Raw genomic sequence first — 72,089 nt, 5'->3', positions numbered from 1 at the left:
TTTGAATGAGGTTGAAGATTAAGCATGTTGACATTGATATCACCAGTTATCACTATGTCAAGGTTTGTGTTAATGGCTTTTTCAATAATGGTGTCCAGAATGTCCCAATATCTAACTGGTGATTCCGGTCGATATAAACAAGCCAATAAAAATTTTCGAGATTCAATGTGGACCTCTACCCATAACATTTCAACTTCATCTTGTTCAAGATCATTTCTTCTTTTAGTAACAATATTATCTTTATGATATATTAAAACTCCACCACCTGGGCCAGTTTTCCTGTCTAGTCTGTGAATATTTTCAGAATAAGATTGAATCATTAGTTCAGAATCAGGTATTGCAGGAGTGAGATGTGTTTCCGTTAGACAGATAATGTCACTATCATATAATTCAGCTTCAATAATATCTATTTTATGTCTTAGTGATCTTATGTTTAGGTGGGAAATATCAAGGCTGTGTAAGGGACCTGGATTTAGTTCAACATCACAACTAATTATTATTAACATACCAATGATATATAGAGCAAAAATTAAGTTGTTAACTATTGGTGTAGAATGCACGGGTAGATAATATGCTATATTGTATGCAATACTTTGTACAGTTAATTTATAATTAAACACAAATAAGTACATGTTGCCCCCAGTGAATCTACATGCCCTATCATAGAACAAGTATATTACTCTACTAGTCATTATCAAATAACCATATCTTTATAACATATTTGATAAGGCATGTGATACAGCTGGTATTTGTATGTACCTGTACGAGTGAAAATGTATACATTGAGACTGGGCAAGTCTTAAAATTGTTATAATAAAACAAAATGTGAAAAAATAAGCGATTTGTGGGCAAAGTCCACAAAAGTAATAGATATATACAAGTAATTACCATACATGGATGAAAAATCATAGAAGACATCCCGCTATTTACATGGATGGACATCTTCAAAAAAACTGTAAACAAAACGTACAACTATTTATACATACAGACCACGTGAAAGCACTCTAGTGATCACGATCATATATTCTCATCATAGTCTCTCAAACACTTAACTAAGTTTCAGTTTACTTACCATTTACTGTTCAGTACAGTTAGATTGTATTATTTTCAAAGTATCAAACAATGGGTCAGATAATTCATTTTGAGTAAAGAGATTAGCAATAATGAATACATGACATAAATAATTAAACTTACATTTGAGAGACTATATACATAACTAAGTGTAATCATATTCAGTTGAGAGGTGTGCTCTTTCATAAGAGTATTATGATAGCCATACGCATAAAAGCAGGCACGCCGATTTGTAACATTGAGTGTGCACGTGGATTTACATTGGATATAACTATCATTACTTTTGGAATACATTAAATAGAAAAATAATTAATAAGAAACCTCAGGAGACGCAGTGAGGTATACAATATGAGTGTCATTTCATATATATTTTGCTACAAGTATTATTCATATGGAGAAGAGGTATAGTATGTTCATGTATATATACGAGACACGTACTAGGCATATACACGTGTATAATTTGGATCTATAATTTTACATCTCTGATTGTAAAGGTGGAGATACAAACATTGCGTAAATGTTGTTTCTGGGTAAGTCTAACGTTAGTGTATTGTATGCAAATTTTGTTTCAATGTTAGTCTAACGATAGTGTATTGTATGTAAATGTTGTTTCAATGTTAGTCTAATGATAGTGTATGGTATGTAAATGCTGTTTCAATGTTAGTCTAACGTTCGTGCATTGTATGTAAATGTTGTTTCAATGTTACTCTAACGTAAGTGTATTATGTAAATGTTGTTTCAAGGTTGGACCAGGCGTAATCTATGCAACCATCAAACTACGTTGGTCAAACATGGAAATACTCTCTGAGCTACACATTGACATACATTTTGCAACTTTGCTCTCTAGTGGATTTTTATTTTTCATATTTGAAACTATGATATAAAAGAGCGATTTTGTGTATATATTTGATCTTAAGTATTGTACTACTTTTTTGTTCTCGTGATGACAAAGTTAAATACATTGTATTGTTATAATTGAAAGCTATTGTTCATTATCATTAACTACTGCTCACGGTGTGACCTTTTGTATATGAAAGATTCGGCAAAATTTGGTTTTATAATTGTTGATAATAGAAGATTGAATACCAAATCCAGATACTTACGATATGTTTATCATAATATTATCTAAATTTATATTTAAGATTATCTAAAGTTTATGATAATCTTCACGAGGTCATATCGTGATTCTCATACTTATCTATATATATTATTTAACATTTGAAGTAAACCTCTCGTATGAAAAACCAGCCATGCAAAGCGAGGATTTCAATAAAACAAATTACTGCATAAAATGTTGTTGTGATGGGTGTTTAAATCTTGAAATGTTTGGTGGCTACATTACCATTAGTTATGTATCCTAATGACGTGAGGAACCTGAAGCCCCACTTGGCAATCATTTTGTGGACAATGACCATTTTTATTTCATCTTGGAGCATTTTTTGTCACTCAGAGCTTAGAGATTATGATTATCAGCCAAACTAAACAAAAACAATATTCAATGATGATCTCAACTATCTGACAATTCAAACAATACACAGCATGCTTCATTGCGAACTTGCATTAAAAATGTTGTAACTAATTCGTTTTGTACGTGTTTTACATGCTCGTACAGGAACATTCAAATACGCATGTGAAGTAGGCAGGGTTTTAATTGTAAAACCTGGGTTGGGGTGCTTGGGATCGAACACATTTGAAGAAGGGAGTAGTGTAGCAGGCCGTGTTTTAATTGTAAATACTGTACATAGTTGTATAATCGCCTTTTAGCTTCGGGCTAGGGGGAATTTCCCTTTAGCTCAGTCAGTAGAGCGGCGGACCAGTAAGCCGAGGGTCGCGGGTTCGATCCCGGCTAGCTGCACACTACTACTCCTTGAACTTTTACATTGGTGCCGCAGACCTTTCCAAGAGAAAGCAAGAGGCTTCCTTGGAGATAGAACCTAGGTTGGTGTGTTTGGGGGCGAACACGTATGTAGAAGGGAGTAGTGTAGCAGGCCGTGTTTTAATTGTAAATACTGTACATATTTGTATAGTCGCCTTATAGCTTTGGGCTAGGGGGAATTTCCCAATAGCTCAGTCGGTAGAGCGGCGGACCAGTAAGCCGAAGGTTGCGGGTTCGATCCTGGCTGGCTGCACATTACTACTCCTTGAACTTTTACCCATGGATACATACGTACATACAAACGTACACAAACAGTGATTCTATCACATCCCCAGTCCGACGCCCAGACAGACGCAAAAATAGGACACCCAGATATACGACAAACAAACACAATAGTAGACAATGACCGGCGCAGATCCTGTCACAGATAGATATAAAGACCAATACACAACTCATTAAGATTCCCCAATACGACAAAACCGACAGACAGACAGGTAAACAAAGACATTTAAACTAAAGATCAACATGATTACAGACCGATATACAGCGTAAACTCAGTCAAACTTACACAAAGACGTGTACATACAGACACATCCTCACATGTTTACACTGAGGACATAGAACAGACAGAACTCTTATACATATCCAGTTACAGACTTACACTCATATTACGTGTACAATAACGTTTTCTATTTTACATAATTCGATAATATGTTTTGTGTTTGCTGATATCAATACGTTCTATTTTTTGTCAGCATAGTGCTTGAACAGTTATATTTTAATTGTTCCTTCCATAGAACGATCCTTATTAAAGTCTTTTACAACTTATGAATAATACCATAAACATTCCCTTCTTGTACTTGTAGATTCGCTACATATTTTAATATCAAATTTAAATACCGACATAACATCAGCTACTCTACGTTTCTGTTCACTCAAAAGATACATTATACTGCAGTTTTCTCACATTGATGCAATTACCAAATTCTTGAAATATCTCTAGTGCTAGGTCCCATATTTCTACAAAATGTTTGCTTTCAATGAAGTAATGTGTATAATCTTCGGTAACATTTCAAACGTTATGTTCCTCAATTCCCCATCTTTGTAGAATAACTTTACACGGTAATAGTTGTAATGGAATAACTCCCATTTAACCATACTTTATAACGGTTATCAATCAAAAAAGTAAAACATGGCAGTAAAATATATCATTTAAAGGACCCGTTACAGGTTACTTTGATTTTTGCCCACGAGCCAATTTAATAATTACCGGGTGATATTTGTAGTACTATATGAGACAACCCATGAAATATGTTTAAACAATTCCCAGGGGCATGTTCAATGACCATTTCAATATAATCCTACATGGGAGAGTGACAGGGTTCCATTTTTAGTCAAAATAACGCACATTTAACTTTTTTTGCTTCAAAAAGTTATCATTTTCTTTACAGTGATATTAACTGCAAATCCTAGATGCATATATGCAACAAAAAATATCTATTAAAAATGTAGGCGACATAAGTGTCGGCCAGGAAGCATATAAGTTCATATAATAAATTAGTGTGTTAGACAACACCGAACACTTTTCAGGGGCTTAACAACATATTAACGATGCCTCATGCCGTCATACAGGTAAGTTTAATGTCGTAAAAATATCTTCGTTCTAATATGTTATCTATGTACTCTTTATACAAATTAATTTTCGTTGTGCTCAAATTAATCTAGATTTTATATATATACCAATATACAATTTATTTTATAGCTGTCAAACTTGTGACTAAATCTGACCTTTTAGTAACATACAGATATAAAAAAAATAATCCATTCCATTCCATAAAAGGTCCCACAATACGGGTACCGTAACAAACAACTGAATATACTTCCTTGTTACCTGGTATTACCAAACTCGGACCACTAACAAGCATGGCTCCCAAGACGATTGCTCTTTTGTGGGGACTGTTTCTGTTTCTGTTCTGTGTCCAGTTACTGCGATCAGAAGGTTAGTAATTAGATCGAAGAGTTTGATTATGTAAGAGTAAGAGCCATGTTGAAAACGATTTTCGAGTGAGAGAGGTGTATGTACATGTTTGAGCAAATGGGAGGATTCATCTAAGTATGTTGTGCTCGCTCGTGTGTGTGTACATATATATATAAAGTAGGATATTCATTTTTCAGATGTATCGACTATGTGTTCGCTTTACCTACATATAGCAGGACTTTTAATGATCACACCATTAATATATGTATCTACTTTGATTAGCGTTTACGTTGCCTTTTACCTATAAAAATGCAAATGTTGCTTTCTCGCTTAAGGAAACGTACACTCATTGACGAGTTAATTAGATTTAGTTAATATCAGAATATAAGTGAACCACTTTCCTGGTCACAAACTGTAGTAAATTATCATATCATATATCAACGTTAGGATAGTGTGACCTTTGCAATAGAGGTAATTACTGCCGTTGAATCTTATCTGTGGACGACAAAAGTACTTCAGGTCTCATCCATTACATTCTATTAATAATGATTTAAATACATAATTGATTAATTTGAAGTTCACTTCAAGTCAACAAATGGCTTAAGTTATAGATACAAACCTGTTACACAATTCAAAACCCAACATTTTATAGGTTTAAAGACCTTTAAGGATTTGATAGGTCTTTATGCTGCAATAACGGAATTTACATACACAACCGGTGCTATTGTTATGAATGTTATTGATAACCCAACGCGGGTTATAATGTTCTACAAACAGGGCAGTGAGGGGAGCTCTTAACACCTGTGTGTTCACTGACGCGCTTAGTTGTAGACTGACTAACAATAGAGCTTTTCGCCAGCGTCACTCATTTGACGAGTTGTCTCCTAGGCATTGATAACTCCATAAGAAAACTAATCCATTTCACCACATAAAAATCCTCCCCATTCTATTCCAAAGGAAAGGCATGATCGGGGAAGCAACTTTATTCTCTCTGCCGACCTGCGAAATATGCTCATTCCGCATTCTCCGCATCCAGCTCACAATCGGCCAGGTATTTAGGCATTCTTCTCCGCCTGCTTCCAAATCCGCAACCAGATTAACTCACAGTCTCCTGATGATCCTGTGACAGCTACTGTCGAGCTAATTCTTCTCCATCCTTAGATGACCCTCATGTGAGGCTCGGGTCCGGGTGAGACAAGAATACTGATGCGAGTTCTCTGTCAATCCCAAAGGGATGAGCGGTCTGCACATCGTCGCTGACTGAAGTATCTGGGCTCCAACCCACCAACCTGGTAAAGCATTTGGTTTCTATGTCTCTTGAGCCAAAGTATATTTGTATCAATATTAAAAATATATAGCTCTAATTTATCATTTTGGTACTAGTTGGCAACTTTCTGCACTTATTAATGGGAATTTCACTTTAACTTTGGATTTACATATATTGTGAAATCTTGCCTCCCTCTTTTTCTCTTCTCTTTCTCTTCCTTTTACTTTACCTGCCTTTTTTTTCTCCTTCTCCAATGTGTGTACATATGTGTACATGCAGTTATGATATGTGAGTGTGTGCATGTGTGTGTGTTTGTGAAGGTTTTGTTGTTTGTGACAAATATTGATATTATGAATGGGCTGAATCTTGCATGAAATTAAGATAATTATAATTCATACATTTATATACATATAATTACATATCAGTGTGACAGTGTTTTTTTTCTTTTTTGTGTGTGTGTATGTTGCTGTTGACGATGTTGTTGATGATGAAATCAATTGTTTCATTGGGATTTTTAATTATGAATGCATTGGTAATACTATTTTCATAATGATAATTATATTGATGTGGAAGCTACTGATGACAGATTGTGTAAAAATGTACTAATGGTGGTGGTGGTGGTGATGATGATGATGATGATGATGATGATGATGATGAGAAATGCATTGACACATTAATATATTAATATATTTCATCAATAAAAATCCAAGCACTGTTCCTTTATTGGGAGTAGTTTCTTGGATTATTTTTCGGGTCAAAGGTCCAGATAATTAGATATATCAAAATAATTCAGGATAATACTTGCATACCATTTAGATCAGTTTAGTTCTAATCTGCCAAATGTTTAGCATCTACACTAATTAAAGGGACATTTTTATTTCCTCATTTTAAATTCTGTTGTATGTCTGCTACAATAAACAGGAATGCCTGTTTGTCTTAAAATATTAGCGAATTATGAATCATATGGTATATTTAACAAATATTTGAAAGGCTGACTGTTTGGTTTATGCAACAAAGCATTGCATTATCAGTTGTCCTAATCAATCTGTATTTCCTGTTTTAGAGAACATCGCGTACGGAAGGATGGCTTCGCAGAGTTCTACATACGAGAGATGGCGTGCAGATAAAGGCGTGGATGGCTGTTTAAACCAAGATCTCGCCTCTGGTTGCTGTACACATACAGCGATTTACAAAAACCAAGCCTGGTGGCAGGTAGATCTAGGACATCGCTCCACAGTCAGTTACATCACAATATACTACCGAGGTGGGTCAAAATTAATAGCAATATTGATGTATAATAATTCATTTTAAAATCGATCATAATTATTGATGTTATAGAGATTTCAAATCAGAGGTACTCGAACCCTAGATATTTGTATCTTAAAGACAATAAATGCTTGGCCTCAGACTGCCGTTTGTGGATACATGTATGATATACTGTATGTAAATAGATATGAAGATGAGCATCTTTCCTTTCATCAGTCAACAAGTGAACAACAGTAAAAGGAAGTAAAATGATTTCATATAATATTTTCACCAAACTGTTGTCGGACTAACATAAAGTAATAAGTTAAGCGAAAGCTGCACTGTCAATAACGGTTTTTTTTACTGTGGCTACTGAACTTAGAAGTAAAAACATCACATAATCCTGCAACTTATGTTCCTATGTTGTGCACGTGATGGAGACGTCAGGATTTGTACAAATACAACAAGGCATCTCACACCAATCCCCCTCACTATTAAACATCGACATAAACGCAACAAAATGGAGAGAAGTGTCGCAAGGCTGCTAAATATTATAACAAGAGATGATGACAGTTATTAAGAGTTTCAAGAAACAAAACTATCTGATAACGTTTACACGTGCATTGCATTGTCACTAGATGAAACATACCAAGCCCAATGCCGGAGACAGACTCCTTATTATACGTTTCGAACTCTCATTCTGTGACCTATGGTAACTAGTGATTCGGAAATATTACAGCAACTTTGTGGAAGAGCTAACTGTTTGCTACCGGAAGTCGGAAACCCTGACCAGAAAAGATTAAAACCCGTGTTTTCACGTCAGCATTTTAGACTTCCAAGCCAACTTTCTTTATATATCATTACATGCGTACGAAGATACATGTTATATGTGTTCTGTAAATTGTGTACAGAGGATTTGCTGGTTACCATCAGCAGTGACTGGACACCAGACAATTGATGAAGTTTGCACTCCATTTTTGACTATCTAGAAATGAACAACACTTGCATATATTAAATTACTTTTTGATTTTTTTTTTTAGAAGAAAGCACTTTAGACATGAGAATTCGACTAGCTGGTTATCAACTATATTTGTCCAACACCACTGACTGGTTACTAGGCGTCCTTTGCTACGAAGATACAAGTAGTGATGTTTCTGCAGTGAAGTTGATAATAACAACTCAATGCCCGTATGTAGCTCAGTATGTGACCATCTATAACTCCCGAAGTAATCCAACGAGACATGAATGGTACGATAATTTGGCTTACCTGGAGCTTTGTGAAGTACAAGTATTCGGTACGTAGAAAGATTAAAAACAAGAGAGAGAGAGAGAGAGAGAGAGAGAGAGAGAGAGAGAGAGAGCACTGCAGTCGCAATACCATGCATATGGGGAATATAATTAGACGTTTGACCAACATTGTGGGGAATAGTCGGTTTTATGGGGATTCCTCTGATTCCCCATAAATCCAAGCACTATTTGAAAAGAATCCAGATGCGAAAATGTGTAAGTTGTCGCCGAAAGTTGAAAATGTGCTATTTTTAGAACAACTATCAAATTTCATTCTCTCACACTGCCGTAGAAGTGTGCTTGAATAATTATGGGTAATATTCCCCACAAGACGACTTTATAGAGAGATAATTACGACTTCCCCTCAAACCTAAGAGCAGTGGCAGTGATAATTATTCCCCATAAATAGGCATATTAAGAGAGAAACCAAAGTATACATCCCTATTAAAGCACAGAATGAGAATATTTAGCATACCCCCACCACCTCCTCCAACATACCAACATACAAACTCAGAAGAATGTGAATATGGCGGGCTGGGGGGGGGGGGGTCGGTCTCTCCCTTCGAGCAGTGATTTGACCTAAACAGTGGGCTGGGAAACATTCTATTTTTTATAGGAACGTATGTATTTGTTTTCCGAATCTTTAGCTATAACTCTTCATTCTGGTATCAATGAAGTACCTAATTCAAACGTTAATTCCTCAAATAAATCCACACAAACATCAGCAGATTATAACTTTAATTAACTTGGTTCAGGTAAAACACCACCTCATTGGCCGATTAGTTTATTCTTTTCCCGCCAAAATTTAAAATCATCAAATAAAAATTAAATTTAAATGTTTTTTGTTCAATGCTCTGACACATACTGACTGGATAATTAGCACACACACAGTACTTCATTTATTGGCAGCTACTTAAGAAATGTGTTGAGTGAAACCGTCCAATCTAGCGCATGGAATTAATAAGTGAGAGAGAGAGAGATGCAAATTTCATAATTTCCTCATTTTTCATTTTTGAGGCTGTGCGAGAGAGAAATACGGATATGGCGACTGTAATCAATCCTGTTCCGATAACTGTTACGGTGGCAACTGTGACGCTTCAAGTGGTTCCTGCTTTTGTAAGTACATTCATCATAAATTGAAAGTTAAGCTGAAATGTTTTCAAAGGATAAACATTGATAATTAGTCAATACAAATGTCTTATCGATGTCATTTAAATAGCCAAGAAAGTCAATATATTTTGTTTTTAATTTTCCAGCTATATAAAATTCTCATTTAGCTGATTATTTATCAGCTGTTGAATTTCACTTTGTATGTAAAATCACGAATCCGATTAGAAATTCTTTGATTACATTTTATATAAATGTGACACGTTTGTTTTAGATTGTCGTCAGGGGAAATTGGGCGATACATGCGATAGTGACTGTTCTGCTGACTGTGTCAATGGTTGTATTTCAAAGAATGGATCATGTACAGGTATTACCAATTATACAAGTACGTCAATATTACTAATAGGTTAAGGTAATTTTGTTTATGTAAATAATGGACTCATCTTATTTCGGGCTACTACGTCCAAACACCATTGAAAGATGCAATTGATTGTGAGAGAACCGATATTGAACGTAGTCGTAACTCTAACAATACTTTCTTTTCTGTTTTTTTTTTTTCGCACATTTTACCATTATTGTCAAACATTTGAGAAACTTTCACGACACCCAGGTGTGTTAGCAGCCCATGCTTCATAGATTATAGATTAAACACTTTGCGCGGGTTCTGCTGATTTCTGAAAGCATTTGTTTTTGTTTTCTTTTTCCCCCCTTTCCCTTTGCTAGAAATGTCCTTTAAAAATTTTGCAGCTTTCCTGGTCTAATATTGATTACACATCGTGTATTTTGGTTTTTGTTTGCTCTTGAATATAATGTGATATTTCTCTTATTTTCCCCTTTTGAAAATCGTTCCATAATTCAATCAAAACGTCTTTTAAAGATTTTCTGCTAAGTTAGGATCAAGTTATTTTTACCTCCCTTATTCAGCATTTTTAATTAGATCGCCATAAGCAGATACAGTTGAGTGTAGACTAAGATATATGTGGCAGGTTGTTTGAGGTCTAACAAAATGTAGAATCGGTACGTGGATCGGAACTATCTGTTTTTAATATTTCAAATACTTTAATTTGAGACTTAAACTGACCCTATTACTGAGCCATTTTCCAATTTAAACTTATAAGGTTTGAAGATCTGGACAGGTGTATACTGTCATCTAACAAGGTAATGACCTCTTTATTGTTAGATGGAAACTGGTCATCACACCTTAACTTTTTCTATAATCGTACTTTTGAAATAATATGACTATAGCAAAGGATGTATATAATGTTTAAATAATATCCAGTCCCATTAAAATACCATTTCAAAAACATTTTAAAGTCATGATTATAAAAATATATCACAAAAGATACTTTATCTCAAACTAGTTACTCAAACTATGTATGAATTTATCAAACAACATGTTCTTATGAATTAAAGAAACTAGATAAAATAGCTTGAATGATCAATTCGTTCAGAAATGTCCGGGGACTGTGCTGGCCAAGGAATTGTTTCAATGTTATGTTCCGTTTTCCACCGGCAGGTCTGTCTTGACAAATGGACGGGACAGTTGTCCTCTTGTAATATCCAATAAGAATTTCCAAACATTTTCGCAACAACTGGCCACAAATGTGTATCTAAAACATTTATATATTTCTCAGAATTAATATCACCCTCCACTGGAGTCAATACCCCACTCCTTGAAAAGTTATACAACCCCAAAACATGACCGACATATTTCATCGTGGCGAATGAGCACTATACTGACCAAGGCATTCCGGTTTCCATGTCTCGTCGCGTTTTCTCCAGACATATACTTTTCTATCCTGACCTAAGACAATCTTTGTTTCATCCGTAAAAATGATATTGTTCCAATTTTGTTCAACTGTCCATGTCCGATGATCTCGACACCATTTTACACGTCGTTCACGGTTCACCTTTGAAATGGTAGTACGCTTCCTAACAGCGCATCTTTTATAATCCAAATCACTGAGTCTTCTCTTTAAAGTTCTCTCAGATACTTCAGTGGGGTTTAACTCATTAAATGATGCCAATCAATCCAGAAAACTTTGACGTCTGTTCTGTTTTATCAGCCGCGAAAGCCGAGTGTCACTTCTGACGGTGGTAATTTTGCTCCTACCACTTCGGGGCTTGTTTTCTAAACTTCCTCTATCGTGAAAACGTTGGAGAAACTTCTGAATTGTTGAACGGGATATGTTCAATATTTCAGCAATTTTTCGTCCAGAAATTCCACTTTCGTGCATTGCTGTGATCGTCTGCTTCTGGCACTGTGACATTTCACTACCGTGTGGCGCCATATTATTTACACCGACAACGGTGCTTAAAAATGAAACCAAATACCGTATTCCGCGTTCCGGATTATGGACACGATGATCACGATTAAAATGATGTATGATATAACAATATTACTTGAAAATATATTTCTTTCATTTTATTAAAATACGACGTAACGGCGAAAACGTCGTTTTTGACGTTGAAATTGCTACTCACTTTTGGCACGGCACTGTACGTACAGTTTTATGAAGAATGTATGGAATCTCAATTGCATTCATATAATCGATAAGATGAAATATTGGCTTCCAAATGCAATTGTATAGGGACATGTAATTTTTTTTATATGGTTGAAGGATTTAAATTTTAAAAAACTATATATTTTATTCTATCACTAATGACCCCAACCCTCAATCACTCATTTGAGTTTTTGATTTTTTGCTACCTTAGAAATGATGGTATTATATATATTTCATTGTATAATAGAACAGAAGGGTATTTAGAAGATATGTAAAGTTGATAGTATACTACTTTTTAAAGGCTATTCAAGGACCCAATCAGCAATTGCCAATTGTATTTAATTACCTACAAAGTAGGCTTGTTCCAAAGAAGACACTACTTCTTCTTGCATTCAGAGTGTATACCAGGGAAGTATGGCGACGTCTGCGACCGAGATTGTCCTATCAACTGTAAGGGGGTCTGCCATAAGAACTCTGGTTTCTGTAGAGGTAAGTTGTTTCTTAAAATATCCCTTGCATACATGCTTTGAAACTAACACACATTTATTGTTGAAATCATCAATACTGATCTTAAATCTCTGTTCAAGTTTGGTAGACTTTGAATTTGCATTTGTGTAAAAAGTAGCTATGGATCGCACACGCTTTCATTCTCTATGCGATGATGGTGAAAGACCAAAGATTTCAGATAATGAAAAATGACATAACGTGTTTTAGATTGCGTCTTTGGAAAGTGGGGAGATACCTGCACTCAGGATTGTTCTAGGATCTGCCAAGGTTGTTATCAGAGTGGATCTTGCAAAGGTGACTATATAAAACTGATTTAACAAAAAAAAACAAAAACAAACAAAAACAAAAACCAAGGCGCTATTATGCATTACATCTTCCTTGGTTTATGATTATTAAAAATACATTAAACTACCATCAGGTGACGATTCATATATCAGGAATATATTTGATTAGTTTCTAAGCTGCCAAAAAGCTCTGCCATTTCATTGATTCGGAAGGGGATAGGTGTATTCACCGATTCATTGCGTCATAATTTCTTCGTCGCTTCAGGAGACGAAATTTTAGAGAAATATTGTTTTCTACATATAATTCATCAGCAAATTTCACTGCGAACATTAATTTGAATAGCTGCGGAAAATTCATGTCGCAGGGAGAAATTTTCTAATGGAAGCACATATTACTTCTCAATGAAAAATTGATTGACAAATCTTTTTTCTGTTTAGACTGTAGTCGTGGTAGATATGAACAATCTTGTGAACTGTTTTGCCCTACACACTGTACTAACGACGGGTGTGAGAGAGAAACCGGATCGTGTTTCGGTAAGAAGTACCATATTAAATATATAATATCAGCAGTATGTATGTTATGTCTATTTCTATGTAGAACAAAATTTTCCTAGCAATTTGCATCTTACATCCTTGTAAACATATATATAAGTGATATTGAGTCAAATCTTCTCATCTGGGAGTCAGTGAAAATTGCTTAGAGATATCCCGAGTACTCGGGCCTAATTTAGATATAATTCATTGTCGGAACTGGATTTTTACATCGGCTTTGGCACAGCTTTCGAGTTATCAAGGTTCGAGATAATGAAGTTTAATATTTTACTATGGAATTGTTTGTTTATATTTTTGTATGAAAAATTTGATAAAAATCCATTAATAACCCATTATATCTTTGCCTTAATGATATTCCAAACATACAATACAAGACTGTGATTACCTTTATATGAAACAATGTAATAGGCTACAAAGTTGAGATAGCTGTTGTGTTGATATTATATTGTTGATGTTCATATTATGTCGCTTTGACCTTTAACGTAACATTACTTCCCTATACGAGTCTTTTATTAAAACTGGAATGTCGAGATAGTGTTCTATAAACGTCAGAAAACAAGACTGTTTTATTTTGACTTGGTAATGATAACTTAAAGTCCCAATATACAAACTATTTTACAATTTTTCGTAATCCTGTAATTTTCTAAAGAAAACATCGAAGTATGCCAAGATAGCACTAAAAATACCATTGCAGAGTGGTTATTCTTTTCCCCTAGATATTTGGGTGAAAGTGGTGTATATTTGGGTTTTGAAAAGGGCAATGATAGTAGATTTACTTGGATTTGGAAAATTAAAAAATGCAGGCAAAAAAAAATGTTTGTTTAGTAAGAACAATTCAAAGAACATATTTGCTAATTAAAACATCCTCTAATGAATAAACCTTTTCAAAAAATAAATTAATTAATTAATAAAAAAAGAGAAAAACAAAACAAAACAAAAAAACTCGAAAAATGGGGTGTTATTTGAAACTAAAAAAACATTTTTCTCATTTCATTTTTGATTTTTTTTACCATTGAGATTGTGAACCTGGAAAACACGGTGTGAAATGTGACTTGGATTGCTCGTCAACATGTAAAGACCTCCTCTGTGAGAAAGACACAGGGTTCTGTTCAGGTATGTATTTCCAAAATGTCCGTATCACTTACATGTACTAACCTATTTATGACTCACCGTATGGTGTATATCGAATTATATTCGTGTGAATTTTTAGAATGTACAGACGGAATGCATGGATACCAGTGCAACAAGACGTGTCCTGATGGATGTGGCTCAAACAAATGTAGACGCCATGACGGGGCTTGTGAAGGCAGGACTCATGAAGGTAAGGTAAATAATTGTTGGATACAATGCATGTATGGTATTATCTTAAAATACATAAACTATCCAGAATTCCTTTATGATGGTACGTGCGAAATTAAAGACATCTTGGTTTGATACATATTTAAATTAATCGAGGCAGGCTCACAATAAATAAACATAAAATATCCTTTGCAATCAATCCAGGGTATAAGCTATTTTTATGAATAATCACAAGCAAAGCAAAAACTTTCTTAAAAACTATTCATAAAAATAGATATGTATACATTAACGTTATTTCTCAACATTTCTAATTTGTAAAATTCTATTTTCCTTACCTGTAAAATGCAGATTTCTTAAGTTTCCCATGTTGACATTATATAGCATGTACTATATATAACAAAGTAACTTTTCTATAACACATTAACGTACGAGAATTGCCTCATGCATTACGACGTTATTGCCATCTCAAAATAATTTCAATTCTCCTGCGGCATTTGCGTTCTTCCTTGGTGAATCAGAAACCGAAGTATCAAGACGGTATTCATCACTATTGTGTATTTCCAGTATTGTTAGACGCAGAAAGGAGATATATAACTGGTGGATTCATCACCGGTAAAACCTTGTCTGAAAACTAGTCTTGGGCTTGGGCTGTGTATTCATTTCTAATTCACGACAATAATATATGTCACAATTAAAAATATGTCCGTGATTGCCTGCCACCCGCTTTAACCCTGATATGTTTATCTACCCCAAAGTACAACTTATTTTCTAATTTGCTCAATCAAATTCGGTCTCATCAATATTTTTTTTATTTCATTCTTGCACAAATCTTAATGTTTGTACAACATCCAAGATTTAATACAGATATATTGATGCGTTTGATTATACAATTGTATACATAAAACTCAGATTTGATAAATACGATTCCATGAGCTCTATAACAACAGGTTAATTAGCGACTTTTTATAATAAGTTAGGTACAGTAAATACGATCTCATGTCTAGTTTTACCGGCATACAGTAATAATAGATAGATACATGCCAACTATTACTCAGCAATCGTACATGTAATAATTTCAGCAACGCTGTCTCCTTCACAAAGGAGAATGTTCTAACAATGGGCAACAACCAATATCCTTGAAAGTATCATACTACCAAATGATTCTCTTTTGACACCGTTTCATTTTTTTTACTATGACCATGATTGTCCTCTGGATCATTTCCTACACAATATGAGATAATACCTTGGATATAACGTTGTACAGATCTCCGCCTTATATCCTGTATCAAATTGCTTTACAAAAATATAGGCTTAGAAGTTTGATCCATCGGTCAAATTTAAGTCGCAGTCACGAAATGATATTAGCACCAAAAACATTAAAATACCTAGAAACATCAAATAAATTATCCTATTGTTTATTTGGGGTATGATTGTATCGATATTAATTATAGGTGGTTTTGAGTCTCCTTTGTATCACAAGGTGTCTTTCAATAATACAGTTCAACGCCCATTCACTCTCATTTAGTCACATAATAGTTGGTATAACTTGTCTGGCAACTGTTGTAAAATGAATAAAGTCTCTAGTTATCAGTTTTAATATCCATGTTGTGAGCGATACATGCCGTCTTGTTCGCACGTGTTTTGGCTACTGTACAATTATCATATGAAGTTAATATCTAAGTTCTTTCATCAAACGTATAAAAAGTGGTCACGCACTTGCATTTTTACACGGGGGGGGGGGTTCCCCGAAAGGATGTGGAAAAGTATGGGGTCGCCTGCTCAACCACATGCCCCCCCCCCCCCCCCCCCCCCCCCGCCGGTGACCTCCCAAAGTAAAATCCTTAACGCGTTTCCAACATGGCTAACATGCGCAATCAATATAAGTTGTTACATCTTATTTCGCAATTGTTGTTTAATAAATAAAGTTTCACGAAATGAAAAGGGAGTGTTTATTACTTGAGCTAGGTAAAAATAAATTAAAAGCATAACACATATATTCCAAGCAGCCATTTGTTTCCCCCGTGAAGGATTTACATGTCCCATGACATTATTAATGATTTTTTTTTTTTTTTTTTACTTGCAGAAACAGACGAAAACAATAACATTACAGCTATAGCTGCCCTTACAACCGTTGCCACAGTCTGTCTGGTGGCAGCTGTCATCTCTGTTGTCTGTATGTTACGGTATGTGTCCTATAACCAGTCTATCTCGCGTGTTTTGAAACGCATACAAATGCCGAATATACGAATATTGCCTAGTATAAGGGTATATAAGGAATAAATGCATTTATCTGTAAATTTTCATTTGAATTTTATTAAACGATATTTTTCCACTTTCGGAGACATCGTCATGAGAATTTGTTTCATTCGCCAATACAAGGTAGCGTATGATATTATGTAAAGCATTATTGAATAATGAATTTGAATTAAAATCTGTCATCAACGTTTGGAGAGATAACCCTGAATTCAATGTAGCATATGATATTAATGAAGGAACTATTTAATTACCGATGTGTGTATTTGAATTTGATTTAAAATGTGCCTTCAAAATTCGGAGATATAGCCTTGAGAGTCTGTTCCTAGCTTTAATACAACAATTGACAACATTGTCTTAAATCCTGATCAGATGATTATGTCATTTTAGCAATATTCCGTGAGATTCTCGTTTTGTTGAAAAAAGTCTTAGACGACGTAATATTGCTATTTTACCTTATATTTCTTGTTGTAGGATGAGAACCGCAACAAGAAAGGACCGAGGTAAAGGTAGGTATGATAATATCTATCTTATATCAATGTATGTTATATATTAAAATATATAGAGGATATTGAATGGTTTCCGGTTTAATGTAACATATATTTCACGAGTATGACAGAATATCGATATTAAAAATAATAAAAATATCGAAATATTCTGTCATACGAGTGAAATATATGTTATATTTAACGGGAAACCATTCAATTTTCTTTTTATTGCATTTCATAAACTTAAAAATAAGATTAAAACCATCGAAAATTAATAGTCAAAAAGTGCGGGAATCAGTAATGACGTCATCTCTTTGTGATGTTACTCCACGTCAACTTGACGGCGCCATTTTGAAAGGACTTATCAACGCAATTTAAGCCTTTTTTGCTGTTATATGAGAATATGTGCATGAATAGCTAACGTCAAGTGAGTATTTGGTCAAAAACTAGTCTGAAAATTTCAGAAATACAGCGAATTAACCAATTCATCTATTTCCGCTTCGATTGGAAACATTGGCAAGTTTCAACAAGGTGAATACAAAGGTCCGCTCTGATTGGTCAAAAACGGAAAACTTATATTTTTACTGCAAAACTGACATTTTCACTGCAAAATCAATCTTATATTTTCACTGCTCATAGCTGCAGTGAAAATATAAGTTTTATTAGTTTGATAAATTTCTATTTTTCACCGGCAAAAATGCAATAAATAAATATACAATTATAATTCTTGCTGAATTATAGCAAATTGTTCTTTTGATTCAATGATAATAATTTTGACGTTTTCATCATACTTGTTCTCCTCTTTATGTTATTACAGAAGAAAACCAGTACACGGACATTGATATGACCCGAAGACAAATTCCAAATACCTACGAAATGTCATAACTTGATACCATCAACTGAGATAGGCGGTCTTCTTAAGATACTCACCAGCTATACCAACAGATAAATTTCCAATTTGAAAAGCATTAATTAGATAATATTCCACAGCTTGTGCTTTGGTGATACAGTAAACTCCGCTGACTCAATCTCCAAGGACCCATGTAAAATATTCGAGGAATACAAGGTATTCGAGTTATGAGAGGTTACTTTTAGATCGTAAGGTACTGGTAGTATATTTACAACAAACGTAATCTTAACGTAATATTACGCTGTTTGCCTATTACAAAATACAGTGTACCCAGTTGTATAATGGTAATCATTGTAGATAATCGTGATTCATATTGATTTACATACTTTAATATGGAAAAGGAAGTCATTGTGTATATTGCTGCTATATACTGTCAAGTGTGCGGCTAGGACGGGGTCATTGGCATATAATCCCCAAAGCTTACATTTATACATACTCTCGTGAGAGCCAGACAAACTTTTTATTGTGAATATGTTTACAAACATGATGTTAGTTATCTGTATTTTATTCTGAATAACAATAACAAAATCATATGCGTGTCGGTAACAATGCATCCGTACGCAATGTTGAATTAGGTATGGCAATGAAAAAAGAATTTTCAGATTCATGCAAAGTGGTGTAGTATTACCGAGGCGCGGTGAATATGTAAAGCGTCTAACACACATAGAGGAACCCCCTTGATAGCTTCTGTCACAAAATGAGGACGGACAGGGAAAATGGCTTCTTGGAAGGTTTTTTTTTTTCGCTGTGGTTTTGGTAATGTCTACTTTTTGCACAAAGATACGTTTATTTTCCTAAAAGATATATTCATAGCGAATAAGTATGTAAATGTGGCAGATAACCTTAAACAATTACTGTTCGTACCTGTTTGATATGCATGGTAGTCGCGATGTCATTAGACACCATTTGTCCATCTAGAGAGCTCTCCTGCGTGAAGTCAAGTCACAATGACAGATGGATAGGCGACCTTTATGACGGTCCCTGGTCACTGATATTGTTGTTGTATTTCACTATTTTGGTTGTGTCCCAGATAACATGACTATGGTGTCCGTTTCACTATGCCTACATTACGAGCTAACGTTGAAACTACGATGATTTCCAAAAAGGAATAAATGATAGTTTAACATGTTGTTTCAATGTAAGTATAAAGTTAGTGTATTGTATGTAAATGTTGTTTCAATATAAATCTAACGTTAGTGTAGTGTATGAAAATGTTGTTTCAATGTTAGTCTAACGATAGTGTATTGTATGTAAAGGTTGTTTCTGAGTTAGTCTAACGATAGTGTATTGTATGTAAATGTTGTTTCAATATAAATCTAACGTTAGTGGTGTATGAAAATGTTGTTTCAGTGTTAGTCTAACGATAGTGTATTGTATGTAAATGTTGTTTCTGAGTTAGTCTAACGATAGTGTATTGTATGTAAATGTTGTTTCAATGTTAATATAACGTTAGTGTAGTGTATGTAAATGTTGTTTCTGAGTTAGTCTAACGTTAGTGTATTGTATATAAATGTTGTTTCTTAGTTAGTCTAACGATAGTATTTTGTATGTAAATGTTGTTTCAATATTAGTCTAACAATAGTGTATTGTATGTAAATGTTGTTTTAGTGTTAATTTAACGTTAATGTATTGTATGTTAATGTTGTTTCAATGTTAGTCTAACGATAGTGTATTGTATGAAAATGTTGTTTCTGAGTTAGTCTAACGTTAGTGTATTGTATGTAAATGTTGTTTCAATGTTAGTCTAGAGATAGTGTATTGTATGTAAATGTTGTTTCAGTGTTAATTTAACGTTAGTGTATTGTATGTAAATGTTGTTTCTGAGTTAGTCTAAACGTTTGTGTATTGTATGTAAATGTTGTTTCTGAGTTAGTCTAACGATAGTGTATTGTATGTAAATGTTGTTTCTGAGTTAGTCTAATGTTAGTGTATTGTATGTAAATGTTGTTTCAGTGTTAATTTAACGTTAGTGTATTGTATGTAAATGTTGTTTCTGAGTTAGTCTAACGTTAGTGTATTGTATGTAAATGTTGTTTCTGAGTTAGTCTAACGTTAGTGTATTGTATGTAAATGTTGTTTCAATGTTAGTCTACCGTTAGTGTATTGTATGTAAATGTTGTTTCAATGTTAGTCTAACGATAGTGTATTGTATGTAAATGTTGTTTCAGTGTTAATTTAACGTTAGTGTATTGTATGTAAATGTTGTTTCAATGTTAGTCTAACGATAGTGTATGGTATGTAAATGTTGTTTCAATGTTAGGCTAACGTTCGTGCATTGTATGTAAATGTTGTTTCAATGTTAGTCTAACATTAGTGTAGTGCATGTAAATATTGTTTCTGTGTGAGTCTAACGTTAGTGTATTGTATGTAGATATTGTTACAATGTTAGTCTAACGTTAGTGTATTGTATGTAAATGTTGTTTCAATGTTAGTCTAACGATAGTGTATTGTATGTAAATGTTGTTTTAATGTTAGTCTAACGATAGTGTATGGTATGTAAATGTTGTTTTAATGTTAGTCTAACGTTAGTGTATTGTATGTATATGTTGTTTCAATGTTAGTCTAACGATAGTGTATTGTATGTATATGTTGTTTCAATGTTAGTCTAACGATAGTGTATTGTATGTAAAAAATTTTTCAATGTTAGTCTAATGTTAGTGTATTGTATGTAAATGTTGTTTCAGTGTTAGTCTAACGTTAGTGTATTGTATGTAAATGTTGTTTCAATGTTACTCTAACGTAAGTGTATTGTATGTAAATGTTGTTTCAATGTTAGTCTAAAGTTAGTGTATTGTACGTAAATGTTGTTTCAATGTTAATTTAACGTTAGTGTATTGTATGTAAATGTTGTTTCAAGGTTGAACCAGGTGTAATCTATGCAACCATCAAACTACGTGGGTCAAACATGGAAATACTATCTGAGCTACACATTGACATACATTTTGCAACTTTGCTCTCTAATGGATTTGCATTTTTCATATTTGAAGCTATGATATAAAAGAGCGATTTTGTGTATATATTTGATCTTAAGTATTGTACTACTTTTTTATTCTCGTGATGACAAAGTTAAATACATTGTATTGTTATAATTGAAAGCTATTGTTTATTATCATTAACTACTGCTCACGGTGTGACCTTTTGTACATAGAAGATTCGGCAAAATTTGGTTTTATAATTGTTGATAATAGAAGATTGAATACCAAATCCAGATACTTACGATATGTTTATCATAATATAATCTAAATTTATATCTTAGATTATCTAAAGTTTATGATAATCTTCACGAGGTCATATCGTGATTCTCATACTTATCTATATATATTATTTAACATTTGAAGTAAACCTTTCGTATGAAAAACCAGCCATGCAAAGCGATGATTTCAATAAACAAATTACTGCATAAAATGTTGTTGTGATGGGTGTTTAAATCTTGAAATGTTTGGTGGTTACTTTACCATCAGTTATGTATCCTAATGACGTGAGAAACCTGAAGCCCCCACTTGACAATCATTTTGTGGACAATGACCATTTTTACTTTATCTTAGAGCATTTTGTTTCACTCAGAGCTAAGAGATTATGATTATCAGCCAAATAAAAACAAAAATATTCAATGATGATCTTAACTCTCTGACATTTCAAACAATACACAACACGCTTCATTGCGAACTTACATTACAAATGTTGTAACTTATTCGTTCCGTACGTGTTTACATGCTCGTACATTCAAATACGCATGCGTAGCAGGCCGGGTTTTAATCGTCAATACTGTACATAGTTGTATAGTCGCCTTCTGGCTTCGGGCTAGGGAGAATTTCCCCTTTAGCTCAGTTGGTAGAGCGGCGGACCAGTACGCCGAGGGTCGCGGTCTCGATCCCGGCTAACTGCACACTACTACTCCTTGAACTTTTACCCATGGATACATACGTACACACAAACGTACACAAACATTCATTTAATCACACCCCAAGTTCGACGCCTAGACAGACGCAAAAATAGGACACCCAGACATACGACAAACAGACACAATGGTAGGCATGACCGGCGCAAATCCTGTCACAGATAGATATAAAGACCAACATACAACTCTTTAAGAGTCCAATACGACAAAACCGACAGACAGACAGATACACATAGAAAGACAGTTAAAGTAAAGAATCAACACGATTACAGACCGATATACAGTGTAAACTCAGTCAACCATATACAAAGACTTGTACATACAGACACATCCTCACAGGTTTACACTGAGGACATAGGACAGACAGATCTCATAGACATATCCAGTTACAGACTTACACTCATATTTACGTCTACAATAACGTTTTCTATTTTTACATAATTAGATAATACATGTTTTGTATTGCTGATATCAATACGTTCTCCTTTTTGTCATCATGGTGCTTGAACAGTTATAATGTAATTGTTTCTTCTTAGAACGATCCGTATTAATATATATCATAAGCATTCTTATCTTGTTCCTGTTGATTCGCTGCATATTTTAATTCAAATTTAAAAACCGACATAACATTAGCAAACTCAGTATAACATTTCTATGGTAAAATATAAATCTTATATCCAAAAATATAATATAATGCAGTTTTTCTCATATTGATGCAATAACCAAATTCTTAAAATATCTCTAATGCTAGGTCTCATATTTCATCAAAATGTCTACTTTACATGAAATAATGTGTATCAGCTTCGGTAAGATTACAAGCATTATTTCCTTCAATTCCCCATCTTTGTAGAATAACGTTACACGGTAATATGTAATTGAACAACTTCCATTTAACCATTCTTCATAATGTTCCCCAATAAAAAAAAATAGAAACGAAACATCACACTTGAATACATCATTCAAATTTCTGTTGGTATTAGTGTTAACAATCAACATAACGAACAATGAAAAAAGACAGGAAGCGGAAGTGTTATTTACAACAGGAAATGGGCAGTGGGACGCATGCTGGGTACTTACTGTGATCTTCTCTGCGTCTCCGTGCTCTTTGTCTTCAGAAAATACCGTTCACCAATTAAGAAAGCATACACACGGATTTTGATCAATATTTATTAATAAATGTAAAACCGTGCAATGAAGGACAGGTGATAATCGTACAGGTGTTTATATAAATCGGTCATACTTACACATACATACCTTTCAGCTCTCTTCTCTTTCCTTTTGCCAATCAAAACGTGGCTCATTGTAGAAATGAAAGTATAGGAAAGTTAAGAAACAGATAGACAACAATAACGAGAAATGTACATGTGTATTTTACACGTTAACAAACAGCAACTTCCGGTCCGTGAGAAATCTTAATCATAGAGAATCTTAATCAGAACAGAATCGTCTGGCTCGTACTTGTCATCATGCGGATTTTATATATATGGTCATGGTTCGTATTTACAGAGTCATCATTAAAAAAAACATCCAGTATCTTGCGCTTTCCATATTGAAACGTGTGCATCATTAAATGTTGAATCGTTAAAAAATACCACAATGACGTTGCTGTTTGAACATGTAACTGACAGATGTACATGTTTCGTGGGGCAGTGGGGACATGCAGGGAGACTCACGTTATTTTTGTCTTGATTACACTATTTTCATACCAATCTGTAAAAAGAATGAAGTCTATTTGCATACCAAATATCATCTGACGAGAAGAACGCATAATTATACGTGATTATACAATTTTAAAGCAAACTAAAATTCACTACAATTTCTGTGTTTTCTCCAGACACAATGAAACACTATGTAGTTATCTACATACCAAGTTTTGGGAAAGTTGAACTGATACTTTTTGAGCAACACATATGAACGCAAATCTTAAAAGTGAAATGTTGACGACGTTGCCGTCGCAGCTGGAATTATAACATCATAAGCTCAACTCCTTGACTGTTCGTCACAGACGAAAAAGAAACTATCTATTATGTAAGCTCATGTCTGCACCATAAAGTGGCCAAAATTGTAAGGCTTCATCAGTATCAATGTTTCATACAGAAAAATATTAGTGTTCAATTTGTAGACGTTCTTCCACGTTCCCAATAAACAGACATGTGACATCTTGTATCATCCTATATTAGTTTTCGTGATGCACCGTTTGATGTCCTTTCCTGCGATACATACCTCTTCAAATACATATTCCTTCAAGTCCAAGAGACTGGTAACAGTTCGTTGAAGTCCAATGCAGTCCGTAATCCGCAAGAAGATCACAGATGTATTCACCTCTTATGAATCATGCGATTGGGACAACAGCTACAATGTAATTCAATTACTTTATTACATTAATTTATACAATCTGATCTTTAAAATTTACCACCAAGGACCGTGTGTGTTGTAAAAAGGAGTTGACATTCGAATCCACCAATAGCGTCATCTACTCTGATAATCCGTCCTCTTCTTGTTGTTTTCTTTTACCTGAGGGTCCGGATGATACAATTATCCAATGACCTATAAAGAGAATCATCCATTTGCTTTAAAAAAAAAAAAGGCGATGAGTGAGAGGAAATTCAAATGAACTGTTACCCCAGCCACTGAGATCAAGAAGCTTCCTTTCGGAAAATAAACATTTAAATGTTGCGTTTGATCAACAACAGTGCAACTTAACTATAATGACATTACACATGGTATATAATTGATGGTACCCTCTCGTGTTTCATTCAAATACCTTCATGAATGCTGGTTGCTGTATTGAGCATCTATGCCATCTCAATCTTGATGTGGGTTTTCGTTAATTCTTCTTTTCTGAATGACACGATAACCGGTATATCATCGCGTACATTATTTAACCGTTTCTGGCATATCTAATGATTTATTCTCGGTGGTAATTAATCAAAATGATCCCCGAGACGTTTCGTCGGAGAGTGTTCTCTTAGCATCGATAATAGTTTCGTTTCGGTATAACTGTATACACCGATCCTATAAATATATTCCACAAGAAACGTACGCAGCAACGAAAACCGCCGTTTTCAAAATTTCCAAATTGAGGATACCAGACTTGTATAGTTAGTCTACAGTAGTATTACACTTTTCAACTAACCAATTAAATTGGAAACCTTACGACAAGCGTATCTCTGAGATATGTGATTATCTCACAACCAAAAGAACAAACAAAAGTTTATTGTAACGGGCCCAGCTATAGTAGTCCAACATAGTCCCCTTTATACACTTTAAAGCATAAACAAACCAAAATATTTTTCCCTTCAATATACATGTATCTAAATTCCAACCAATAAGAAACTAGAAAATCCATCAATGACAGTCACGGTTGTGTTTGCAGTACAACAAATCACCTTTAAATCAAATTTCATCCAAGTCGGACAATATCTACAGCTTGACCAATAAGAGGCATCGATCTTATTACCATTGTAAATCAAGTTATATGAAACAGTTTTCATCGTCTAAGACATCCTTCAAAACCGCTTTGTACCAGTTTTCAGCAATATAAGGCAACACATATATTTCCAGATGCAAGAAAATGGCGGCACGTTTTAAATCCAGAACTAGAAGTCTCAATCATGTTTGTAGTGTAATAATACATCTACAAACCAAAAGTCCCCACAACGGGATAATTCAGTATTTTCAGTACTTTGGCTGTTTGATATTCCTGCTGGAGTACGCCAAATTACTCAGAATGTAGTTAACCAATTTTGGCGAAAATTTCAAACAAGTCATATTCACATTTCGAATTTCAGAGGCCTGTAAATTGTCCAACTACAAAACGGATCACGCCGTTGTGTTTATCGTGTCATATCACACAGATATAACAATTTATGGAAAACGGTCAACATCTGAAGGCTCCACATTTTGTGAATTTATGCCCTTCATTTGTTTCATATTGAATCATGTCTTGTTCCAATCCATTCACGTAATTTTATTTTGAATCGCCAAACAAAACCAAAGTTATGGCTCAAAATGCTTTGGCCAATCAGAGGGTATGGTGGCCATCTTGGATGGCTTTCGGAAAACTAAAAACAAATTTTGCATATTTAAAGGAACCCAATAATAATCCCTCAAAGATTGTTGAAGATCCCATTCATACATTTCTAGAAAAGAGTCGGATACCTTTACGGCGGAATGCGGACATAATGAATGGCACGATCAGAATCATATTTATATCACTTGGGTAACCGCCTGTCATATGCTCTATTTTTGTTGGGAGGTGACCATTTTACCATTTCGCTGGAAATTTTGTTATAACTAGCATCAACTAACATTTAGGTTGAATAGATATACATATATTATACGAAACCTAAACAAACATAGTGGACAATGTCTTATTTGTTTCCTACAGGCCGGAAGCTCATCCTGATACATTGTTATCTCGCGTTATTTCCGTAATGTTCCATTCTGTGTGTAATGTGTAATTATATATGTGGTAACGGATAATTAAGACATTGCCGTAAAGAAATCATTCAAATATTTCTGTTTGTATTAGTATCAACAATCAACATAACGAAAAGAAAAGATGACAGGAACCGGAAGTGTTATTTACAACAGGAAACGGGCAGTGGGACGCATGCTGGGTACTTACTGTGATATTCTCTGCGTCTTCGTGCACTTTGTCTTCAGAAAATACCGATCACCAATTAAGACAACATAAACACGGATTTTGCTCAATATTTATTAATAAATGTAAAACCGTACAATAAAGGACAGGTGATCATCGCACAGGTGTTTATATAAATCGACCATACTTACACATACATACCTTTCAGCTCTCTTCTCTTTTCTTTTGCCAATCAAAACAACGTTCATTGTTGAAATGGAAGTATAGGAAAGTTAAGAAACAGATAGACAACAATAACGAGAAATGTACATGTGGATTTTACACGTTAACAAACAGCAACTTCCGGTCCGTGAGTAATCTTAATTTTAGAGAATCTTAATCAGAACAGAATTGTCTGGCTCGTACTTATCATCATGCGGATTTCATATATATGGTCATGGTTCGTATTTACAGAGTCATCATTAGAAAATCATGGAGTATCTTGCGCTTTCCATATTGAAACGCGTGCATCATTAAATGTTAATACAAGAACGTTAGATAATAAGCAATCGTTGAAAAATACCACAATGACGTTACTGTTTGAACGTGTAACTGACAGATGTACATGTTTCGTGGGGCAGTGGGGACATGCAGGGAGACTCACGTTATTTTTGTCTTGATTACACTATTTTCATACCAATCTGTAAAAGAAATTAGGTATATTTGCATATCAAATATCATCTGACGAGAAGTACGCATAATTAAACGTGATTGTAAAAGTTTTAAACAAATTTTAAATCACTACAATTTCTGTATTTTCTCCAGACACAATGAAACACTATTTGGTTATCTACATACATGTAGAAAAGAAAAAGTACAAAGTTTTGGGAACGTTAAACTGACACAATTTGAGCGACCGATCTGATCACAAAGCTTAAAAGTGAAATGTTGACGACGTTGTCGTCGCAGACTGACATATAACATCATAAGCTCAACTCCTTGACTGTTCGTCGCAGGCAAGTCAGAAATTATCACAATGTTAGAAATCTGCACAAATAAGTGGTCAAAACAAAGGTTGAATCAGTTTCAATTCTTCATACAGAACACTATGAACGTACACTCTGTAGACGTACTTCCGCCTTACCCCAATAAAATTGACGTGACTGCTTGGATCAGCCTATATTAGTTTTTGTAATGCATCGTTTGATGTCCTTTCCTGCGATATATGACTTTTTAAATATATATTCCTTCAAATCCAGGAGACTGGTAACAGTTGGTTAAAGTCCAATGTAGTCTGTAATCCGCAAGAAGATTCCAGATTTATTCACATCATGTGATCGGGGCCAAGGACCGTTAGTGTTGTAAGAAGGAGTTGACATTCAAATCCACTCATATCGTCATTTACCGGAGGGTCCGGATGATCCAGGTTCCATGCCGTATAAAGAGTATCATTATATGCTTTAAAAGAAAAGGCGATGAATGAGAGGAATTTCAAATGAACAGTCATCCCGGATGCTGATATAATGAAGCTTTCTTTCGAAACATTCCCATTTAAATGTTGCGTTTGAGCAAAAACAAAAGAACCTAATGCTGATGCCATTAAACATGGCATACAGTTGATGGTATCACTCTCGTGTTTCATTCAAATACCTTTGTGAATCCTGGTTGCTGTATCTTCTACGTCACCTCAATCTTGATGTGGGTATTCGTAAATTCTTCTTTTCTGAATGACACGATAATCGGTATCTCCTCGCGTATATTAGTTACCAGTTTCTGGCAGATCTAAGTTTATTCTTGGTGGTAATAATTCAAAATGATCCCCGAAAAGTTTCGTCAGAGAATGTTCTCTTAGCATCGATAATAGTTTTGTTTCGGTATAACTGTGCACATCGATCCTATGAATTTATTTTAACCCCGCAGCAACGAAAACCGCCGTTTTCAAAATTTCAAACTGAGGATGATACCAGACTTGTATAATTAGTCTACAGTAGTATAGCACCTTTAAACTGACCAATTAAATTGGAAACCTTACGACAAGCGTATCTCCGAGATATTTGATTATCTCACAATTAAAGAAATAAAAACAAAATACAAATATTAATATCGTAAATGGGCCCGCTATAGTAGTCCCACAGAGTCCCTCGTAGACGCTTGTGAAGCATAAACAAACCACAATATTTTTGTTCAATATATTTAAATTCCCGTCAATCGGGAACTAGAAAATCCAACAATGACAGTCACAGTTGTGTTTGCAGCACCACAAATCACCTTTATATAAGATTTTGCTCAAATCGGACAATATCTACATTTTGACCAATCAGAGGCCCCCATTAGGTTACCATGGCAAAGCAAGCTACTTGTATTCGAAACTGTTGCCATCGTGTGTGGCATCCTTCAAACCACTTTGTACCAATTCTCAGCTACATCAGTCGATACCTATATTTCCAAAAACCATAAAATGACGCCAATATTTACATCAAGAAATAGGGATCCCAGTCGTGTTTGTTATGTCATAATACACCAACAAACCACAATCGGACAATTCAGAATTTCCTGGTCTTTGATTGGTTCATATTCCAACTGGAGTACACCAAGTTACTCAGAATGTTGTTAACCTATTTTAGCGAAAATAAAAAATCTCGCCGTTGTGTTTATCGTGTCATAACACACAAACATACCAATTTAAAGTTAAACAGACAACATATGTAGCCTCCACTGGGCAATCATTTTGTCGACAATATCCTTCTTTTTTTCTTCTTCGAGAATGTCTTATACTTATCAATTCCGGCAATTTTCAGGCTGATGCGCCGAGCAAAACAAAAAATATAGCTCAAGATGTTTTGTCAATTCAGAGGTTGTGGCGGCCATATTGGATGGTTTTCGGAAAAACAAAAAAAATGTTTGTATATCTTAAGGCGAATACTAAAAATCCTTCATAAGTTGTTGGTGATCCCATTCATACTTTTCTAGAAAAAAAATGTTTCACATGGTTAGGGCGGAAAGCGGATTCAATTTTTAGCAGGGAAACGATCATTTTGATTCCATATGCCTCCTCTCATATGACATATTTTTGTTGGGAGGTGGTCATTTAACCGTATCGTCGGTAATTATCTTATTATCAGCATTAGCATATATTTATGTTGAATAGAGACATATATATATCACACGAAACCCAGACAAGTTACATCTACGTTGCAAGCCTGACATCTTATCGGGTGTTATCTCTGTCACGTTCTACTTCGTATATAATGTGTTATACTGTGTATGGAAACGGTTAAGTAAAACATGGCGTAAAACACAGCATTTAAATTATGTTGGCATTAGTATAAACAATCAACATAACGAACAGAGAAAGATGACAGGAACCGGAAGTGTTATTTACAACAGGAAATGGGCAGTAGGACGCATGCTGGATACTTACTGTGATCTTCTCCGAGTCTTCGTGCTCTTTGTCTTGAAAGAATATCGCGCACCAAATAAAACAATACACACGGATTTTGATATATATTTATTAATAAATGCAAAATCGTACAATAAAGGACAGGTGATAATCGTACAGGTGTTTATATAAATCGGCCATACTTACATATACATACCTTTCAGCTCTCTTCTTTTCGTAAAAAAAAATCAGGTTTATTGCAGAAAATCAAAGTATAGGATAGGTGATGTAGAATAGATAAACTACAAAAATGAGATATGTACATGTGCCCGTTACACGTAAAAAAAAGTAAGGAAAACATTTAAGAGAGCTATCTATCTCCTACTTCATACAGTATAAATCATGGTTCGTAATTTTCAAACTCGGCAACACCAAAGCTTGCAGTTATGCGCGTTTACTTAAATGTTAAACTCCATTGATGAACATGTATTTGCTGTGACTTCACATAGGTAGCGATAGTTACAAACTTTACACTAATGATGTTTTAATTTTAACATGTAACTGACAGATGTACATATTTTGTGGGGCAGTGGGGACATGCAGGGAGACTCACATTTTTTTCGACTTGGTATCAGCATTTTCATATCCATCTTTTTTAACAAAAGAAAAGTAAGAAATTCTTGAACTTATTCTATTTTCTTGCTGAGAACTAACTATGATATGTTAATATTTTATCTTTAGATATGAATATAGAGATAATTAATGCCTATGTGCAATAACTAAACTAATGCAATTAACTATTACATATGACTATATGAAGAAGTAGCACATCTAATTTTTAATTAAACTAAATAAGTTTTTAAAAAATTCTAATAAGCCGATATATACATGTATATACAGATATACAGCGAATTCCCTTTCCCCCACCGCATCCCGTATACGTTGAAACATTAATAGTATACAATATTCAGTTGCAATGCGTTTTACATTATTTTCCTATATATTTACCTGTTGAAACATAAGTTTTTCCACCTTCGGGCGACTGATGTTGTAATGGTTCGTTAAGACCACGTTCTGAATAACACGGGCAAGTGCACGTGATGATCATGTCAGGTCACGCTTTTGTCGACACACCTGGCGCCTGTTCTTTTATGCTAACAAAACGATTCGTGTGCTTTTAAATGCTATATTTGAGGCATCTTGACGGACTTGCAGATGTTACTGCAGACCTTGACAGTCTTTGTCAAGGCTCATTTGAAAACAATAAAAAATCACTAGGTCCGTCCTTATTTCAGAAACGAACAACTCTGGCCGAACTGATTCAACCGTTTGGACCGCAAAAACGAACGCGGCCCATGTACATTGCACTCGTTTACCTGACTGGCACAAGTCGATACTCACCTATGCGACCATGGCGAATTTCGTATACGAGATATACATTTACTCTCTATTTACGATTTTTATTACATGATAAATAAAATATTATCCAGAATATTATAATTTATTACCTTCTTCTTATTGTAAACAAGCTACATTATAAGAGAAATACATGAATAAATTCTTTATTAAATCACTAGCTTGTTGTATCTCGCAAACTTACAAAATAATTAGAAACGAGATCTAGACATATTCAAAAAACGATAAATATATATACAAGTGGGTCTAGTTCTACCTTTGACTAGATTTATGCAATCGCAGGAACCTGGCACAATTTTCTATTTCGGCATATAATATGTATCAGGATTATAGGGTTGGGAAGTCGTGCCAAGTCCCTGTGGGTGCTCTACTTATATTAAGATAGAAAAAATTTAACTGTAGTTCCCGTAACAATATCACAGAAGCAAGCATGCGCGAACATATGGCGGAGGATTTCGCCTTATCTCATCGTCGCATTCGCAGGGGTTCGACAATGCGACAATGCAAAAACAAAAAACAAAAAACATTAAAAAAAAAAACAATACATTAATGTTTCCCTGCTTAAAATCATTTTTTCTGTTTTTTGTTTCTGACTTTTTTTTTGTCTTCCTTTTAACTTTCTTTCACAACTTATTTTCACGAGAATATATATATGTATTATTTTTTATTTAAAAAAATATTAAAAGAGGGTTAAAAAGTTGTAATTACGGAGGCCTAGAGGTAGGAAAGCATATTAGAGTCGTTTTGAAATGGTAATACATTTTTTTGACCTTTTAAAAAAAATGCTAATAAAGTTTCGTTATTATTAATGTTTTTAATGTAATATTTATCATTTTACATTACTGCAGACAAGATTTTATGATTATGATGTTAAGCTTTCCATATATTGGTAAAATGAAAATTCTTACATGCAGGTACAAATTTTCAGCTTAACTAGAATTCTCCATACATCTTTAAAAGAATCGTTCTTTTCTGTTCTCGTTTTGAAATAACTTTTGTCTTTAATAATAATATGTTAAAAAAAACAAAAACAAACAAAAACAAAAAACAAAACAAAAAAGAGAGAAAAAAATGAGAAAATCAGCATGGAAAGGCATATTATTTGCAACAAAGTAAATGGCGGTTCATATATCACTTAAGTCATTTTTTTTTATTTGTAACCAAATGTACCTTCCTAAATACAAAATGAATTCAACCAGTACCAACACTCTGTTCATTTCCGTCCAATAGAGGCCGAAATTTTGGAAATCTGGCCCTAATGGAACCCAATAATTCTCATACCGTATATTTTATTCGATCGACAGGATTTTTTTCACAGACTTACAATTTTCAAACCAATAATTTTGTTACAATTTTAGCAATTCATCAAAATGATAAAAACCATTAAATTTCATAATGGCATTATAAATTGATTGCTTTACACCTATACCCGATTCACTTCTCAGATATAAGGGAGATAACTCTTATATACATGTACATGTAATTGTATGCGGTACATACAAAGTATCCATGGTAACGCCACTTGCAACTAAAATGCACTGGAATCGTACTCGATACTCATTGGGTAATAGTCACTTTCGCTCATTGCAGCCCCTGATTGAAGGCTCGTTACCGCCAACTCCAGGATAAAGCAAAAATACTAGTACAATGTTTCTTTATACTAAGAGCTGATTATCAAACGAATGTAAATCCTGTACATGTTTTATGTATATTGTCAGAATAAATCTGTGTTTGTATGAGTATCCTTTGATGTGCTCGAACTTGGTACATTATGTACATGCAATTATCGCTCCTCTGTAATCCTTCAAACAAAAATATATCAGCTGTTTAGTAATTTGTCCGATGATTTATAGTCTGAGTTTCCTCTGACCCTGACACCAGAATCGGACATTCTGACTGATAAATATCTGGTGTAGTTATCTACATATATTTACATTCCTAATGTGGTTTGCTGATATGAACATACCAAGTGAAAACAACAAACATATGACCCTGAATACACTATGAAAACCGTATGAAAACATTGTCTCTCGTGCAAATCACCTGATTAATCGGGTCATATTAATACGCCATCGACAGTAAGACAGGAAGAGTAGCTTCCCTTGGATCGATAACGTTGGTACGAGATAAGTGTTAAAAATATTGAGAGAGCATATACATTTTAATTAATTATACCATAATTCAAGAATTAAATAATAAATAAACATTATACAAAATTAAACAAAAAAGACCAGAAAATGCGGAACGACATTAAAACAATGGCGTGGTGCATAGGCGGGATCTCCCGGCTGTTCTAATAATTCAGTGGCGTTTCGTCGTATACATGACAAATTTTTCTTTTTAATAAAATTTGTCGTTTTCTCGATATAAATTTTTTAAATCAAGGTTATGTAAATATATGAATTGAATAGATTTTTTAAATTTTCATTGCGGCTATGAATACCAGTAGCTAGCTACATATCCTCCGAGGCGCGTTTCCGCGCGCCACGGGATATGTAGCTAGCTACTGGTATTCATAGCCGCAATGAAAATCAAAAAAATCTATTCAATCCATATGTATCTGTCAGAATGTCCAAGTCTGGTTGTCAGGGCCAGAGGAAACTCGGGCTTGTGCTTTTACTGACACCAATCAAATAGTGAATGTAACCCCAGGAGTATCGAGGATGTCGTTACATTAGATGTATCATCAGCACAATTTTTATAAAACATGAATTTTTATATCGCTAATTTTGAAAGGATACTCATGTTACCTATTATCGAGATTTTACCCATTTTCATTTCAGTTTGCTATTGAGTTTAGTTTTAAAAAATTCACTATACAGATAATTAATGAGGACGGTCGGGTGGCACAATGGTAACACACTTGCCTTTCACCTTGGTGGCTGGGGTTCGATTCCCCGATCGGACGTGAAAAGGTATTGGGTCACCCGCCCGACCATGTGGGTACTCCGGTTTCCTCCAACAGTAGGACCCTTCGCGCGCTCCAATACGAGCCAACAAGCGTGATTGATATAATTTGTTTCGCAATTGTTGTAAAATAGATCAAATTTACATTTACAGATTAACTTCATGAGGGTACCTGTACACGTGACCGACAAGTCAGTAGATTATTTAAAGACACAAGTTTATTGATATACATGTGTACATGTATCTAAATGTTAAACGGAAGGATTTGGCAAAGTCTTACCAAGTCTCGCAAACAGCATTATATTTTTAGCATGAAGAAAACTGAATTTATAAACGTTTTTGTTTGTTTTGGTTCGCAAGTTTGCATTTAAATCAAATAAATCTTAAATTCGTAAATGTTATTTGGTTTCCATGAAATAACAGAAGGCATACAGAGCAAGGTCAACAAACTTATCGAACTGAAAAAAATCGTCTGGATGAATTAAAATCAATTTGAAGGCCTCGTAATGATTGATGGTATGGTCGCCCTATATCTTAACCCTGTGGTGCATTACGTTTAAAACGGAATACTCTAATTGATCATATTCAGCGTGACTGAAATCAGAATGCAAAGAAAAAGTGTTGATAGATGTACTTGGTATATAAGAATGCTAAATCCTGTGTCATACAAAACGTCCATAAGTACTGGTCGGGACCTTATCAAGGCAATTCAATACATTACTATCAGGCAAATGTTAACGCCAACTGAATTGTGGAAAAAAAAGATTGAAAAAGAAATTTAAAAAAAAAATGAATAATAATAATAGAAAAAAATATATAAAAAGATAAGAAAACCGACAAAATACACCGGTATTGCATATCCTGTTATTGCCAGGTTCGGTACATGTATTTGTTTTGGTACCGATAGACAGTACTTACATGTAGAATATGCCTTTATATTTTATTTTGTGTATTCTGAGAGATCAGAGGCAATTGTGATTACTACGTATACCTGTCATTTTATGATTTATGATATAATTAATATCACTCATATAATTATATTTACATTCCTAATGTGGTTTGCTGATATTAACATACCAAGTGAAAACAACAAACATATGACCATGAATACACTATGAAAACCGTATGAAAACACTGTCTCTCGTGCAAATCACCTGATTAATCGGGTCATATTAATACGCCATCGACAGTAAGACAGGAAGAGTAGCTTCCCTTGGATCGATAACGTTGGTACGAGATAAGTGTTAAAAATATTGAATGATTGTATCTAATATTATTTTTACTTTAATACTTCTTTCTTTTTGTTTTATACAAAATTAAACAAAAAAGACCGGAAAATGCGGAACGACATTAAAACAATGGCGTGGTGCATAGGCGGGATCTCCCGGCTGTTCTAATAATTTGGCGTTTCGTCGTATACATGACATATTTTTCTTTTTAATAAAATTTCTCGTTTTCTCGATATAAATTTTTTAAATCAAGGTTATGTAAATATATGAATTGAATAGATTTTTTTAATTTTCATTGCGGCTATGAATACCAGTAGCTAGCTACATATTCCGTGGCGCGCGGTGTCCCACCCAGGACACAGTGGCTAAGAGCGCCCGGCAATATCTTAATAGACATAGTCAGTTCTGGTTGATTGCTCTCTACTTCTGAACAACACCTGAAAGCCCCACATGTACTTGCATCCAAAATGTTAGATACTGTGGCAAGGACAATGCTGGCAACTACACCACGTGCAAGACAGTACCCATCTCATTTCATTCGACTTAAAAATATATATTTCAACCTGACACAGTGCATAACAGATACGCCCGTCTTCAAGAAACATTCATCTTTAATTTATCGTGTAACTAACAACGATTTGTTTTACATCTAAAACACAATAATCCATGGAAACATGGCAATATTCCTCCATTTTACAAACTGCTTCCCTCAACCTGTCCAGATTCCTAATTTACAAACATGAAAGATCATATGATAAGTTTAGTTTAGTTAAGTTTATTACATGTACTGGGTCATCTATGATCATCTACACCAATCTCACACATACATAGTAACATATCAATAATAAAAATCAATTATAAAAAATCTGTTGTGACAATAGTTCCAATTCTTATACAATTTCGACTTTGTAATTTTGTAAAAGTGCTTTATATTTCCCATGCCTGTATAATCTGTTAAAATATTTTACTGTAGATGCTGAGATAATTAGTTCCGGAAGGTTGTTTCAAATTTTGACGACTCGCAGACCACAAAAGTTTTTTTCTGATATCTCGCTTACTATGCTAGGGATATATATTTTCGAATGTCCTCTTCTTTTCTGCCTTTTTGCCTGGTCTTGCAAAAGTTTAAGAAAATCCGCTGACTTACTAACGCAGATTTCGTTTGTTATTTGGATGCTTCAAGCATGTCTACTCTTAATCTCCTGAAGGCAAGCGGTCGTAAGCTGAGCTTTTTAAGTGTATCTGAGTAGTGCATCTCCTTAAACCCAGGTAACTTGTTAGTAGCTCTCCGCTGAACGGCTTCTATGATATCTATATTTTCAATTATATATTGGTGCCTAACCAAATCCGCGTATTCCAGGCGGACTCGAATTAATGTCTTGTACAGTAGTGGAAAGTTATGCTTATGTATATGACGAATAATGTTGGTCATAATACCGAGCCCTGGAGAACTCCGGATAATACATCGCTCCAATCAGAAAGTTGGTCTTTTATTGTAACTCTGTATTTCACCAGGGTAAATGGAGATCTTCAGCGGAAACTAGCCGATTTATCTGAACAACTTTCTTTTTCCTAGTGTCTCCCTTGACAATGCCTCACTTTTGGCCTTTAGTTGAGCGTTCGCCGCTGTGAGGAAGGCTTTTGGTTCTGTCCCCTGGCCGAGACATACCAGAGTGTTTAAAAATGGTAGTTGCTGCTCCTGCTTAGCGCTCAGCATATTAGGAGTGGGACGACTGGTTGGCCCGTTGTCAGTATAATGTTGTCCGGGTGGGGTGTGCTGCTTGGTGTCTTCGGCGGTATGCTTCAGTGGGGTAGCACTATAAATCGGCAAAAGTTCCGGCCTATCACAAGGAGACTTAACACGAACATACCGCAGCCTCCCAAAACACACATACGCACTCGCCACACGCATGCATGTCGCACGCACGGGATGTCGACCTTAAATGACCTTAGCTGTTAATAGGACGTTAAACAAAATAAACCAAACCAAACCAAGCATGCATATGGAAACAATACAAACAACAGGACATTGACCTTCTAGAAATCGTCCAACGGCGGGTTACTAAATTACTGTCAAGAATGAAAGATCTTTTATACCTTTCATTGTGTTGTTTTAAACTCATGTCATTATTATATAGGCGGAATAGGGGTGATTTGATTAGATTATTTTGAGGGGAGGCTATGATGCAATAGAATCTCCAGGAATTTTGTCGATAAAACAAGATAAAAGACCCGGGGATACTAACTCAGCCTAGATAAATCAAGAAAAATACTAGACGTTAGGAAATATTCCTTAACGAACTGTTGGCAATTATAATTCCATACCTGATATTAATATGATTCAGTCATTAAATCTGATAAAGTTTGAAAACCGGGACATTTTGGGTAAGTGATGAAAAAATAAAGTATCGTCACAGGATGTAGTTAATAATGTGGAGCATTGGAGTTAACAATGTAGTGTACTATAGTTAACATCGAAATGTACAAGAGTTAACACTGAAGTGTAGTAGAGTTAATATTGTAGTGTACTGGAGTTAACACTGTAGTGTACTGGAGTTAACACTGTAGTGTACTGGAGTTAACACTGTAGTGTACTGGAGTTAACACTGTAGTGTACTGGAGTTAACATCGTAGTGTACTGGGGTTAACACTGTAGTGTACTGGAGTTAACACTGTAGTGTACCGGAGTTAACACTGTAGTGTACTGGGGTTAACACTGTAGTGCACTAAAGTTAACATCGAAATGTACAAGAGTTAACACTGAAGTGTAGTAGAGTTAATATTGTAGTGTACTGGAGTTAACACTGTAGTGTACTGGAGTTAACACTGTAGTGTACTGGAGTTAACATCGTAGTGTACTGGGGTTAACACTGTAGTGTACTGGAGTTAACAATGTAGTGTACTGGAGTTAACAATGTAGTGTACTGGAGTTAACATCGTAGTGTACTGGGGTTAACACTGTAGTGTACTGCAGTTAAGAATGTAGTGTACTGGAGTTAACATCGTAGTGTACTTGAGTTAACATCGTAGTGTACTATAGTTAACATCGAAATGTACAAGAGTTAACATTGAAGTATAGTGGAGTTAATATTGTAGTGTACTGGAGTTAACACTGTAGTGTACTGGAATTAACACTAGTGTACTTGAGTTAACACTGTTGTGTACTGGAGTTAACACTGTAGTGTTCTGGAGTTAACACTGTAGTGTACTGGAGTTACCACTGTAGTGTACTGGAGTTAACATCAAATGTACAAGAGTTAACACTGTAGTATAGTGGAGTTAATATTGTAGTGTACTGGAGTTAACACTGTAGTGTACTGGAGTTAACACTGTAGTGTACTGGAGTTAACACTGTAGTGTACTGGAATTAAAACTAGTGTACTGGAGTTCACACTGTAGTGTACTGGAGTTAACACTGTAGTGTACTGGAGTTAACACTGTAGTGTACTGGAGTTAACACTGTAGTGTACTGGAGTCAACTCTGTAGTGTACTGGAGTTAACACTGTAGTGTACTGGAGTTAATACTGTTGTGTACTGGAGTTAACACTGTAGTGTACTGGGGTTAACACTGTAGTGTACTGGAGTTAACACTGTAGTGTACTGGAGTTAACATCGTAGTGTACTGGAGTTAACTTCGTAGTGTACTGGGGTTAACACTGTAGTGTACTGGTGTTAACACTGTAGTATACTGGGGTTAACACTGTAGTGTACTGGGTTTAACACTGTAGTGTACTGGAGTTAACATCGTAGTGTGCTGGAGTTCACACTGTTCCTACCTGGAGAAGGAATGGACGCGATCTTACCATATGCCTATCCAAAATTGAAAATAATCTGTTGATCGTTAGAAGTCCTCGTATATCAAGATGTACATCCTTCTTTTGGCCATATTTAGCTACAAGTGTCGTTGTGTCTTCGTTTCCACTCATCTTATTTAGTTATATGTTTTCCTATATGGTTCCTGTTTTTCAACAGCATGGTCTTTCCTTCCTTCGTTGTAGTCTTATTTCCCTAGCAAATGAGGATTGTATGGGGTGATTCGTTTGGATAAAAAATATGTTTACAAAACTACGCAGGCCGTTTCAAGTACTAACGATGTGTGCGACACTGTTTCGAATTTTAATTTGGTGTGTAGCCAATGCCAAAGTATTCTTTTCACCATTTAGGTTACATATATTTGCAACTCGGACAATATTTTTGTTCATATATTCAGACCCAAGGACTATGCATGCATTCACAGATTTGTCGCTAGTCTTATCTGATCAAGATTTCTTTGTCAACCCCTCAAATATGAATTCTCTGTCATCCCTTAGGGTGTGATTTTTCTGTCAACTTCTAGTTTAGCACATATTATTATTTCACACGGTGGCAACAATTACCATGTAACGGCAAGTCCGTGGTTCATTACATTTTTTTTTTCAGAGAAAACTCAAACCCTCGGATTGTCCGTCAAAACTAATCCGGCTAGACATTTATCTGTCACACCCTTAAGGTAGGAGTTACACTACAGATATCACGAAAGTGTAAAATAAAATAACTTATAAAGCCCCCCCCCCCCCCCCCCCCCCCCCCACACACACACACACACACACACACACACACACACACACACACACACACACACACACACACACACACACACACACACACACACACACATTTTTGTAGTTACCCTTTCCCTCCTTATGTGAGGGCGATGGTGTAAAGCTCCATACACCTTGTTATGTAATCACAGCTCCCATGGTGTGATGGTGGCGTAAAGCTCCAGGAAAGTATTGTGTATATACCCTCCCATGGTGTGATGGTGGCGTAAAGCTCCAGGAAAGTATTTTGTGTATATACCCTCCCATGGTGTGATGGTGGCGTAAAGCTCCAGGAAAGTATTGTGTATATACCCTCCCATGGTGTGATGGTGGCGTAAAGCTCCAGGAAAGTATTTTGTGTATATACCCTCCCATGGTGTGATGGTGGCGTAAAGCTCCAGGAAAGTATTTTGTGTATATACCCTCCCATGGTGTGATGGTGGCGTAAAGCTCCAGGAAAGTATTGTGTATATACCCTCCCATGGTGTGATGGTGGCGTAAAGCTCCAGGAAAGTATTGTGTATATACCCTCCCATGGTGTGATGGTGGCGTAAAGCTCCAGGAAAGTATTTTGTGTATATACCCTTCTATGGTGTGATGTTGGCGTAAAACTCCAGGAAAGTATTTTGTGTATATAACCTCCCATGGTGTGATGGTGGCGTAAAGCTCCAGGAAAGTATTTTGTGTATATACCCTCCCATGGTGTGATGTTGGCGTAAAACTCCAGGAAAGTATTTTGTGTATATACCCTCCCATGGTGTGATGGTGGCGTAAAACTCCAGAAAAGTATTTTGTGTATATACCGTCCCATGGTGTGATGGTAGCGTAAAACTCCAGAAAAGTATTTTGTGTATATATCCTCCCATGGTGTGATGATGGCGTAAAACTCCAGGAAAGTGTTTTGTGTATATACCCTCCTATGGTGTGATGGTAGCGTAAAACTCCAGGAAAGTATTTTGTGTATATACCCTCCCATGATGTGATGGTGGCGTAAAACTCCAGGAAAGTATTTTGTGTATATACCCTCCCATGATGTGATGGTGGCGTAAAATGTCAGGAAGGTATTTTGTGTACACGCCCTCCTATGATGTGATCAGCGCTGCTTTATAACTCAACAGACTACCTGTGTTTTGTCATTGTTCGAATTACATAACATACCCTAATGGTAGCGTGATTATATTTTTTAGATGCTGATTCAGCGTATTCTCGGGATTAATATTTCATCTGGTGTTTTTAAAATGTTTAATAGCTGAAATCGTACACTTGAATTCATGGCAGGTAAATTATACGTTAATTTTTTATCGCTATCTGATGAATCAGACTCTTACCTCCTGGGCCCAGTTGTTCAAAAGGTGATCAGGCTAATCACATTTTAACAACATTTTTCAAATCCTGATATGATAATTTCTGGTTGAACTAACTTGACAAAACTTAAGAAAATTCTGAAATTCTTAATTCTCTTCAAACTGGCATAATTTAAAGACGATATACTCACAGGTTTTGCAACAAATGAGAAATGAAATTTTCACTAATCAAGTGATTAAGCTAATCACCTTTTGAACAACTGGGCCCTGATGTTTGGTGTTCAGCGCTAATATTCCAGTTATATCAGGACTCGGATATCCTCGTATTCCTGGACTATACATCCCCTGTATAACTGGTTTGTAAACGTGAAGTAACAATTCTATCAAATAGTATTGATACTCGTCCAAATGTGGTAAATAATGTTCTGGAATCATCTGAAAAAAAAAGAAAGAAAAGAAAGAAAAAGTTGGCTCTATCGGCCTGTAAAAATCAAGTGTCACTTTTCAGAGTGTCATTGTAGTAGTTGGTGACTACCTCATTGAATAATATACGGGATGCAAATAGGGTAGATACGCCCGCCCAGTGACACAACCATGCAGCACAGTCCGGCTCATTTCTCATCTTTCCGAGACATACAGGTCGACACAGGTAGAGAGCGTCGACCCACGCACCATCACCGACTGTGATGTCGAGGCCCTTTAAAAAAATGTTTTGTTCGCTCCCGGTATTTTTCCTTCTTTGTCTTAGTAAATTAAACACGGATGTTTTAAAAACTGTTGTACCGAATTGTGTGTCGAATGTATTTTGCGGTTTGTTCCTTCTAGATATATACTAAAAAAAATTTTTTTTTAAACATAATGGCGTCACGTTGTCTAGGGTAAAAGTCCTGGCTTTGGTCCAATGGGCGTATTGTGACCGATCAGCCATATCGACGGTTACGACCCTATTGTTATTGTCGGGGGCTATCAGTTGATCATTCATCCCTTTGTTATAAATAATGAGTTTTCAATTTTACAAGTCATAAGAACTGAAGTATTTGGTTTACTTTTTAAGCACACTTTACGAAAACAACAACAAAACAACAGCAAAAAGAAAAAAAAAATAGAAAAATGTAAGCGATAAATACTGCACCAACACGAATTAATGTTTAATGTAAAATGCCATCGCCACCCAGCAAAATTAAAAAATGTGAGTCTTTTTCTACAAGCTCATTATTTTGTGTATGACTGTGTATTCGGGTGTTTTCAATTCAATTGTTTGTCTCACATTTTTACGGAATTCGTTTTTATTCTGTGAATGTGAACTTATCTTTATTGCATCAAAATTTTGAAACTGGTCATTTATGTCATTTGATTTTTTCGTACATAAAAAATACGTTTAAATCGAACCACAGGATAAGTCGAATATTTTTCTCGGTCCCGTCGACTTCGACTTATCCAAGTTTTACTGTTTTTTTTGTAATGAAATATTACTTAAAAAAAGTAATGATGTGATAAAAACGTCTTTCTCTCTCAGAATTTTTGTGTGTATAAGCAAATAATCATTGAAAGAACAATCAAAATTCCCTTTAATGCAATAATAAAAACTGAGAAATATATTTTAAATTATAAGATTATATATCAAATTGCAGGTCTTTTGCACCTTCTCATTCAGCAGTGGACGGCGCAAACGTACAGGTAACCATTCGACCGTAAGAAGATATGTCGATACATATACCTGTGTTCTGATTTACCTGTGTTCTTACACTGAGAACATTTCTGTAACAGACTATAACTCCCTATTAACACACCTTAATCCCTATGTAAACACCCCACCCTAACCAGAGTTGGTGTTCGGGGAAGACTCCATATACCTATCCTGTAAGCCGCCAGGTGAGCAGTTGCATACGGTAAGGGCATGTCATTACAATATATTATGCTACTTGTAGCTTTATTTGCTTCCTTCACATATCATCATTTTTTTAAAGCTGATTTTAATTCATTTCCCAATAGTAATTGTTAATAGAAACTGCAAATTCTATATGACTCGCTCTTAATATAGCCCACTCCATGTCAGTCTACAAAAGCATAACAGACGCCATTTTGTTTCCGCAATCACGGTTTTCGGCATAACTGACACCCACTCGCAAGAAGCATTTGAATTTTACACGGTATATGAAATGCATGTGCTCATCTTTGAGTAACATTGTATAACTCAATGGTTGGCTTGTTTTCCATACATGTTTTGCATCGCCAGGGGAATTATCTTTGCATTGTGATCAAATGTAGTAAGCACTATCGATTTATTGACATTTTATTCAAATTCATATCTTATTTAATAAAAGCGACATTTTGCACTCTGATACGCTCATATTACGTATAAACTGTTTATTTTTTTTTGTAATTTTTTTATTTTTTTCTCAAGTTTATAACAATGCATATATATATATATATATCATAGATAAACAATTTAACTTTCACACATTTTCATTCACCCGTGAGTCTTTATTCATAATTAATTTCAGAATTGATTGTCGAATTGACCTAGTTTTAATTAAATTAAAGCACATATATGAGCATTGTTTGGAAGGGATAGAGAGAGGGTCCTAGAAGTTTGAGATGGGGGAGAGAGAGAGAGAGAGAGAGAGAGAGAGAGAGAGAGAGAGAGAGAGAGAGATTATGTGGGGGGGGGGGGGGGGGTTGAGATTGGGAATGGGAAATAGGAATTCTAAAGTTGTGCCAACACGTTCAAGGGAGTAAACAATATATGCATTTAAAAGTAAAGTTTTCAAAAATACCTAAAGCTATGTTGTTTTATTCTGTCAAAAACTGACAATAGGGTTTAAGAATTATTAATTAAATTTTCCCATTTTTTCAATTCAATATTAAATTTTGATAAAAATAATTCACCTTTACTAACCGCAATATATTTCTGAGTATTATATGTATATTTGATAACATTCTTAAGTGCTGTTATTGACAATGATGTCTGTAAACATCTCACTTGGTAAATATAATGTTTTATAATTAAAATTATGGTATTATCTATTCTACTATAGATACTATTTCGACTGAATAAACCAAAAATGAAGGTTTCCTTATTATAACCAAATGGGATAAACAATGCATCAAGAAGGAACTCAAAATCTTGCAAAAATTCTTGAACTTTCTTACATTCCCAAAGTGTATGAATAATTGTCTCTGTCTCAGACTTACATTGAACACAAATAGCACTATCTGTAAGAGCAACTTTAAATAGATAAGAGTTTGTTGTTGGAATGTGTTGGTTTATTCGGTATTGTAACCATTGTAATTTAGAATTTTTAGTGACAGTAAAAGGTATCATATATATCATTTTCCATGTGTCCTCATCAAAATCAAAATTCATTCCATTTGGTTTTCCCTGTGGATTTGGTACTATTATGGCATAACCAATTGTAAAAATCTTGAGTTCCTCTCCTATGCTTCATGAATACTTCTAAATTTAGGGGTATATATGGATAACTGATCAAAGTATTTAAAGTGTCATCATTGGACATATACATGTAGTTTTTGATAGTGTTAACAATACCTTGATATGTGAGAAAGTTAGTGTTTACATCAAATTTTTGTGAAAATTCTACAAAATTACAAAAAGTATTAGAGTTATCTTTTAGTAAGTCATTTATAATAATAACACCATTTTCAAACCAATTCTTATAGAAAACACACTTGTTACCTATTTTAAAACATTTATTATACCAGATAGGCATTTTCAGTATATTTTTTTTCTCTCCTATAGAAGCTTCTTTATCTGTTAATTTTCTCCATGACTGGAAAACATCTTTCCAAAAAAGGTTTTTACATTTGTCATGAATAATTGATAAATATTCTGAACCACAATTAAATAACATTTTTTTATTAGCATATTTTTCGAATAACACTTGCCATTTACCCCCTGATGTGAACAACCTACGTATCCAGGTAAGTTTCAAGAACTGTTAATTATATAACCCCTTCGATGCTCATTCATTCGTCAGTCATTTGTATGCCCATATCGATGGAATGATAGCGTTTGATTTCGTCATTGTTTGTTTTGTAAAGGTGTAATGGTTTTTGCACGCTGCGTACAAATTGTGAAGACAGATAATATTCAACATTTTGTTGTTGCACAACACAGTGGCTGGTATCTTTTTACAGCTATATTCTGAGTTGTTTACATTGCTAATAGATTCATGCAATCCTCTAAACTGTTTGGTGGAAACATAAAGATTAAGTTATATCGCTTGAAGTAAAATGCTACCTGTGAACATACATCTTAAAACAGCGTTTATAAAGAGAATCGGCATATTTTGAAGCTCTTTATTGGATACTTCCAAATATTACAATAAAAATAATTTAAAAAAAAAAAACAGAAAAATATAAAAGCAGTTCTATAGAAGAATACACGAGTTCAAACCAAACTGGAGAATGTGCACATTGCATTTATGTATTAAGAGAAAGACATTTTGTATATAAAAAAAATGTATATATTCTTGTTAAGTTGTTTTATAAGTCTGAACCTCATAATGATGCAATAAATAAAATACCAGCAACATGGTGGCGAAAAAGGCAAAAGCACCCTAAACAGTGATATTTTAGACATTTACTCTTACATATTAGAGCAACGACGATCGAATTATCTGTGATTCTTGAAATTATGTCCTATCCTATATAGAGGGCAGCACTAGAACACGTGTTGTGAAGGATGATCGAATACGAAATTATATATTATATACGAGTATAATGTGCCGACGCGGGCAAGTGTAGTCTACGACCACGCTAGCACGGTTACGTAAATATGTCCGTATACAAGATTGACCAGCTGTAGACTATGCCGATGGCTCACACTGCCGAACATCGCCTTCGGGACGACTGACATACACGCCTCGCTTAGAGAAACCAGCTCGTCATGTACAGTCACAACACTCCTCCCGGTTTTAATATTAGAATGTGCTCTTAGCAGTGAAGTTACAAATGAACTTGAAACTAGACGATCAGCTCAACCGTCGACCTCACGGAAGGGCAACAAAAGAAACAAAGATCCATCTTCATCTTCCGCAGAAAGGACAGACTTTTGGCTCATAGTCTCTAAACTACGGACTACGCTCGCACCAAGTTAGCAAAATATGGGCCAATGCAGCTCTCTGAACCACTCTTCCAAATTAAAAGCTGTTAAGCCAGTGGTTGAAACGAGCCATCCCTAAAAGCGCTATAACATCCACCATCATCCCCCAGCGCTAAAGGAGCGACTACAACCCCCTGACAGATATCATCACTGAGCTGCTGGATAAAAACCGGGAAATGAGCGTACCTGCCATCCCGGGGAACATAAAGTACAGGCGACACTATACAAGAAACGCCTACGTCGCCCGCTGCATGGGGCGAGAAATCTTGGACCAGGACCATTCCCAAACTTCGTCAAGGAACCCGTTATGAATGTATAAGTCACATCTGTCATAGCGAATCCCGCAGGACTTCCTCTGATGGGCGACTGACCAACCGCCAAGAACCCACTGTCAGCACGCTCCCGACCGCCTTGATAAAATGGCCGCCACTTCGACAGATCAAGCAAACCATCCCAAACGCCGCGCCTCTGCCCCTGTCATATCCAGCACAGAGATCATGAAAAGTACATCACCTCAAACGAGCCAGGCAACCCCGAGGACATCAGGGAGCTCGCAACTGTGACATTGCTTTAGCTTAGCACGGGATTGTCCACAATATAAAACAAGTAGGTGCGCGTTCGTCTTCAGTCTATTGGGCCTAATGTACGCGGACCCACCATTCTAGTGAACATCGCCACCACACAGATGACAGGAAACTGGCGATAGTACGAGTCCTTACCACAACCATCGACACACCGAAGGACCGACCTCGATACGGACCAGGAAGACGTTCATCAGTTTCCTTCCCATCAGTCACTCACAACACATACCACTGATCCACCTTTCTTTCCCCAACGGCATTACACAAATCTTGTTTCCCTAATGGTAGAGTCGCAATAGCTGCCACCAAGACTGCACACACTGTGAACAACATCATGTCCCATAAGGGATTTAGTAACTCCCGATCATCCGACCAAGTGTAAAAACATAAAGCTGCATTGTGAACAGCAAACACATACGTGAGAAGGCACTTGCTATTCCACAAATCCTACTGCAGGAATCAAACTGAAAGTAGGTTTCAGGACAGAGCCAAGTTGGAAACCTAACCATGCACCCTTAACTGTCAATACATCCACCAACCACATCGGTTTCTATCCCGTCCAAAACTTCCCTTATAAACAATTTGAGGTTCAAACACACCAACCCAAGCAACAGCGTCTTGAGAGGTCAGCGACGGGCTGTGTAACGCTAAATTGTAGAGGACAACAAGGTCCCCATAGCTTCCAAATGGTTGCTCCAACGAGCCGCCTTCTTTAGAACCATAAGACAGACCACTGTCGGCGAACTCGGGGGATGGATTCGTCAACATTTCACTCTCCAATGTATGCCGTGTAACGACTATGAACGCTTCAATAATTGTATACATTATATAATATTTACATTTTCACTTCGCTCCACCTCAATGAACCTAGTAAACTCAGGTTACTTCATTTCCAGTTGACGATTTTGGGTCACGTGCTTCTGTTCTGAGAGACGAATCACTTTCTAACCGGCGTGTGAATACAATTACTGAGTTTACAATGACGATCGAGTTATGTACCGCCTCAGACTTGAATGCACTTTCATTTTGTTAAATGAACACAAGTGGAAAAGCCGCTTTATGTGCTAATGAAAATGTCAGTATAATGCAGACAGTTTAGAAAACAGGATCTGACAGAACACTGACACTCCCGATAGCACCGAGCTCATGACCTAGGCCTACGTAGCGGAGTAGGTCTGATGTTTGCTAATATCTCGAATGCTATGCTTGATACCATTTCAGTGGCCACAGAAAATTAACCTCAATTTTAACATTATTTAATAACCAAAAAACAGACTGGTAGCAGCATTATGCTATATCGAACACAGGGACACATTATTGTCGTAATTTGACTCAATCTAAACATATGGAGGACATATCCAGCCATCGAATACCGCCAATTTTCAAATCAATGTTTCTTTACTTACTATTATCAAAATTTACATCCCAAAACGCCAGTATTTCAAGAACACCATATATATCATAAAAATCCACATTGTTACCCTTTTCTCGAACTCTGAATATCCCGACTATTAGACTGCATCACATACGGTCGCAGGGGTTCGGCGTTAAATTTTGATTAACATATGATATAGATCTATTAATAATCGCAAGACTAAAAATCCAACATTCATTCAAATAATAAAACCTTACAAAATCGATTTTTTTCAAGGCTTTAGAGAGTATATAAACACTGTTTTTAATGCTGTGATATTTCACTGTTTTGGTCACGTTAACCTTGTGCTCATTTTTAACCGAGCCCCTGTGTCTCGAGTGACCAAATCACACATATACTATACTGTCAACAGTGTACTTTAAATTCGTATTTATATGGGTATGGCTATTTTTTTTATTATGCAATATCATAAATATTTGTTATCAATGAAATTTGTACCTTGACAATATCGCATTTATGTGTATCAACATCGTAATACTCAAAACGTGTATGGGACTATATTTTGTGTTGCCTTGGCGACGAGAATAGCTGGCTGACTGACTGATGTTCCACTACTGTACACACATGTATGATAAGTATAACAATGTTACAAAGTGACGCACTTACGTCACTCCGTTTCGACCGAATTTTGCAATCTGGCGGCGGTTTTTTTATTTGGTTAACGTAAATATAAGGATTGATTGTCAATTTTGTTGCTTGCATGGACTGATGAAAGGAGGTGAACCTCGTGCAAATAGTACATGAACTGCTTCACTTCATTTGCACGAGGTTCACTTCCCTTCATCAGTCCATGCAAGCAACAAAATTGACAATCAATCCTTAAGTAAATATGTTTACTCTATGCAATAAGATGTGAAAAGAGAAATAAGATAAATTTGATTTTAAAGGAACTCCTTTATGTATGGGTCGTATCTTAACCTCTGCAATCAAGGACAGAATTTAAGCTTTCTCCCATCTTCACTGCCGAAATGAACTGGGAAGGGAATCTCAGCCTCATCCTCTTTATGCTGAATTGCATCACCACAAGGTACAAGGGAATGGGACATTTACTGCGGTGAGGTCAGTGAAACGTCTTAATTAGGTGAGGTGCCCGAGGAGGGTTTTCATTGCTTAATTAGTACAATAATGGCTTTTTTTCTCGGCTATCATGTCCGCAAGTTCATCCTCGGTGCGAGGAGCTATATAAACTATTTCAGTATTCGTTTTCATCCAATATATATGAAACAATGCCCGATATTCTTTTAAAACAATACTGTTATAAACCCAGCAATCAGTGCACTGGCCTTGGGCTATCACATAAACGTGCAGCTACTTGTATAAACACTGATTATTCAATGGAATATGAAAAAAAATACCCGTTTACTAATGATACCAACATTGGGAAGGACGACGAAATACGATATATAAACTATTATATAATACCGACAAAGGGAATTGTAGTCTACGCTTATTCAGGTATGTAAATACGTCCGTATACAAGTCGTAGTCACGCATCAACGAACATCACATTCGAGACATAAACACTCGCTTAAAAGAAGCCAGATCGTCATGAATATTCACATGGAATAAAGTACGTGTTAAGACACATCAGTTAGAAATAAGTATGCTAGATATAAAGAGTTTCAAGTTTTGTACAAATATTGGTGATAAAAGTATTAGGAATACGTGACGAGCTTTAACAAATAATTGGAATGTGTAATAGCTATCAATCATAGAAATGTTTCAAGTGTTCGGGTGGATATCGTAAATTATAACATAAATATTCTGAATGTAAAATCGCATGTTTACATAAAACTGACAAACGTCAAAAGGAAAAACAATGTACATATAAACGTATTAACAAAATATAGAAATGAAGTCGTAATCATAACACCACAGCAAGGTACAAAGGATGACTTCCTATATGATGACAATAATATTTTATACTTTTACGTTGGGTTACAGATAAAGAAAATGTTGAAAACAGCAAATCATATGGAACAAAATTCTTTTTTTTTATATTGATGTATACTTTCTTCAACGGCCGGCAAAGATTTATTCTTCATAATGACGATTAAAAACAGGTCAAAAGCATTTTTTCAAGATTAATATGCATATATAATTTGTGGTGATGTTTTTTAGCTATCAGTAAGTTTTCTGGTCATTTTTTTTCATGAAAAAATATAAGAGAGTTTTAAACACTAGTTATTACCCTAAATCAATATAATTACTCCTGACTATATTCTAAACGGTACTATAAGTTATAAAGAATATCAAACTTAGCTATTTTTAGAAATATGTTCGTTTGTATTAAATGAGCGACTGGTTAATTTCGACTGATTAAAATATCCCATGGTCGTTTAAGATTAAAACAAAACACGTCAACTATTGATGTACATTTTTGTTGCATTGCTTCATTAATGAAAATAAAACGGAATTGTTTTTACTGATTTTAGAAAAGAGAAATAAATTCATAAATGCACACACATAAAATATAGGGTGCTGACGAGTTTCGACTAAATTATTATTCTAAAAAAAAACAGGTTGATGGCTGTATCCCGTTCACAACGTGTCTATTCATTCAGTATGGTCGACACAGAGTGTACATATTACATGACATGCTTCCGGTTATAACTGATATAAATTACGGAATGTTATATGCAAAGAACGAAACGAACTTACTTCTACTAATATACATGCATACGACAGAATACATGGTTCTAACTTATCAAGTAAGGTATGGTAGTTAAAAAGTTTAACAAACATTCTGTGCAGGGGTGTAAAATGCTATTGGAAGTAAAATAATAATTTAGCCGGTTTCTTAGCATGTAACAAGGGATATTGTCTCCGTTATTGATGTAACTAGAAAAGATATAGTGTAATTGGCGAAAATAACTAGGATTAGCAGAACATTTTAATTAAATTGTCATTTCAAGGTGATGAATTGATAACCTAAACAATGGTGTTAATATTATGAAATGTAAGAGCGGGGAAAAGCTGAAAAGGAAGAATAACATTCGAGAAAAAATTAATATGGAAACAAAATTACGTTTGATTTTCATAGTCTGAAGTATCCAAAATTATGTGGCTAAAAGGAGAGGTGCCAATTTTGACCCTCTAGTGGCTCTCACCGATATTTTTTTTATCTTAATACATAAACAAATTGAGTCACTGTGACCTACTTTTGACTATGGGTTATTTTTTAAGTTGGTTTTATTTTCAACATTTCAACATCAATGCATCATGATTATGAAAAAGAGGCCTCAGATCTGACCTTAATTTCATGTCATAACATGATCACCTAACCTTAAAGTATCTATACAAAAAATAAAACGGTGTTAGATACCAGAGTGCCCATATTTGCACTCCTCCTATCCATAGAACACTCGTTATAAAGAAGTCTTATTTATGTTATTTTAAACGTATTTTAAACATATTTTTAAAGAAATATATGGTGATTTTAAAGCCTACAAAGAACTAGAAAAATGTACATGGGTATGACAAGACAAAATATAGTAATAAATTATTTATAAAAAAAATACAGCATTCCGCATTTACAGATACTCCTACGTCAGCTGATTACACTATTTTGTTCGAATTACAAATATGATATATGGTATGTTTAAACAAAATTGAGGGAAAATATCAGTTCATCTTCTAGGCGGTGCACAGACACCGGTATTTTGGGCAGATCAAACCGGTATTTCTTTACATATAACTATGACGTCATTAAAATAAAACCATATTTAAAAAAAAAAAAAATGAACACGTGTACATGTGTTTGAAAGATTCTTCAATATATTGTATCTTATTCTCAAATTGTTTTGAAAGCTGTTTATATCTTGTCTGTCTTTCGTTAAATCCTTTAGCGATATTGAATTGTTCTGTTATGTAATCTTCTGTAAAACATTTCATATCAACTGAATTTGAATATCCACAGCTGTTATGTATATCGCGTTCATGTCAGAGCATGTATGCATTCAGAAGAATTAAAGATTGGCGTACCGTGACGCTTCCTTTTTAACGCAAATATTAATAGCCGGATAAGTAGTTTCTTTTGTTGATAAAACCTGTATCGACATAGTATTCACAATTGTGTTGGGGGTTTTGTGCAGAAGTTGTGATATGAATGTGATGCAGATCCAGCCGTGGTGGAGTGTAAGTGGTTGTATATAATTGAAATCATATGGCAATGTTTACCTTTTTACTATTGTATGTAATGTCGGCGGCTACCGGAAGGGACTCTAACTCTACTTTATTTTTCTCTCTGAAACAATGTCTCTTATTAGCTGAATTCTAATCTCTTATTTAATTGGATAACTGTGTTTTTCGTAACTATTCCGGTAGTCTGTACAAAAAGCTCTTCGAGCTGGCCAGACTCTATTTTCTCTCTTTGACTCTTTATTCTGATCTAACTTGAATTAAGGTGGGTGTGCTATATTATGTAATGTAGAATATTTGAAGACGAAGCCGTGCGTGCTGCCTCGTAGCTTGTTTGTTGACTGTGTGTGTACTGTCCCTATCCCATAGCCATCCGATAAGGGGCGTTTGTCTTGTCATCTTTATTGTTTTTCCACGTTATCCTATACCATATAATAAAATGATATTACGTTATTTGTTACCTGATGTTTCTTGATTATTTTACTGGTTTACTTCACAAAACCAAAAACAGAACCGGGGTAATGTGTGACGAAGGTAGACGTAAAATATTAACATAATGTTATTGATAAAAATACCAATTAAGAATAACAATGCATACCAACATAAAAGCTGATACATAATTCTAACTCAAAATATATAAAAAGATATGAACAACACAACAGATTTGAAAAATGCACATATAATAAGACCGGGCGCCCTGGCCGGTAATATAATATCTGCATCATCGACGACACCCGCAATACAAAGTAAGATAAAATCCAGTGAAACTGGGTTTTAAATACACATACACAATTTGATGTGTGCAATGTTGTTTTTTTTTTACACCAACGTAGGAGGAAAGTTTTATAATGGGTGTTGGATCCTATTTTTAACACCATGCCGTTTCTGGAAATATACTAACACAGCGAATACTGAATGATGGTAGGTCTAATTCTCATAATCGTTTGATATGATATGGAACAAACTGGAAACAAACTTAAGAGATCGTTACTAAATTGTATTAATTGTTTCTTTTCTTTGTTTTATTCCAGGATCGTTGGTTCCGGAAAATTAATCTTGTATAACGAGGAAAATAATTTGGCCGACAGGGTCGCCCTGAACTCTCCAAGACGCGTCTTCAATTAGGTATCTTCCGCTGACGTCGGAACACATTGACGCTTGAAACACACAATGATTGAAAATTATACCATCCGTTTAAAGGACTATACACTTACCTGTGACATATAAATGACAAAAAAAGATAGATGAGTGAAGCATTTTCAATTTTAATGTCTCATCGATACTTCTATCTAGTTTGATAATAATTCAAAATGCACAACACCATGAGTGGTAGCAGATTCTGTGTGCGGTAGCTGTCAAGTGCAGAGCTAGACAAATCTGGGAGGGAAAATCCTTTTCATCTGATTAACAACAAAATAGAATTTACGCTAGAATTTATATCGTCATGAGATTCCGGCCTTCAAAATATCGTAGAGCTGTGAGGGTATTCCTTTTTGTGCTTCTTATTTGCATCATTTTTATTCTGTTTACATATAAATATTCGAGACAGGATGATTGCATTAATTTCTTACAACGATATTCCACCAGGAAATTGATCCCCTTCCATATGTTTCACTACCCTCTGGACATCGACTTCAAAAAATTAGAGGAAGATATCACTTACAAAGGTTCGGCAGATGTTGATCCTATCAATGAGTTTCAATTTTCGTACAAGAAGTCAATCGATCATATTTGTGATTCATCAGAAGGAGTATTCCTTTTGTTTATGTTCAAATCAGCGCCTTGGAATTTTGATCAGCGACAAGCGATTCGAGAAACATGGGCTAATCAAACGTACTTTGAAAACGATATAATCCGACATGTGTTTTTGATTGGAAGAACAATGAATGAAACAATATATGATCGTCTTTCACTGGAAGAAGAGATGCATCATGATATCCTCGAAATGACGTACGTTGATGACTACTACAACAGTACCTATAAAATAATAGGCGGCATTAACTGGTGTGTCAGGTATTGTCCTACAGCCCAATTCGTAATGCTGGTGGATGATGATCTTTATGTTGCAACCGATTACGTTATAAAATACCTACACGGTCTACCGAAAAATATATATCGGACTCTCTTTGTGGGTCGAGTATTGCTTACGGCACCACAGAGGTGTCTTAACGATAAATGGTTTATATCTCTCAAAGATTACCCTTTCGACACGTATCCGTTGTTTGTCAGTGGTGGGGCGGTAATAATGTCAATGGACTTCGTTAAAAGACTCCAAATTGTTATTCCGTTTACTAAATGGTTTAAGTTTGATGATGTATTTCTAGGAATTATTGCATATCAACTTGGTGTTCAGCCGATTCATCATCCGGAGTTCTACATTGCAGATGGTGTTTCCTACAAAGAGGAAAAGTTTAAAACAGCATTAGTGTCTCACGGGTATAGAAATATAAATAAGCTTAAGACAGCATGGTATCTTCACATGCAGACAAATGATAGTGTATAACATTTCTATGTTAGAATTGATATGTTGTTGATGTATCTGGATTCCATAACAACAGTCTGGTCCAGCTTCCCCAGGGATCCTTAACTTAAGAAAATACGGAAAGGCATTATTCGATTTTAGAGAAAATACCTAGTTAAAGAACTTCCCTTTTAAGTTCTATATTGACTTCCTGTTGAATTTGTTTTATGCTAAGAAATAGTGATGAATATTTTGCAAGGTATTGTTATTGCAGGTAAACTGTTGAGTGTGAATCAAATAGTAATTCAACAAATGTTGGTCCTGATGTGTCTAAAGAATATGATATACCGATTTGACTTACATTAGCACAATATACATCAGGATATATGTAATTGTGTGGTGAGCATGCGCAATTTTAAGTAGAATAAACTTCCATGCTTCCCAGCTGAAAAGCCTATGACAATGCGCACGTTCTGTTTCCATTTTTAACAATCATGAAAAGATCCAAAATGCATTCAACAATGAATTAACTATAAATAAAACAACGATGCCAATGTAAATGAGAATGGCTAATAGCTTTATTTCACCTTTTATAAGAAGTTTAAAGGCCTCTACTCTTTGGCCGTGCTTGAGATACAGAATACTATTTGATGCGGTTATACTTTTGCCAAGAGTGATATTCGTGGTGTATGCTTCTGTCTAAAAACAGGGTTGAAGGGTGAAAATGTGTATACTCAGCACTTATTATTATAATTTAAGTAGCTTTAAAACATATTATTTCATTAAATCACTATTTCTTCTTTACACAACTCTTGTTCATCATGCTTTTTATTTTTTGTTGATTTGTACAAGTTGTGTGACCTATCACTGCAAAAAACTTTGTAAAGTAGTATTTTCTTTTTCTTTTTTATTTCAAATTATAATGTATTTAAAAGTTCTTATATTTATGGTGGCCTTATATGATTTCCGGTGTCAATATGTATTAATTATCTTGCAGACATACGTACGTACATACGCTATCAAGCCAAACTTGATTATGTCGATTCGTACACATTATAATGTAATGTTAATTGTTTAGGGGACTGCCTTGCCTTCTGTTTTCTGTCTCCTCACAGTTAATTATTATTTCATATTCTCTCCTCATATTCCTCTTCTATTTTCATATGTTTTCGGTTTCCTTAACTTCCATTCTAGATTTCCGCAATTTAGTATCCTAGCTTCACTCGACCTCCCAGAAGGACGAAGCAGCTGTATGATTTCCCTAGCAGTACCTTTAGTCCAGAGAAGAAAGAAGCTTAACGAGGTTCCTAGCATCACTCATTCTCCCAGAACGACGAAAGAGCTGTATGATGTCCCTAGCATCACTCATCCTCCCAGTTGAACTAAGTAGCTGTATGCTGCTTCTTGCATTAATTGCCATTCCTAAAAGGACGAACCAGCTATACGATGCCCCTAACATCACTGACGGACGCGAACAAAAGGGGTGAAGTAGGTTTATGATGTCGCTATTATTAACCACCATTCCAGGAAGTGTGGGGTTGGGGAGCTGTATGATGTCCCTCGCATCACTCATTAGTCCAAGAAGGACGAATCAGCTGTATAATGTATGTCCCTAGCGTCACTCACGAGTGCTAAAAGGACGAATCAGCTAAATGATGCCCCAAGCATCATTGACGGACGCGTCATTAACTTGCGAAGCAGGTTTATACTGTACCTATCTTCATTTATCAGTCCTAGGAGGACGAAGCAGCTGTATGCTTCAGTTTTACATGTATATTGATTATTTAGCTTATGAAGTGTCTATTACTAGATTAACAATATCTAAAGGCACTTTTGCCTTGTGCTACTTTTGTACGATCATTTAACATTAGATGTGTGTATCGATTGTCAAACTGAAGTGAAGATTGACACTGGTTCAGAAGATTCACACATATATCAGCTTTGTCTTAATCATTCAATATCCGAGAACACTAAATTGAGAGTATTTAAGGTATCTTTTTATTGTCAGTATTATTTTTCTTACTTCACGTTAAGCATTTGTATTGATATACGTTTCGCCAATAGAATCAGTGATGAGTTATAGAAGGACAAACTGGAAACGTTATTCGGCTTATATTAATGTGCTACTTCCCTGTGTTTGTACAGGCAAATAATATGTGGTCTTGAGCATTTGACTACAAGATTTAATGTTTATTTGTTATATTTCAATTTTACAAAAAGTCAATAATTTTATTAAAGTTACTTGATAAACTTTTCTGTTTTTGTTATAACTTTAAAAGGTGTGGTATGCATTCTGTTGTTACAAAGACCTCGTCTTCACTACCCATCACACTGCCGATTTAAGCAACAGTATGTCAATTCACCCAACACTTTGTCAATTCATCCAACTCACTGTCAATTGACCCAACTATATGTCAGTACATCCAACACCATGTCAATTCACACAACACTTTGTCATTTCATCTAACACAATGTCAAATTCACCCAATACTATGTCTATTCACCAAAGACTGTCAATTAACCCAATATTATGTCAATTCACCAAACACTATGTCAATTCATCCAACATTATGTCAATTCCTTCAAACAAACTGTCAATTAACCCAACTCCATGTTAATTCACCAAACACTATGTCAATTCATCCAACATTATGTCAATTCATCCAACAAACTGTAAATGAACCCAAATCCATGTTAATTCACCAAACACTATGTCAATTCATCCAACATTATGTCAATTCATCCAACAAACTGTCAATTAACCCAAATCCATGTTCATTCACCAAACACTATGTCAATTAACCCAACATTATGTCAATTCATCCAACACACTGTCAATTAACCCAAATCCATGTTAATTCACCAAACACTATGTCAATTCATCCAACATTATGTCAATTCATCCAACAAACTGTCAATTAACCCAAATCCATGTTAATTCACCAAACACTATGTCAATTAACACAACATTATGTCAATTTATCCAACACACTGTCAATGAACCAAACTGTATGTAAATTCACCAAACACTACATCAATTCACCCCCAACATTAACAAACACTCCGTCAATTTAAAAAAAAAAAAACCCACAGCGTTAATGTATTAAACACTGCTTGAATATGCCAGATATCACCCAGGATTAAGTTGACTACATAACTTCGAAAGAGTATTGTATGCAGATCGCCTCTATCGTAACACTGACGAAAATCAAATTCAAAATAGTGGTCAACCAAGAGTTAAATGTGATAGCATTAATACATTATACATTTATTGATGACAAACAATTTAAAAGTAACAAACTATTCCTTTATGTTGACAGAACAGATAACGATTTCCTCTCATGAAGATCACTACTGAATCAATATAAAGATTCCCTTCCGTTCGATGTGCATCTTGCTTGTGGATGACGTCGATTGAAAAAAACGAAGGGCTTCAAAATAGCCTGTCTGTTCTGTGACCAGATTCTGGATCTCTCACTACTTTGATATTTAGTCTTTAGAGATCTCCCTCAAGAGTTATCATTCCTGACTATCAATACTTGGAACTCTTTTATTTGTAAGGTAGTTGTTTGACATACATTGCAACATAATAGGACTAAGACCACAATTAAGTACTTCCGGGTTCAGGCCCCACGAATGAAGTCCCCTCAAAAATGTATGTATTTCAGGAAAACCAATCAAATGCCTCTTTGAACTTGATTTCTGTTGATGAATTTAATGTGGATTGATAGCAGAGATGTCAATCTATGTTTTCTGATGTAAAATAATAATATTGATCATTTATTATGTGCTCCAGGACCCTGTGTGATGAGTCCTGATTTGACCTCTACCCCTGACCCGGATGTATATAATCCACGTTGGTGACACATTTTGACAGCTATCTCCAGAAAATGCCCAACATGCTGGGTTGAAACTTTTATATTTTGCTTCTCAGATGTTGGTCTTGGCCAGGTGAGATGGAAAGTTGCATATGAGATGTTGGGAATTTATTATGAATTTTAATGTTACAATGAAACATATAGCGAAGCTCATTGTGGTCTTAGTCCATGTGCTGTGCAGCCAGCTTAGAAAATGATACCTGGTACCCTGGCAAACCAAAATGTAGGTTTATTGAATGACTTCATAATAACGATAAATATGTAACACAGTAATATAAGTTATTGGCAACCTGTTCATAAACAATATAGGTTGTAAGTCTAGCAACCTGTTCATAAACTATATAATGTCCCGTGCGGAAAGCATGGTCTGATATTTTGTGTATTTTTATAATTTGGCGCCGTAACTGGGTCAGATTGTTTACGTTTTGATACACAGTGTGACAGTTGGACATTCTAGTCCTACATATTGTATGTGTTGATACACTGTCATTGATTATAATGTTTATGAAATAAACTAGTCATACCTATATTTCTAGTCGATAAGTCTAGCCAGTTTTCCAGTATAGTTGTTATAGCACATCGGTGTTTATTATAATGCTATCGGGTATGTTAGCAAACAGCATTTTAACCATTTTATTGTGTACTACAGTCGCCCAGTAGAATAAATGCATGCCCCATATTTATTTTTGGTTTGTTTGCTCGACCCTTTGCTCGGTCCTACATTTCTACATGTGTTGCTGTATTTCAGACATTTATATTTATGGGTCATGTTAATTGCTACTAGATTGAGGGCTAATTGTTGTTATTTGCTTATCAAGGGAAATAACTCTTAGCTAACTTGGGTTTTTGTGTATAAAGATTGCATATGTGTAGTTACTACAATTATGGTAATGATGCATGTAAATTAATTTGACTAGTGCTGATATTGTGTTATATATATAATTTCAGTCTTCACTGTCGGATTGTCAGATTGTCGGATATGAAGGACAATAAAATCTAACTGTCAACGAGACATCATGTGTTCGTCTCTAATTGTGGTGACAGTATACTGTCAATGTTAACCGTGCCACCATCGGTCGGATATTTCCAAATTGCCGAAATGGGATGGGGTTTCTGATGAAACCGAGGTGCTTGCGACATTCAATTCTACATGTATATAGGATGTTATTGAAAGTAAAATTACCGATCATAAGCATGTTTTGTACACCAGACAGAAATATAACTTTTCATAGAAAAACGTACTAACTGATATAAGCAGGCTTTAGTAGCCAAATTAGAGGGCGCCCTAACTTACCTGTAATGTCGTTTGACCCGTCAGATAGGTGTGATCGTCGCCTTCTGTAGTATAATTCTCACAGGAAATCATAAGCTCCTATTTTGTTTGCCGTTTGAGTCAAATATGGTTTACAGATAATCATTTTTGATAGTATCTGTATGTAGTAAATTAAACATTGTTGCGTCTTTTCCCGTATAAAGTTTGATATTTACGACAAAAATGAACATTACGGCAATATTTGTCACCGGTGAGAAAAACTCGTCAAAGGAAAACATGAACTTCTTTTCTTTTGTCAATTTATTTGGATTCATATACTACGTAACACTACCTCTAACCAATATTTGTTTTATTCCACATCGGGTTATAAGGCTATAAACCGAATGACGAATTTGAGATGAATGTAAATAATTGGTCGATAAAAATAATATTCATGTCAAACCGATATTTCCAAGCCAGTGCTCCCACGGGTCAAACGAGTGCAGCTTAGAAAATAATGCATGGGAACCAACGATGCCATATAGGCGCCCTCCCTATTGTCGGAAAATGGAGTTTCCTTTAAGTAATAATTTACACATTGTCACCAAACCAACACGATACACATGTATCTGGTAAAGAAAGATCTCGTGTAGTCGACGAACAATTGCATGCATGCAGTCGCAATATATAGCAGTCGTATCCCCAACACCACCACCACCACCACCACCACCAATACCTACACCAACAACAACAACAAACAACAAACAACAACAACAACCAACAAACAACAACAACAAACAACAAAAACAAAACAGGACTCTGGCATGTCTTAAATGGCGATCGAATACCATACAAAGATTGAAAATTGTGAACTGAATCATAATAAAATCCTTTACTGTTTCCATTGATTTTACTTCCAAGTCTCTATTCCATGAGAAATCAAGTGTAAAATTTCCCTCGTTGGGTAAGTGAGTGTGTTCAATAGGGTGTTCCGTCAATTCAACATTCTAGAGGCCCTTGGAGACATATTTCACTTATTTTTCGGTCGTATTTTTTTTTTTTTTTTTTGTATGGTAAGATGTAGCAATATAAATTTATGTAAGTGTCATATAACGCGCTGTTCATGTTTAATTTTCTGTGAAGCAGTGGGAGTTCAGATGCTATTAACCCGAAATGGAATGCAGTTTAATGCGCTTGTACACTACCGTTGAATTAGTTATTCATTTCATCTTTATTTTTTGAATGGTAGATTCCACAGCATCTGGTTTTATATACTCATGAGTTCTGTACCAATTCATGTTTTATAAAAATAATGAAAATGATAATTTGGAGTTTTATATATCATAGTTACATAGCCATCTCTAAGCGGTTCACAAATTATTATCCCTGGTTATTAGACGTTTAGCAACCAGCCACTCTCTTCCTCAACACCCTGGGGAGCATACAGTTTAAACATGACATGTCCTGCACTGACTTACCACTCTGTCACTTACAGCTGCCAAATCAAGCCAGTGATGAAACAATGTTTTACCTATTTATGTCCTTGTAAAACAACAATTATAATGCATTTCAAACAATTGAAGTACATATGTTATCCTTCTGGTTTACTTCATTGCGGTTTTATAATTTACAAATCACTTACTCAAATGTATATGTAATTTAATAACAAAATCAAATACAAGGACTTTGTCTTATTCTTGTATTTTAATGGTCAAAAAATAAATATAATGTTTGTTGATGGATTAGTTACACAAGTAGTGAATGTGTGGTAAATATATATATAGCAGTGTAGTCACAAACTACTACAAGGAGATCTCGCCTCAAAATGATAATGGCTACTTGCGGGGCTATACACTCCGCAAACAACAAAAACAAACGTCGTTACTGTATACGGAATAAAATGTAATGAAATCACTTGTTAAGCAAATACATCCAGCTTGGAATCTTAAAGCGAAAATATTACACAAGGCTCCTGTTAGTATTATTGACAAAAACGTGTGCATATTAGCTAAATAGTTAAATGTTCTACACATACACGTATAACCATATCCAAATAACTATATCACGTGACAAGTACATGCCCCCATCACCACCACCCTCCCCCCTCTTTCTTTTATGGTGTTTACTTTTGTTCTGATATTGTATATATGGAATATTTCTTCTTCTGGATAGATGTAATTTTCACATTTTTACTGTCCTCTCTCTGTTCGTCACCATACGTTACAGATGTACTTATATCAACACTCCTTCTCTTCTCCCACTCTGAAATCCGCCTGAGCGGAAGACACATGAAACCTCCGAGCACAAGAGAGATGCCAGCAAAGTAGAACGACGCGTTGTAATTTCCACTGATATCAGACAAAGCTCCTGAAAACAAAATCAAAGTGCTGAGAGTTCCATAACGCTAAAACTCTAATGTTAAATAATGTTTTCCATTGGTTATCAAGTGTTGATTAATAGAATCAATCATATGTAGGTATGTGGGATATTTATTTTGACAAAGTAATACTGTTTTTCAATCCTAAAATAGCGGACTATTTTACGCGACCGACTAGACATGCACAATCCGGAACTCCTCGGGCTTTTTCAAATCAAGTTTCAATCCTTAAAACAATATACTCTAGTACTTGAATACATGTTACGTTAATAAGTCAATTGAATAAAACAATGGCTTTGCGCTCTTCTGCGATACACTGCAATAGTAATACTTGTTTTTCAGAGTATCGTAGAGTATCATTGACACCAGAAATAACTAGTCCCATTTTAATTAGGGGGGTTGGTTAGTATTATAAGCATGGAGCCAGGATTTGGGTGGGAGAGATGCAAGCAATAGCTCCAAAGCTAGGGTATTAGCTTTAGAAATTAAATAAAGCTTGTATAATAACAACTACGGTAAAGATAAGCTAAATATGATTTTTTTTTCTTTGTTTATCGCCTCATGAAAAGCCAGGGCAATTTTGAGGCAGGGTATCTTTGTAGTAGTTGGCGACTACCTCACTTAATAGCATAAGGGATGACCATCGCATGCCTTCCAGAGCAATAAGAGTAAAATGCCCTGCCCAAAGACACAACTTTGACTGCACAGACCGGCTCGTTTCTCCGCTTCCCGAGAAACACACATCGGCACGGGCAGGGGGCATCACAGCAAGAACCTCGGATCTTCACCTGATGTTACGTTGTCTGGGATCTAACCGGCTGAGCGATCGCGGCCCCTTCTTGATTAGGCAGAGGTTACATGTTCTGATTGGTAAGTTGCACCTATGACAAATGTCAATCATTGATGATATACAGTTGTAAGATCAATATAGTACCTGCTATTGGCGATCCGAAATATGTTGACAACCCCATGCTCAGCCCGACCAATCCAAAGGAACTGTTGAGTCGATGTACGCCTAGTAGTTCTGCCATCAGAATACTTCTAAGACAGATAAAAGTCGCTGAAATAGACCAGTACATGAAACATAAGGCACAAGGCTATTTCTATTTCAAAATACTCTACGTTAATGTTTTAATCTTTTTTTATCACAGTTGTATTTCCCAGGCTGTAATTGAATTGGGTTCGCTAAAAATATCAACATGATTTGTATTGCATCGAAGGTGACCGTATACCGAACAGGGCCGCAACATTCGCGAAAATATCGTATTTGCTTTACTCAAAAACAGTTAAAAGACAGATTTAAACATATCAAAAGGCGCGATATTAATTGCAAATAAATAAAAAGTAGATACTGAAGTGTATAATTATCTAAAGAATAATGATCACCTAATGATCTGACTTGTCCTTCCTTAATTAATCAAGATGCACTTAACCTTACATGACCTCACACTTTCTTTGAATGAGAAAATGGACAATTGTAATCTATGATGACACTAGGAAATACTAATGCTTGTTGGTATATGCAGTGGGTTCATTTGCTTTCAAAATCATTTTGAGTATATGACAGAGCCTGGATTTGAAGATCTGTAAGATGGTTGTCGTCGATGAAGAAGGGGACGCTCTCCTTTCTGAAACACATGGCCTTTTTTCTTTGTTCTTTCAATACTCGTCCATGCTTTTTGCCCTCGTTGTATCGACTGTGAGTTAAAGTTACGGGTTTGGTAGTCTGTTGTGATAAACTATTTAATTCCTACTATTAAAAGGGTAAGATTTTTAATTAAAGAGGATCAGAAGCAATATTTTCGATGACCTTACCAATAACTGCGCCAAACAGGATTGAGTAGATGGCAAGATTTGTAAAAGTTGTAAAGAAAGGCACACAACAGTTGGCTATCCCACCTATTATCAGAAGAACATTGTTTATTATCAAACTATTAGCCCATGGTTTGTCCGTCAAATAGCCAACCACAACACGCGAAACTGTGTTAGATACGCCCATAATAAGGATGAGAAGTGCTCCTTCATTGGTGGACAGATTGACATCACTAGCCAAAGCAGGCAAGAAATTTGACGGAATGAAAAGCCCTGAAATAAAGAAATATTGAAAAATAACTACTGTTATTGTTTTTAGTAAAAAGACATCAGTGATACCATTTTGATCCCGTTTCATCAGCGTTTTTTTTTTAACTTTAAAAAGTCTCTAATCATTGTTTCCCTCTTAACTTTAAAAATGCATAGGTTAGTTAAGAAACATTCCTTGGCTTACAAAAGGATTTACCACGGAAAATTTTAAGTTTACTTAATCTAAGGAATTTTGAAGAAACTCTGGCCAATTTATTTTACTAGTACAATGTATCACGCTCGATTTATTCATATTGATTTACAAACAGGCTGGTCATAATGTCACAACTCTGGTTATGTTGATATCTTTGTCTTTAGAAACTTCAATTGTTATATAAAGTGTTTTCCGAAATACCTACCAAACATGACAAAAAAACATGATCCTCCATACAATAACATTGTTGGGCTTTTCAGAAGTGAAAATTCAAACATGCCTTTGCACGATTGACATAACGGTCGGCAACAACAGTCTAATTCCACTGTGCTCTCTTGAGGTGAAGTAAAATTCAACACAGTTGCCTTTGCATTAGTTTCTAAAGGTCTGTAGGTAGATGATACTACAACGCCATTGAGAAATATAGCTGAAAGTATCCACATTGTTCCACGCCAGCCGTATTCTTCCAAAAGATAATCGCTGAGAGGAGCAAATGCGATACCACCCACTCCAGCTCCACAAACAGCTATTCCCGTGGCTAAGGCTCTTCGCTTCTTGAAATACACACCAATAATCACTATCGACGGTAAGTACAACATGCCGAACCCGATGCCTGATTTGAAAGAAAATGATTGAAATCAACCTCATTTTTACTAGCAGAATTTAGGTTTTCATTAAAGAACTTTAATTTTTTTAATTAATTGATACCAAAATTATATTCAAAATAAGAGTTAACGGACGTTTAAGCATAGTGACTCTAACTCAAAATTGATTAAAGTGATGGCAGTAAATCTAGGACAAAGGAAATAATTGCCTTCTTAATGAACACTGGGCTAGTGACATCAAAGCATTATACAATGTGATCTCCGATTAAAAATTGTTATGAAGGATATCTTTATATAACTTTTGTTTATTAGTGAAGTATTTCATCTGGCGCAATTTATGTGATTTATTCCGATGACGTTAGTTTCTTGCAGTGTTGTATGTTTCGATGTGTACCAATGACACCATCGACTGCAATTTGAGCCATTAATGGAGATTTATAAACCGTGTAGATGTACAATCATTACCGCGATGGGTTGTTCTGGTAACGAATACTTTGGTACGTAGCATCTAAACGTTAACTTCGGAAGATTAAAATATTCAGATTTTGTTGATTTTTTAAAATGTTATCCATAGATCTTTTAAATCTGTGTACCAAAGTTCTTCTGAGGTGATATGCAAATTGATATCAAATGTTTTCCAAGACGATTGATTTTTGTTCTTGAAGACCCGATAGATCAATATATTTATCATGAACTGGCAAAAAGCATCTGCTAAAGCTAATAATTACTCTTTCGGAACTGGAGGATATCATTGACGTTTGTTTGTTGTTGGTCTTTTTTATTATTATTTTATTTAAATTTGTTTTTCAAAAGAAAGAATGATTTCCCTATTTTAGTTCATCTGCATCAACTTGAAACCTTACCAATTTTTTTATTAATGAAAGACGACTCCACATATCCATACGTCCAGAAATTCGACAGTGCTACCACAACCTCTAAAGATATAGCCATATGACCAGGTATATCGTGATTGTTTGTCAAACATCTATTACGTCTGGAGACGCTCTATCTCCTGCAAATATTTAAGTCTATGTATGCCTGTTATTTTTATTATGTTGAAATACAAGTATAGTGTGCTTTTAGGTATGGTGAACCTTGGATTATTTTTACACAGCGGATGCGTCAAAAATACATATATCCATTGTCTTCAATTAAAGTACACTTTCTATATACCTCCTACAATGCTGTAAAATACTATCATCACGTCAAGGTTGGGCGAGAATGAAGAAAGGAAAAGTCCGACACTCAAGATAACTGATCCTGTTCCAGCCACTCGCCGGCTCCCATATCGGTTCACTAAAACACTCACAACAGGACCTAACAAGAAAAGATAGTTCCTATTCAAACTATAATGAATCGATAATTATTTAAATGGCATGAATTATCTTTGTGCAGCCATTTGCTTTGATGAAAAACAAAATGCAAACTAAAAAAAAAATATTTCTTTCAAAATCATCTCGATATCTTGGAAAAATAGAAAAACATCATTTTCCAAAATAAGGATGAAAAACTGCAAATGGCTACAGAGACACTCCTAGTTTTATTAAGAAACTTTACTATAAGTAAGAATATTCTTTCGACGATTGCGGTGCATTTTTTTTTATTTCACCAATCAATGGAAATTTGACCTTTTTTCTCAAATAAAATATTTTCTCGTGATCGAAATCATATAGATTTCCCTGGAGTGATAGATTATGATAAATATTCGATTGTGCAAGAATGAAACATGGCCTTATAGTGGGAATAAAAATCATTGTTTTCTTGGTGTCTTGCCCAACATGCCTCTTGCTATATGTAATTTATATCAATGCTAACAAGAATAACTATTACAAGCTTTACCCAAGCGTAGGTCTGACGTTTACGTACTACTTTACTATTCCAAAGATTGTAAATATTGTCTCGGAAGATAGCATTCTATAAGTGTTTCATACCCTCTAAACACGTGATGCTCACCTAGGCTAAAAAATGTGCCCCACAGTAACGAGTGTAGCAGCTGAGTCTTTCCTTTGCTTTCTCCGAAATGGCTGAGGAATACCGGGAAAAAAATTCCAAATGTAAAGCTCAATCCGTCCACGATCATGCTGATTAGAAAGGATGATAACGTCACAACCCATCCCCATCCACCGTCTGGAGTGCGTGTAGGGACGGGATATTCATTTACAACATCAGCCAAGGACGGCTTTCTCATTTCACCTTAACAACAAAACAAAACAAAAATAAAATATATATTTAAAATATATATTTATCCTGCAGCTGCCACCGCATTGTCGGAATACACCCACCGTATATATTTTTGCTGTATACGACAGTGACGGAAAACAGCTGTATTTTGGAATCTTAGCACGTGCGTCAGTTCGACTGACCTACTTCAAAGTGAAACTACGTTTAAAAGGCGAACATATTTCTGTCATTTTTGACACCGTTTCACTTCAAAATGATTATTTTTGATGATTATTTTGATGACTGTTGCAGGATAAATAGAATACATGGTCAGTGTCTTAAAATATAAGCTGTATTTTTGGCTCGGGACAGAAAGACAAAAGTGGCTCGCCAAGGCTCGCCACTTTTGTCTTTCTTTACCCTCGCCAAAATACAGCTTATATTTTAAGACACTGACCATGTATTCTCTATATATTTAAAAAGAATAAACAAGAGGCCCATGGGGCCTGCATCGCTCACCTGGTTGGATTAGGCCAAATGTCAAAATAATGTTCATATTCAATTTGTTTTATTTGTTAATCTCTAACAATGCTATATATGGTTATAGTGTGGGAATCCAAACTGCTTTAAAGATTAATGAAGTCCTGACTCTCTAAGGTCTGAAAGACCTCAAGAATTGCTTTTAGAACATGCATTCCTCACTTTATGACTAGTAGTGATTCAAAGGAATTACCTCTATTTCACCTATTGGGCCCCGCCCCTTTGGCCCCTCGGGGGTCAGAGTCACCATTTATGCAAAATCTGTTCTTCTTCCCCCAAGGATGTTTCTAATTAAATTGGGTTCAAATCCATTCATAACTTTATGATAAGTAGCGATTTAAAATAATTACCCCTATTTCCCCTATTGGGCCCCGCCCCTTTCGGGTCAGAGTCACCATTTATGCAATATCTCTTCCCCTTCCCCCAAGGATGTTTCTGACCAAATTGGGTTCAAATCCATTCATAACTTAATAACTAGTAGCGATTTAAAGGAATTACCTCTATTTCCCCTATTGGGCCCCGCCCTTTTGGCCCCTTTGGGGTCAGAGTCACCATTTATGCAAAATCTGTTCTTCTTCCCCCAAGGATGTTTCTGACCAAATTGGGTTCAAATCCATTCATAACTTTATGACTAGTAGCGATTCAAAGGAATTACCTCTATTTCACCTATTGGGCCCCGCCCTTTTGGCCCCTCGGGGGTCAGAGTCACCATTTATGCACAATCTGTTCCCCTTCCCCCAAGGATGTTTCTGACCAAATTGGGTTCAAATCCATTCATAATTTTATGACAAGTAGCGATTTAAAGGAATTACCTCTATTTCCCCTATTGGGCCCCGCCCCTTTGGCCCCTCTGGGGTCAGAGCTACCATTTATGCAAAATCTGTTCCCCTTCCCCAAAGGATGCTTCTGACCAACTTGGGTTCAAATCCATTCAAATCTTTATGACTAGTAGCGATTTAAAGGAATTACCTCTATTTCCCCTATTGGGCCCCGCCCCTTTGGCCCCTTTGCGGTCAGTGTCACCATTTATGCAAAATCTGTTCTTCTTCCCCGAAGGATGTTTCTGACCAAATTGGGTTCAAATCCATTCATAACTTTATGACTAGTAGTGATTCAAAGGAATTACCTCTATTTCCCCTATTGGGCCCCGCATCTTTGGCCCCTCGGGGGTCAGAGTCACCATTTATGCAAAATCTGTTCTTCTTCCCCCAAGGATGTTTCTAATTAAATTGGGTTCAAATCCATTCATAACTTTATGATTAGTAGCGATTTAAAATAATTACCCCTATTTCCCCTATTGGGCCCCGCCCCTTTGGGGTCAGAGTCACCATTTATGCAAAATCTCTTCCCCTTCCCCCAAGGATGTTTCTGACCAAATTGGGTTCAAATCCATTCATAACTTAATAACTAGTAGCGATTTAAAGGAATTACCTCTATTTCCCCTATTGGGCCCCGCCCCTTTGGCCCCTTTGGGGTCAGAGTCACCATTTATGCAAAATCTGTTCTTCTTCCCCCAAGGATGTTTCTGACCAAATTGGGTTCAAATCCATTCATAACTTTATGACTAGTAGCGATTCAAAGGAATTACCTCTATTTCACCTATTGGGCCCCGCCCTTTTGGCCCCTCGGGGGTCAGAGTCACCATTTATGCACAATCTGTTCCCCTTCCACCAAGGATGTTTCTGACCAAATTGGGTTCAAATCCATTCATAATTTTATGACAAGTAGCGATTTAAAGGAATTACCTCTATTTCCCCTATTGGGCCCCGCCCCTTTGGCCCCTCTGGGGTCAGAGCTACCATTTATGCAAAATCTGTTCCCCTTCCCCAAAGGATGCTTCTGACCAACTTGGGTTCAAATCCATTCAAATCTTTATGACTAGTAGCGATTTAAAGGAATTACCTCTATTTCCCCTATTGGGCCCCGCCCCTTTGGCCCCTTTGCGGTCAGAGTCACCATTTATGCAAAATCTGTTCTTCTTCCCCCAAGGATGTTTCTGACCAAATTGGGTTCAAATCCATTCATAACTTTATGACTAGTAGTGATTCAAAGGAATTACCTCTATTTCCCCTATTGGGCCCCGCCCCTTTGGCCCCTCGGGGGTCAGAGTCACCATTTATGCAAAATCTGTTCCCCTTCCCCCAAGGATGTTTCTGACCAAATTGGGTTCAAATCCATTCATAACTTTATGACAAGTAGCGATTTAAAGGAATTACCTCTATTTCCCCTATTGGGCCCCGCCCCTTTGGCCCCTCGGGGGTCAGAGTCACCATTTATGCAAAATCTGTTCCCCTTCTCCCAAGGATGTTTCTGACCAAATTGGGTTCAAATCCCTTCATAACTTAACAACTAGTGGCGATTTAAAGGAATTACCTCTATTTCCCCTAATGGGCCCCGCCCTTTTGGCCCCTCTGGGGTCAGAGTCACCATTTATGCAAAATCTGTTCCCCTTTTGCCAAGGATGTTTCTGACCAAATTGGGTTCAAATCCATTCATAACTTTATGCCTAGTAGCGCTTTAAAGGAATTACCTCTATTTCCCCTATTGGGCCCCGCCCCTTTGGCCCCTCCGGGGTCAGAGCTACCATTTATGCAAAATCTGTTCCCCTTCCCCCAAGGATGTTTCTGACCAAATTGGGTTCAAATCCATTCATAACTTTATGACTAGTAGCGATTTAAAGGAATTACCTCTATTTCCCCTATTGGGCCCCGCCCCTTTGGCCCTTCGGGGGTCAGAGTCACCATTTATGCAAAATCTGTTCCCCTTCTGCCAAGGATGTTTCTGGCCGAATTTGGTCAAAATCCAATAAGAACTTTTTGACTAGTAGCGATTTGAAGCAAATGTTGACGGACGGACGACGGACGGACGGACGGACGGACGGACGGACGACGGACGCTGCGCCATGACATAAGCTCACCGGACCTTCGGTCCAGGTGAGCTAAAAACACGACACAGCAGCTAGCGCTTTCGTCACGTCTAGGTGACTCTTCAGAATGTTTTATTTTTTAAAATTGTCGACGTGACGTCATAAATGTATGACGTCACTATACATTCTAAGGGACATAACAATGAAGTGGAGATTTAAAGATTTGATGATAATAAAAAAAAATGTATTTAAAAAAAATATATTTATATATTAGATACAATCGGCGGGGTTCGAACCCACAATAGAGGTGATATCGGAATCAAAAGACGATGTACCTTTTTTTTTTTTATCTTAAAAGTAAAATTTTAATATCCCATACATAGGGCCTCAGGGGTTGGGGCCCCTGAGGTTCCTCACAGTTCAAACATAAATAAAATGCATAATAAGAAAGACATCATTAAAATATC

The 72,089-nt window shown here is 35.6% G+C and overlaps 2 protein-coding genes across 2 annotated transcripts; both read left to right on the top strand.

Annotated features, from left to right (window-relative positions):
* The first annotated feature begins 12,209 nt into the window (after positions 1 to 12,209).
* Positions 12,210 to 33,535, top strand: LOC117326542 (scavenger receptor class F member 2-like). Its single transcript, XM_033883298.1, has 9 exons — positions 12,210 to 12,214; positions 12,637 to 12,824; positions 13,050 to 13,136; positions 13,565 to 13,660; positions 14,696 to 14,791; positions 14,889 to 14,999; positions 17,061 to 17,154; positions 32,701 to 32,725; positions 33,497 to 33,535. Exons 1-9 carry the CDS (start codon positions 12,210 to 12,212, stop codon positions 33,533 to 33,535), a joined length of 741 nt encoding a protein of 246 aa, XP_033739189.1.
* Positions 33,536 to 43,764: 10,229 nt separating this feature from the next.
* LOC117326096 (beta-1,3-galactosyltransferase brn-like) lies at positions 43,765 to 57,920 on the top strand. Its single transcript, XM_033882714.1, has 2 exons — positions 43,765 to 43,816; positions 54,240 to 57,920. Exon 2 carries the CDS (start codon positions 54,653 to 54,655, stop codon positions 55,709 to 55,711), a length of 1,059 nt encoding a protein of 352 aa, XP_033738605.1. The 5' UTR covers positions 43,765 to 43,816; positions 54,240 to 54,652; the 3' UTR covers positions 55,712 to 57,920.
* Positions 57,921 to 72,089: the final 14,169 nt, after the last annotated feature.

Source organism: Pecten maximus, chromosome 4 (assembly GCF_902652985.1).
Source record: "Pecten maximus chromosome 4, xPecMax1.1, whole genome shotgun sequence".
Lineage (NCBI taxonomy): Eukaryota > Metazoa > Mollusca > Bivalvia > Pectinida > Pectinidae > Pecten > Pecten maximus.
The sequence above is the reverse complement of the archived record's forward strand: the minus strand, read 5'-3'. Positions and strand labels throughout refer to the sequence as shown.

Bases quoted from the DNA above. Each gene is read 5' to 3' on its own strand.
- LOC117326542 (XM_033883298.1), top strand. The intron at 12,825-13,049 runs GTAAGTTGTTTC...AACGTGTTTTAG, and splicing joins GAACTCTGGTTTCTGTAGAG to ATTGCGTCTTTGGAAAGTGG. The intron at 15,000-17,060 runs GTAAGGTAAATA...TTTTACTTGCAG, and splicing joins TGAAGGCAGGACTCATGAAG to AAACAGACGAAAACAATAAC.
- LOC117326096 (XM_033882714.1), top strand. From the start codon at position 54,653: ATGAGATTCCGGCCTTCAAAATATCGTAGAGCTGTGAGGGTATTCCTT.